This window comes from Microtus pennsylvanicus, chromosome 2 (assembly GCF_037038515.1).
Source record: "Microtus pennsylvanicus isolate mMicPen1 chromosome 2, mMicPen1.hap1, whole genome shotgun sequence".
Taxonomy (NCBI): Eukaryota; Metazoa; Chordata; class Mammalia; order Rodentia; family Cricetidae; genus Microtus; species Microtus pennsylvanicus.
In genome coordinates this window covers 81,821,528-81,893,616 of record NC_134580.1, presented here as the reverse complement: position 1 = coordinate 81,893,616, position 72,089 = coordinate 81,821,528, and the positions used below count along the sequence as shown (strand labels likewise).

The 72,089-nt window shown below is 37.3% G+C and overlaps 2 protein-coding genes and 1 pseudogene across 2 annotated transcripts; 2 read left to right on the top strand and 1 right to left on the bottom strand.

Annotated features, from left to right (window-relative positions):
- The first annotated feature begins 24,963 nt into the window (after nt 1-24,963).
- LOC142844911 (olfactory receptor 4F3/4F16/4F29-like) lies at nt 24,964-25,902 on the top strand. The gene has a single exon (XM_075963691.1). It carries the CDS (start codon nt 24,964-24,966, stop codon nt 25,900-25,902), a length of 939 nt encoding a protein of 312 aa, XP_075819806.1.
- Nucleotides 25,903-47,773: 21,871 nt separating this feature from the next.
- LOC142844910 (olfactory receptor 4F3/4F16/4F29-like) lies at nt 47,774-48,711 on the top strand (annotated as a pseudogene).
- A 6,526-nt stretch (nt 48,712-55,237) lies between these two features.
- On the bottom strand, nt 55,238-56,179 carry LOC142844262 (olfactory receptor 4F21-like). The gene has a single exon (XM_075962598.1). It carries the CDS (start codon nt 56,177-56,179, stop codon nt 55,238-55,240), a length of 942 nt encoding a protein of 313 aa, XP_075818713.1.
- Nucleotides 56,180-72,089: the final 15,910 nt, after the last annotated feature.

The following is a 72,089-nucleotide window of genomic DNA, read 5'->3' as shown; positions in this document are numbered from 1 at the left end:
CAGTCAACAAGACAAAATGACAGCCTACAGAATGGAAAAAGATCTTAACTAATCCCGCATCAGACAGAGGTCTGATCTCCAAAATAGACAAAGAACTCAAGAAATTGGACACCAAAAGATCATATAATTCAATCAAAAAAAAAAATGGAGTACAGACCTAAACAGAGAACTCTCAACATAGGAAGCTAAAATGGCTGAAAGACACTTAAGGAAATGTTCAACATCCTTAGTCATCAGATAAATGCAAACCAAAACAACTCTGAGATCTCATCTTTCACCTGTAAGAATGGCCAAGATCAAAAACACTGATGACCACTTATGCTAGAGAGGTTGTGGGGAAAAGGGAACACTTCTGCATTACTGGTGGGAATGCAAGCTGGTACAACCTGTTTGGATGTCAGTGTGGCAATTTCTCAGAAAATTGGGAAACAACCTTCCTCAAGATCCAGTAATACCACTTTTGGGTATATATCCAAGGGATGCTCAATTGTGCCACAAGAACATATGCTCAGTTATGTTCATAGCGACTTTGTTTGTCATAGCCAGAACCTGGAAACAACCTAATGCCCCTCGATCAAAGAATGGATAAGGAAAGTGTGGTACATTTACACATGAAGTACTACACAGCAGAAAAAAATGACAGCTTGAATTTTACTGGAAAATGGATGTAGCTAGAAAAACATTATTTTGAGTGAGGTAACCCAGACACAGAAAGACAATTATCACATGTACTCACTCATGGGTTGTTTTTAAACATAAAATAAAGAAAGCCAGCCTACAAACCATAATCCCAGAGAACTTAGACCACAATGTGGACACTAACAGAGACTTACATAGATCTAATCTACATGGGAAGTAGAAAGTAGAAAAAGACAAGATCTCTTGAGTAAAATGGGAGCATGGGGACCTTGGGGGAGGATTGAAGCGGGGAGGGGAGAGGCAGGGAGGGCAGCAGAGTAAAATGTAGAGCTCAATAAATATCAATAAAATAAAATAAACAAATATGTATATGTCTATATAAATAATGTTTAAGTTTTCCACAATGAACAATGAATTTTCTTGCAGTAATCTTTGAAGTTGACAGGAAGAAGATGGGGCCCCACAACAACTCCACCTAGTTGATATGACGTCATGATGCTGATAGATAAGATGTGTTTTGGGTACCAGCTGCTCAAGATGGTTCCTGCTTGGTTAGCTGAAATGGTGCACTTTTTTACAACATTCTGACCAGACCTCCAAATAGGAACCTCAGAAAAACCCTACCAAATACTCAGAGACTATTTGCAATTATACCAGGCAGTAATCTTGGAACTTAACCATCATTTTACTTTCACAGGATCCCATAGAAAAAACATCACCCTTATGACAGTCGGAAGTAATTATAGAATATGACATTCCATCTCCCAACAAAGTTTGTCCTCAGGGTTAGGGACGTCATTTAGGGGTTGATTATAATTGGTATAGGGTTGGGGAAAATTTTTCATTTTTTTTAAAGATTTATTTATTTATTAAGCATACAATGTTCTGCCTATATGTCTGCCAACAGGCCAGAAGAGGGCGCCAGATCTCATTACAGATGGTTGTGAGCCACCATATGGTGTCTGGAATTGAACTCAGGACCTGGGAAAGAAGGAGCAGTGCTCAGTTTAAGTTAATAAGTACTAACCAGCACATAGACTTTTTTATACAAATTATTCTGATTTCTCTTCCCCAACTCCTCCCAGTTCTTTCCCACCTCCCATTTGAATCCATACTCTGTCTCTCATAAAAGAATTAGGATTTTTAAGTTACAAGGAAAAATATGTACGTGAAAAGCAATAAATATTTTGTTTTCTTTACTATCAAGATGTTCACATTCAGATATTTATTATACTGCAGCAATTTATGTTTTTAATAATTGCCCATTAATAGATGTGATAAAATATTTTTGAATCAAACATTGGGGGGTTTTATGTGCATTGAAATTTTCTTTTGTACTGTACATTACTGTTTAATTTGAATATTTTATCAGGACTGTCTCCCTGTGCCTTTTTTCCCTGTGCTTTTATAAATTATAAAGCTGTCGCTGCAAGTAATAAAGACCTTAATAAAGAATACTTTAAAAAAGATAAAAAGAAAACAAACAAGCATATAAGGAATAATAATAAATGAAATGAACACACTGAACCTGATAGAAGAGAAGTGGGAAATACTCTACAACACGTGGGCACAGGAGACCACTTCCTGCGTATAACTCCAACAGCACAGACATTAAGGGCAACATTGAATAAATGGGACCTCCTGAGACTGAGAAGCTTCTGTAAAGCAAAGGACACTGTCACTAAGACAGAAAGGCAACCCACTGACTGGGAGAAGATCTTCACCAACCCCGCAACTGACAAAGGTCGATCTCCAAAATACATAAAGAACTCAAGAAACTAGACCGTAAAAGGCTAATCAACCCAATTATAAAATGGGGCACTGAGCTGAACAGAGAACTTTCAACAGAAGAAGTTCGAATGGCCAAAAGACACTTAAGGTCATGCTCAACTTCCTTAGCGATCAGGGAAATGCAAATCAAGACAACTTTAAGATACCATCTTACACCTGTCAGAATGGCTAAAATAAAAAACACCAATGATAGCCTTTGCTGGAGAGGTTGTGGAGAAAGGGATACACTCATCCATGGCTAGTGGGAATGCAAACTTGTGCAACCACTTTGGAAGGCAGTATGGCGGTTTCTCAGAAAATTTGGGATCAACCTACCCCTGGACACAGCAATACCACTCTTGGGAATATACCCAAGAGAGGCCTTATCATACAACAAAAGTATATGTTCTACTATGTTCATAGCAGCATTGTTTGTAATAGCCAGAACCTAGAAACAACCTAGATGCCCTTCAATGAAAGAATGGATGAAGAAAGTATGGACTATATACAAATTAGAGTACTACTCATCAGTAAAAAACAAGGACTTCTTGAATTTTGCATGCAAATGGATGGAAATATAAAGCACTATCCTGAGTGAGGTAAGACAGACCCAAAAAGAGGAACATGGGATGTACTCACTCATATTTGGTTTCTAGCCATAAATAAACGACATTGAGCCTATAATTCGTGATCATAGAGAAGCTAAATAAGAAGGAGAACCCAAAGAAAAACATATAGGCATCCTCCTGAATATTAACCTTCATCAGGTGATGAAAGGAGACAGAGACAGAGTCTCACATTGGAGCACCGGACAGAAATCTCAAGGTCCAAATCAGGAGCAGAAGGAGAGAGAGCACGAGCAAGGAACTCAGGACCGCGAGGGGTGCACCCACACACTGAGAGAATGCGGATGTTCTATCGGGAACTCACCAAGGCCAGCTGGCCTGGGTCTGAAAAAGCCTGGGATAAAAACCAGACTCGCTGAACATAGCGGACAATGAGGACTACTGAGAAGTCAAGAACAATGGCAATGGGTTTTTGATCCTACTGCACGTACTGGCTTTGGGGAAGCCTAGGCAGTTTGGATGCTCACCTTACTAGACCTGGATGGAGGTGGGTGGTCCTTGGACTTCCCACAGGGCAGGGAACCCTGATTGCTCTTTGGGCTGACGAGGGAGGGGGAGTTGATTGGGGGAGGGGGAGGGAAATGGGAGGCGGTGGCGGGGAAGAGACAGAAATCTTTAATAAATAAATAAATTAAAAAAAATAAAACGCTCAAAAAAATGATATTGGAAGTTGACAAGATTGTCGGGCAAAAGTTGGGAGCAGGGGGGGTGGGGTGGATTTGGGGCAAGGGGAGATGGGGAGACAGAAGAGAGAAGGGAAGGATTGGAGAGAGCTTGGGAGAATGGGATAATTGAGATGGAAGATGGGCAGATATGGGAGCAGGGAAGAAGTTATCCTAACTAAGGGAGCCACTTTAGGGTTGGCTAGAGTCTTGGCTCTAGAGGGGTTCCCAGGTCTCCAAGGGGATTTCCCCAACTGCATGGGCAGCAGAGGAGAGGGTGCCTGAACTGGCCTTATCCTATAGCCACACTGATGAATATCTTGCATATCACCATAGAACCTTCATCTGGCAATGGATGGAGATAGAGACAGAGACACACACTGGAGCACTGGACTGTGTTCCCAAGATCCAAATGAGGAGCAGAAGGAGGGAAAACATGAGCAAGAAAGTCAGGACCTCGAGGGGTGCATCCACCCACTGAGACAATGAGACTGATCTAATGGGAGCTCATCAAGGCAAGCTGGACTGGGACTGATGGAGCATGTGATCAAACTGGACTCTCTGAATGTGACTGACAATGAGGGTTGACTGAGAAGCCAAGGACAATGGCACATGGACTGGCCTTGTGGGAGCCGAGTCTGTTTGGATGCTCACTTTTCCAGACCTGGATGGAGGGGGGAGGACCTTGGACTTTTCACAGGGCAGGAAACCCTGACTACTCTTAGGACTGGAGAGGGAGGGGGAGAGAGAGTTGGGGGAGTGGGAGGGAAATGGGAGGAGGGAAGGAGGTGGAAATTTTTAATTAATAAATAAATAAATTTTTAAAAACGTAATAATAGAACTAAACAGAAAAAACAGATTCAAAGAAAAAGCACAAGAAACAGATACAGAGCTGGATGGTGGTGGTGCATACCTTTAATCCTACCACTCGAGAGGCAGAGACAGGCAGATCTCTGTGAGTTCGAGGTCAGTCTGGTCTATGGAGCAAGTTCCAGGACAGGCTCAAAGCTACATAGAAACCTTGCGAAAGAAAGAAAGAAAGAAAGAAAGAAAGAAAGAAAGAAAGAAAGGAAGGAAGGAAGGAAGGAAGGAAGGAAGGAAGGAAGGAAGGAAGGAAGGAAGAAAGAAAGAAAGAACGGAAGGAAAACATATAGATATAGAATCACACATTTTGACACATACAAGAATCCAAAAAGCGAGGCAATGGTGGCACATGCCTTTAATCCCAGCATTCCAGAGTCAGAGGCATGCAGATCTCTGTGAGTTCAAGGCTAGCCTGATCTACAGAGCTAGTTCCAGAACAGGCTCCAAAGCTACAGAGAAACCCTGTCTCAGGGGAAAAAAAAAGAATCCAAAGAAACACAAAACTGGAAACCATAATATATAATAATATATATACACAAAGGGCCTGCAAGACAATCAGTCAATAATCAATAAATCCCCAAATCCCAACACAACATTACAACATAATGGTACAAAGGAGCTCCAAAGATGCTGTTGAGTTCATTTTATATTGGTCATCTACTGCTGGACGTGGAGTCTGCCCTTAAGTGTGCTTTGTTTCCCCAGTAAGACTTCCTTGGAGAAAATTAATTTTCATTTGGAAGTGATTATCGATTGGAGTGAGTGTCCGGGTTAGGGATGGGACATGTGTCTATGTCTCCTCTCAGCCCTAGGACCCCATCTTGTGCATACCCATGCAGACCGTGTGCATGTCCTCACAGTCTCTGTGTTTAGAAGGCCTTGATGCCTTGATTTCAATACATCCCCTTTGGCTCTCACACTCTTTCTTCCTCCTCTTCCCCAGAGTTCCCTGGGCCCTGGGAAGAGGGGTTTAATGGAGACATCCCATTTAGGGTGGAGTGTTCCAAGGTCTCTTGCTCTCTGCATATAATCCAGCTGTTGGCTTCTGTGTTTGTTCCCATCTACAGCAGGAGAAAGCTTCTCTGAAGATGGCTGAGCAACATATTGACCTCTGACTATAGCAAATGTTATTAGGAGTCATCTGCTACAGTCCTTTAGCAAAACAGGACTTTTCCCCTCGGTCCCTAGCCTATCTAGAGTCAGGTTCTCATCTACCCAAGCAGTGTCAGGTATGGGTTCCATCTTATAGAGTGGGCCATAAATCCTTCCGGATGTTGGTTGGTTTACTCCCACAAGCTTTGTGTCACTATTGCAAATGTTCATCTTTGTAAATCCAAGGGTTTGTAACTAGGTTGTCTATCTTTCTTCTTTGGTAGGGTGCAGAGAATCTTCCAATACCATAAACACTAGTCTATGAATGTGAAGACTTTATGTAGTCACCAGCTTGACTTTTCACTGTTCCATAAGTTCTGTAGGTGTTATTTTCAGCAAGGCCCTTACTGTTAGTTTGTGCAAAGCAATCAGTAGCGTTAGAGCCTAGGTCGTTTGGGGATTACCATGGGATGCTTTTGTCCAACAACTAAATTAGATGTAACCTATTCCCAGTACTGGAAACTTCATTTGGTGATGAAAAATGTCTAGCTGAGGCTCTGCCACCCTGATATTTGATGATTTTATTTAGATCAGCTTCATATATTTATATATTTTAGGAAGCATCTACTGTATTGTTTTTGTCTGGCCCCTCAAATGGCCTTTAGTTTTAGATGTCCCTCCCCATATTCACTTCCTTGTCCCCCCTCTTTTCTCCCAATCCCTGTCTGATCCTCCCATCTTATATCCAAATATAACTATGTATTCTATTCCCCCTTCCTAGGAGATCCATCCCTTCTCTGCCCAATGAAGCATTTATCTAAGTTATTCTTTTATCAATAAAAACTCAGAAGTCAGATATTGTGGTAAACTTAATAGATCCACAGAGTGATGGAGAAATGATCAGCTGACCCCGCCTCTCCACATTCCCAGATCTAAAAGGCCCAACACTTTCTAAGCCCTTCCCTATTCCTTCTTGTGTCTCTCTGTCCTATTTGAGTCCTCCAAAAACTCTATGGCTTATTCTGGCCAGATGAATATGGACTCCACCCTCTGATTCAAGCTTTAACTTCATTGGCAGTCTCAGAGTGACAGTGCAAACAAATGTCTTGCAACCACCCACATCCTTACTCTGTACATCACCTCTGTGGCTATACAAAGTGTAGCTTGCTTATTGATGACCTATCAGCTGACATTCACATATAAGTGAATACATCCCACATTTGTCTTTCTGGTTCTGGGTTACTTCACTCAGGATGATTTACCTACAGATTTTATGGGTTTTTTTTTTATGGCTGTGTAAACGTGCCACATTTTCTTTATCCATTAACCTGCTTACAGACATCTAGGTTGTTTCCAATTTCTGGCAATTGTGACTAGAGCAGCAATGAACATGGATGAGTTAGTATCTCTGTGGTAGGATGGAGCATCCTTTGGGTGTATGCCCAAGAGTGGTATAGCTGGAACCTGAAGTAGATTGATTCCCCTGAGGCACAACCACACTGTTTCCATGGTGGCTGTATGAGTTAACATTCCCATCAGCAATGAATAAATGATCCCCTTACTCCACGTCCTCTCTAGCATGACCTGTCATTTGTTTTATTGATTTTAGCCATCTAGACAGGTGTGAGATGAAATCTCAAAGTAGTTTTGAATTGGATTTCCCTGAAGACTGAGGTGGTTTAGTCTCCCTCTCTCTGTCTCTGTCTCTCTTTGGCTTTTTGAGACAGGACTTCACTGTGTAACACTCTTAGTTGTCCTTGAACTTGCTTGGTAGACCAGGCTGGCCTTGAACTCACAGAGATCCACCTACCTCAGCCTCTGAAGTGTTGAGATCAAAGGTATGAGTCACCACTTCCCAGTGGTGAACATTTCTTTAAGTGTTCCTCAGTCATATTTGAATTTCCTCTTTTGAGAATTCTGTTTAGATCTGTTTCCCATTTTTTAAATTGGGTTATTTATTTTCTTGATGTCCAGTTTTTTTAGTTCTTTATATATTTGTGATATTAGCCCTCTTTTGATATAAAGTTAGTAAAAAAAAAAAACTTTTCCCATTATGTAGCCTGCCTCTTTATCTAAATGGTGTCCTTTGCTATTCACAAGCTTTTCAGTTTCATAAAGCTCCATTTATTAATTATTGATTTTAGTGCCTGAGCTATTGGTGTTCTGTTCAGAAAATATTTTCCTGTGCCAATGAAGTCAAGACTATTTCCCTTTCTTTCTTCAGACTCAGTGTATTTGGCCTTGTGTTGAGGCCTTCGATCCATTTGAAATTCTATGTAGGGTAGTAGTATAGATTCTTCTACCGGCAGCCGTCCAGTTTGACCAGCACCTTTTGTTAAGGATTCTGTCTTCTTTCCAGTGTGTGCTCCTGGCTTCTTTATCAAAACTCAGGTGTGGACCTCTTCCTGGGCCTTCAGTGCTATTCCATTGAGCAATGGGTCTGTTTTGGGCCAAGACCATGCTGGTTGTGTTACTGTATCTCTGTAGCACAATTTGAGATCAGGGGTGGTGATACCTCCAGAAGGTTGGTTGGGCTTTTTGGTTTTGTTTTATTCAGGATGTTTTAACTATCTTGGGTTTATTTGTGCTTCCATATGAAGTTGAAAATTGTCCTTTCACGTTTTGTGAAGAATTCTGTTGAAATTTTGATGGGCACTGCATTGAATTTGTAGATTGGTTTTGGTAGGATGCCCATTTTTACTATATTAGTGGAAATGCTTTAAGCCTCTCTATTTGGGTCTATGTTGAATATGGGCTTGTTGTAAATTAGTGGCTCATATTTTTAATCCCAGCACTCAGGGCGTAGAAGCAAGCAGATCTCTGTGAGGATAAGGTCAGCCTGGTCTACAGATTAAGTTCTGACATCGAGGGCTGTTGTACAGTGAAACCCTGTCTCAAAAAAATGAATTACTATGTTGAATTGTGTCTATTGTATCCCTAATCTCTCCAGGACTTTATCATGAAAGGATGTTGGATTTTGTCAAAGCCTTTTCCACATCTCATGAGATACCATGTGGCTCTTCTCATTGAGGGCATCTATCTGGTGGATTACATCTATCCATTTACATATGTTAAACCATCCCTGCATCTCTGGGATTGAAACCTACTTGATCATGTTGGATGATCTTTTTGATCTTGAGTTCAGTTTGGAAGTATTTTGTTGAGGACTTTTGCAACTATGTTTATAAGGAAAATTGGTGTGTACTTTTTTCTTTGTTGGGTTTTTATGGGTTGTATATCAGGTTAACTGTGGCCTCAAAAAAGAACTAGGCAGCTGGGCGGTGGTGGTGCACGCCTTTAATCCCAGCAATAGGGAGGCATAGGCAGATGGATCTCTGTGAGTGTGAGGCTTACAAGAGCTAGTTCCAGGACAGGCACCAAAGCTACAGAGAAACCTTGTCTTAAAAAGAAAAATGAAAGAAAGGAAGGAAGGAAGAAAGAATTAGGCAATGTTCCTTTTGTTTCTATTTTGTGGAATAATGTGAGGAGTATTGGTGTTAATTCTTCTTTGATAGTCTGATAGAAGTCTGTGCTAAAACCATCTGCTTTTTTTTTTTTTGGTCGGGAGACTTAATTGCTGTTTCTATGTAACTAAGTGTTATAGATCTGCTTAAATTGCTTATCTAATCTTGATTTAACTTTGTGTTACATGGGTCAGAGGATCACTCCAAAACATAATTCAGGTTTAGCAACAGCAGCAGGGGAACCAGCTTTGGTGAACTAACTGATTGGTGGCTTCTCACATATAAAAAAACACCTTTTGCAAGTCAATTTCCGCATACCAAAACCTCCTTTCTGGAGTTACTTAAAGGAATCCTTTGCCTAATTAGGTCTCAGGTTCTCTCAAGACTAAGTTATGCAAAGGCTCTGGAATTCCTTCAAAAGAGCAACTCAGACAACAATCCCTGACTTGTGCTAGCACTCTGGAATTTAAGCCACCTGCAATGGCTCTGTGGAATCTCATGCTACATTCAATAGATGGTGTATATCAAGAAAATTATCCATTTCTTTTAGAGTTTCCACTTTGGCGGAGTACTAGTTTTTAAAGTCTGCCCTTTATGATTCTCCGAATTTCCTCAGTGTCTGTTGTTATGCCCCCCTTTTCACCTCTAGTTTTGTTAATTTGGATTTCTCTCCCTGCCTTTTAGTTAATTGGACTTCAAGTTTGTCAATCTTATTGATTTTTCTCAAAGAACCAAATATTTGTTCCATTGATTCTTTGTACTGTTTGTTTGTTTGTCTCTACTAATAACTAATAAGCTTCTCCCCTGCGTTTGATTATTTCTTGCCATTTATTCCTTTGGGGCATTATTTCTTCTTTTTGTCCTAGAGCCTTCCTGTGTGGGTTAAGTTACTAGGATGAGATCTCTCCAGTGTTTTATGTGGGCCCTTAGCACTATGAACTTGCCTCTTAGAATTGTCTTCATTGTATCCCATAATTTTTAGGATGTTGTGTTTTATTTTCATTCAGTTTTAGAAAGTTTTACATTTCTTTCATAACTTCTGTCCTGACCCATTTTTCATTCAGTAGCAATTTGCTCCATTTTCACGAGTTTGTACGCATTTTGTTGTTCCTGTTGTTGACATCCCAGCTTCAATTCGTGATTGTCAGAAAGGATTCAGTGAGTTATTTCAATGGAGGCCCTTCTTTCATTTTTAATATTTAAGCTTATATTTTTGTGATACCTTTCAAGCTACATGACTTTTAAAGTGTCAAAATTCAGTATTGATCTTTTTGGGGGTATAAATTTCTAATATGAAAGTTGGCCAGTGAATGATGAGAGGGATATTGTGACTAACTTTGATCTATAAAGTCATTATATTGAAATCTTTTATTTTATTTTATGGGGAAACAGCACCTAATCCTAATTGATGAAGTCATCAACACACCAGGAGTAGTGGCCAGGTTTGTGGAGTTCCTGAAGAGAAAACTGTACACTGCAGGTGCAGATATTTTCATTTCTTTTTTTAAAATTTAATTTTATTGTATATAGTGTTCTGTTTACATGTTTGCCTGAACACTAGAATAGGGCACCAGATCTCATTACAGGTGGTTGTGAGGCACCATGTGGTTGCTGGGAGTTGAACTCATAATGTCTGGAAGAGCAGCCAATGCTTTTAACCTCCGAACCATCTCTCCAGCCCTCCCCACCACTCCCCACTTTATTTATTTATTTATTTATTTATTCATTCATTCATTCATTCATTTATTTATTTTTTCAAGACAGGGTTTCTCTGTAGCTTTGAAGCCTGTCCTGGAACCAGCTCTTGTAGACCAGGCTGGTCTAGAACTCACAAAGATTCACCTGTCTCTGCCTCCCGAGTGCTGGGATTAAAGGTGTGTGTCACCACCGTCCAGCTGTTACTTTCATTTCTTGCCTTAGATATTTGTTCTTGAAAACTTATTATGAGTTACTAATCTATATGAAGGCTTGTTTGTTTATAATGGTATCGGTGATAACTACCTTGTAAACTGCTTGTGTAGGTTTGTTAACATGTAGGGGTCCTGATCAATATTTGCTAGAATTTGTGTCTTATTTGAATTTTTAGCAGTAGGAGTTGTCATAACCAGGAACCTATGCAAGTTATGTGAAGTTTCTTGTGTGTGTATGTGTGTGTGGGGGGGGGTATTAGACTACTTGTTCTCAAGATGGTGTATATAACATGGACTGGCCTAGAAACTCAATATTCAGATCTGGTCTTACTAAACCACAAGAAAACTTTGTCATAACTTTGATTTTCTACAAATGGACTATACAAAGAGTTTACCACCTTATGATTGAATATTTTTTTATTAATTTTTAGTGTTAATTTCTAACTTCTTTATTTATCTTTATTTTTATGTGCATTGGTGTTTTGCCAGAACTGTGGGGTCCCCTGGAACGGGAGTTACAGACAGTTGTGAGCTGCCATGTGGGTGCTGGGAATTTTGAACCCTGGTCCTCTGGAAGAACAGTCAGTGCTTTAACTACTGAGCTATCTCTCCAGCCCCCTAGGATTGAATAATTTTTACAGTAAGAGGAGCCAGCTGTCAAACTCACAGCCTTTGAGTATCTGGAATTCTAAAAATACTACCTTTTCCCCCTGGGTAAAGTTCAACTTTTTCTACTAATTTGATTGTTCATTAGCAGATTCCTTTAATATCTGAATTATTAACAAATACCTAGAATCCATAAATTCTCACTAACATCTTTTATGTAATGTGAAGGGCTCAGGTCTTTTAGAGGTAACTTGTAGCTATAAAATTTGGTTAAATTGCAAGTAGATCACAAGATGGGAGAAATGCTTGCCAATCATAAGGCAATTCCTGCCTCCTTTGTTACTCTTGACCGAGGCATTTCATAAATGGCAATTCCTGTCCCAGGCTCCTTATTGCAGATGATTTGTGAGTCTTAATGCTTTGTCTTAGTATTTTTTCTCCTCCTGCTACAACTTTCTCTTTAATCTTACATCTTTATTGTGGTGATGTATGTCTTCCAGAGGAGAAGGAGGAAATCCAGCAAAAGTAGAGTACTTCTCTGTCCCATCAGTTTTCTTCTCCAGTTTGACCTTTGCCTGTGTTGATTTGAATTAAGATTCTGTCTTGCTTGCTGCCTCCTGGATTATTGTAATTCTGGTCTCCATCTAAGTCCAGAATCAACAGACAGTTGAAAAGTTATATTTACTCTGAGAGCAAGGAAAGAGAGAGTTTTCTCAGGAGAAAGGGAAATCCAGATGACCAACACTGCAGAGCACAGAGCCTGAGCCCCTAAGCGACTGTTTGTGTGGTTGAGGGGTAGCAGTTCTACTCTCTGGGAGGCAGTTTTAAATTAGGGACTTAGAGAGGTCTACTCTCTTATGCACTAAAGAAATAAAGCAGAGGGGCTGGAGAGATGGCTCAGTGGTTAAGAGCACTGACTGCTCTTCCAGAGGACCAGGGTTCAATTCCCAGCACCCACATGGCAGCTTCCAACTGTCTGAAGATCCAGTTGCAGGGGATTTGACACCTTCACACCAATGCACATAAAATAAAATTAAATAAACCCTAAAAACATTAAAAAAGGAATAAAGCAGAAGCTTCCAGAATTAAAATGAAAACTCTTGAGAAATGAATTTTGTCTCTATACTCTTAGTAGTCTTGTCTATAAGCAGTATAATATGTTCATATACAGTGCCCTTTTCCGACTGACACATAAAATTCATATTATTTTGTGATTCATTATCCGTTAGAACTTAGGTGAAGCCTTCAAAATCTCCGATTTGCTTTTATCTACATTTCTAGATTCCAGACTGGTAATTGAGATGAAAGACTGAAAAATGATTTCTCTGAAGTGACCCTTCATGAATTTTTACCTCAGTTATATAAGAGTGAGGGTCGTTGTCTCCAGCTTTCCTTCTGCATGTGAAGTACAGTGTGGCATTCTCTCTTCAGTCTGAGTGTTGGGTGACATTGATCACCTCCAAAGCAGTTAAGAACAATTATGCTCAGGGAGGAGCCAGGGACATAAATTCTCTGCCATGTCTTCAGATAATTAGATGTGTCTGGAGGGAATTCCTTGCTTTGTGAATGGGGGCAGCGCTAAATGTAAGACAGCGAGTAGCACATCTTTAGAAAAAGGTTTCTGCCATTTCTCTTTCACAAAGAGACTGATAGTCTATGGCACAAATAAAATCAGGTGGCTTAATTCAATAATAAATCCCAGGGCCAAGGTTTTTTTTTTTTTTTTTTTTTTTATTTTATTTTATCCCAAGAACTGAGTTTTAGTGAATGTCACTACCATTTTGTCTTCTCAGATCAGTGGATTACTCAAATAAGAGAGCCCTAAATACCTTGTTTGGGACATCACTACCCAGATACTGTCTTGCCTTTCAAACTGGAGGTGAATAAGGGTAGAATTGAGGATTTGGGGATTAAGCAGTACCTTAGCTTTAGAGTGCTGTCAGGCTTAGTGACACCCTCTAGCCTTTGGCAGGAGACTGCTCTACCTTGAGTAGTCTGTGGGCTCACTTGTTTGAGGTCAGCTCCAGCATCTTTATACTATCTTCTGCAGTGCTAATATGCTGTACTGCCAAACCTTTAATAAGTTTTATCTAGAAATGATAAATTACTTCTTACTTTTAAATATTAGATGGCACTCCTCCAGAAGTTGTAAATTTGAATGAAGTTGGCTTAGCTTTTCTTGCCCTTTCTTGGTTTTCTTGTCCCCTCTGGAAGGAAGCTTAGTGTGATAAGCTGCAGTACACCTCCATCCTCTTACCCTCGCTGTCTTCACTTATGTTTCTCCATTTCCTGGAGGGTTGCTCAGATACCTCAAGTGCTCTTCTCTTCAGAGTTTGGTAATCTGGGTTTGCTTTTCTGATGTGAGCCTTTCTTTTCATTTGCTCTCCAGGTGAGCCTGGCATTTGCTAGGAATCAGAGTAGAACCAGCAAAGTGGCCAGCAATAGAGTGCTGATCCAAAGGAAGAAAGGGAGCCAGGCATACCTCAGCCCGGAGTGGGAAATTTGATAGGAGCTCAGAAGTGCTTCAGCTTTGGATTCTCATTTTCTTTATTAAAGGAAATGAGCACCAGAAGGTAGAGACTCAGAAAGAGGACAGAGAGAAAACCTCAAATCTGAAGAATACAGATGGCAGTTGTAGCGATCAGTCCGTATTTAGCAAGTTCCCGTGTAAAACATCAGTGGAGTAATAATGTATAAGCAGTTATAGCTACACAGTAGGTTCTTTCCTGTGATGCAGTTCTTGGACTGCTAAGATTATGCTAGTATAAGACAACACAGAGAAGGCTAAGGCTGTGATTATTTTGTCCATGATTTGTTACTTTTGGTGATAACATTTCTTAGGTACACCTTTTACTTTCCAGGTTACTCTCCTATTGGGTTGTACGATTATGTAAGTTATTATTGTTTCTTTTGGATGTTTCTATCATATCTTCATGTATTTGTATTCAGCACTAGTTTGAGCTCTCCTCTTTACTGTCTCTCTCTGGTTACATTCTAATCTAGCATCTAAGACCAAAATATTAAAAACAAAGCTATAAATCTTAGTGAAATACAGGACAGACTGTAAGGAAAGGGTATCTAGGCAGCTTACATCCAAGTTTTAAAAATGTGTACCTGCACATTAAACACATCTGAATACGGACTTACATTTCTGAAGTGGGTTTTTTTCTACCCCTCCCTCTTCTCCCTTCCTCTCCCATCCCCACAACTATAACTCATCACAGGGTGAAAACACTTTTTAATTCCCCTTCTGGAATCTTGTCTCTATTTAAAGACGGTCATCATCATAATTATGTACTGAATATAAGCATAGCTTGGGCACATTCGCTTTTTCAGAAGCACATCTAATGTTTCTCGTCCATACTTCGCTGTTGCTCACTTGTTCACTTTCCTGATCATCATCACAACTGTTTTTCTGTCTGGTTCATCTGAGTAGGCGTCTGCTTTTTGCATTTCTCAGAGACCTTTGTTAAACTCAGTTAGCAGTATGAACCCTGGCAGCATCACTATGCTAATTCATTTTTCCCACTAATAGCTCTTTAATATGTTCCGTTATCATGGTTTTGCTATGATACACATCAGAATCTGACTGCGACCCCTTTCCTCATGGAAATGCAGTATCCAGATAGGACTTGCTCTTTCCAGATCGCTTGTCCTCAGAGTTTTTGACTTCTGACTTGATATCTAGAGTAACTGGGCAATTAGTTTATAACTTTGAGCTCACCTTCTAGTCAAACAGTCTGCTGCCTTCTTACATCATTTGCTTTATATTTTACAGAGTTCATTTTAATAGTGAGTTACATAAACTACATCTTAGGCAACACCTCCTCTGTAGTTAAATAATGTGGAACTATTTGAGATTTCTTGCTCTAGGTGGTAGAACTAAAAGCAGTTGAAGTGTGTATGTTTTGGAGAGATTGAAAATAGTTAGAGCATTTCTTTCTTTAGTAACTTAACCAGAGATAAATGTATAAAGTGCTTCCCCTCCATGATATTTTTGTGTTAGATTTTTAACCCCTCCCCCACAGACTTTATTGATATAGTTACGCATACATAGGCTTTGCAGCATTAGCTAAAATTTCTGCTTTCAGAGGTGTCTTTGACAGCCCTTTTATTCTGGCGTCATTTTTCCAACTGTAGATACAATCATAGATTGGGTCACTGGTTACATTAATCTTAAAAATATGTAAACCAAAGAACCCTCAAGGGGCAGCAAAGATCGTATAAGTTTCTCTCATTTGACCTTCTTGTTTCTTTTGCTAGGAATGTACTGTTGGTCACCTGGATTTGTTCTGCTATTTTCAATAATTGATGACTTATTTTTCCTATGATTGATGCCTTTTTATTGATATGATTGATATAAAAGCTTAAAAAATAATTAGCTATAAGTATATTTTTGTTGAGATGTAATTGATCTCACATTCAATGTTCTATTACTAAACCGAAATGTGACATTTTTTCAACTGCATACGTTATTTATTAAAGGATAGAGACTGGTGGGAAGAATTAAAAAACTTAATTTAGGGGTCTTGACTGGATATAAGGAGACTCTTAGATGTGCATCTTCTTCTTGAAGTAGATTGATGCTGCCAGGAGCAGATATGTCTTATTGTCATGAAAAGTTTTAACTTCTTAAAACATTTAAATGCTATATCTTGTACATTTTTGAAAGGTTTGAAGAATACTTATTCATTTAAAATATATCTCCGTACATCTAGAATACCTAAGTAACATGACTACAAGCTTGACTATTATAGATAATTATCTATTAACCAGTATTTCTTAATTATACATTACATTTTTAAATGAGCTGCACAAATGCAATACCTTAGTCAAAAGCAGAAATATACATATAACAAAATTGACCTAAAATTTGCATCAATAGACTAAGATCCATACCAATACAAAGTATTTGTATCTATCTCATATGCCCCTTTAAATGTAAACAAAAATTTATAAATAATTGTTTAGGGAATTTGGGTGTAGTATTCTCCAAACTGCTTCCTGCTTTTTGCTGGGCAAAGTAATTTTTTGGGGGGGTTGTTCACGGTGACCTTTCTGGGGGTTTTGGTCCATCAAATCACATTGGTCTGGAAGGAATCCATAGGTTCTCATCCTCTGTGGAAACAAAAAGAGAACCTTTTTTCCAAAGCAACAAATCCTTAGACCCAAACTTTGAAGTGAAGATACCTGTAAAATATATATGTTGGCTTAGCCTAGCCGCCCGTATAATGAAATGTCTTTCTGTGTGTAGCTCAGTCACAGTCAAAAAAATTCAAAGAAAACACAATAATATACATAATTCAGACCGACTGTGTATGTTCCATCTTTATGTGGCTGAGAGTTTCTGGAAATTATTTTTAAATTAGTATGGTATTTACAATATGCCAATAATGATTCCAGATTGATCCCAGACTCTTTTTATTGTACTAAACATTGTATTGCTTTAAGTAAAGAACCTTCTAAATTTTAATAAGACAATGAAACTTACTTTTGTCTTCATAGTTTGAATCAGCTTATGTCCTGACAAATATTGCTTCAGGAAATTCTCTTCAGACCTGGATTGTGATTCAGGCAGGAGCGGTGCCTATCTTTATTAAGTTGCTTAGCTCAGAGTTCAAAGATGTCCAGGAACAGGTAAAATCTTTGCAGAAACTGCACTCACCCATCTGGATGGAACTTCTCAGCACAGGAAGAGAAACTCCTGGTGTGCCAAGGACCCCCCCCCCCCCCGCCCAGACAAAAGGGCAAACTTGGGGGGCAGGGTTATGTGGAACAAAGAAGTTCCTGCAGCAGGAGCTGGAGGTGCCCTGAACTCCCTTCTGGGGATCTTCTGGCTGTGCAGGCACACACTCACCCCTCTGGGTGAATAGCCTCAGTGCAGGAGCAGGAATTGTTCCTGGCCTCAGGACCTCATAGACAATAGGGAAGGCTTGGGGGAGGCAGGGTCATGTGGAACAAAGAAGCCCCTGCAGCAGGAGTTGGAGGGGCCTGTACTCTGTTCCTGGACCATCCACCCTGGACAGGGACATAGTCACCTGTCTGGATGGATCTCCTCAGCAAAAGAACAGGGAATCCTGGTAGTCCAAGGACCTCGCAGACAAAAGCTCCATATCTTTCTTTAGGTTTGGAAAGTTTTCTCCTATGATTTTGTTAAACATATTTTTTGTGCTTTTGAGTTGAACTTCTTCTCCTTCTTCTATACCTACTATTCTTAGGTTTAGTTTTTTCATAGTGTCTCATATTTCCTAGATATTTTGTGTTACACTTTTATTAGATTTAATGATACTTAGACTGATGAGTCCATTTCCTGCATTTTATCTTCAGTGCTCTGGATTCTCTCTTCCATCTCTTGTATTCTGCTATTTAAGCTTGCATTTGTGGTTCCTGATCATTTTCTCATGATTTCTGTTTCTATAATTCCTTTGACTTGTGTTTTATTTATTGTCTCTATTTCAGTTTTCAGGTCTTGAATAGTTTCTTTCATATGCTTGATTTATTTTTCACGGTATTTTTTAAGAGATTTGTTGATATATTCCAATATTTTGTTTGTCTTTCCCTCCATTTCTTTGAGGGAATTTTTTGTTTCCTCTTTGAGTGTCTTAAACATTCTCCTAAAGTTAGTTTTTTAGGTTCTTTTCTTCTGCTTTATCTATATTTGGTTGTTCCAGTCTTACTGTTTTAGGGTCACTAGTTTTTACTGATGTTGTGTTGCTCTTTGTTGTGTTGATAGTGTTCTTACTTTGTCTACCCATTTTTCCTCTGATTGGTGTAGTTGGGACTGTCTGTGACTCTGGTGATCAATCTTCCAGGTGCCAATGTATTCAAGGTTCAGGTCATTGCTCCTTATGGTGTAGTCAGAGCCACAGTTCCAGTCATCCAACTGGTCAATCCATGTTCCTGGAGGTTGCTTGGTGCTCCTGGGGTTTGCTCTGCTATACCAGAGTTCATTTGGGCCTGCTCCCACAGAAATTGCTTGCTTGAGATTCTTTCTGCTGAGGTTACTCCCTTGGGCCAATTCTGGTAGAAGCCCTGGATCAGGCCTATTCCCCCTGAAGATTCACTCCCCAGAACCACAGAGGTCTCTGGTTTTTGCCTGCTCCCTCAGTGTTTACTCCCTTGTACCTGATCCTGTGGAGTTCACTGCCTCAGGCTGCTCTGGCCTAGGTATCTGGCTTAGTCCTATTTCTATAAATGTCCCTGGTCTGAGTCTGCTCCTGCATAGGTCCCTGACTTGGACTTGATCCCACAAAGAACTCAGGCTCTAGTCTACTCCCTGGGAGTTCCCAGACTTGGGTTTTCCAAGAACTGCAGAGGTCTTGGTTCAGGACTCCTTCCTAGGAGGTCCCAGACTCACTTAGACTTCTTCTCAGATTGATGAACATCTTAAATATGACCATAAAATCTTCATCCAGCAACTGATAGAAACAGAGACCCACAGCAGAGCACTGGGTTGAGCTCCCAAAGTCCAGTTGAAGAGTAAGAGGAGTGAGAATATCAACAAATAGGTCATGACCATGATGGGGACACCCACTGAAATAGTTTACCTGAGCTGATGGGAGCCAATCAACTCTAGACAGAAAGGGAAGGGAACAACATTGGACCAAACTAGGCTCTCTGAATGTGGGTGACAGTTGTATAGCTGGGCAGACTTTGGGACCACTGACTGTGGCACCAGAATTTATCCCTACTGATTGTCCTGGATTTTTGGGAACCCATTCTCTTTGGATGGATTCCTTGCCCAGCCTAGATCTAGTAGGGAGGGTCTCGAAACCTTCCCCAAACAGTGTGCACTATCCTCTCTGATAGCTGGATGGTGTTAGCTTGGGGAAAGGTAGAGGGAACGGGAGGTAGGGAGGGAGTAAGAGCTGGGATTGGTATGTAAAATGATAAAAGATAGTTTGTTTTCTGTTTTAAAGCATAAAATAAAAAGAATTAAAAGAGAAAAACAATCAAAAACAAACAAACAAATAGAAAATATACTAAGGTGATTAAATGATTGTTTATAGTCAGGATTTGAGTTTATTTTCTACTTTTAGGGATTAGTTACAATGGCTGGTTATCAATATTTGCAACAAAATAGTACAATGATATAAAATTTCCATTTTTGTTTCCCTTTTCTTTTTAGTGTTGTTTCATGAGGTATGAAATCCTTTAGTTGCACTGGACAAATTATATGGTCCTCTAGGGAGAGAATCTAAGCTATGATCACATTCAAAATTATCTCATGCTTTCTGGATCTTATGCTTAATGATCTCTTGAGGTTTTGTTAAGTAGCTTCCTATATTTTATGTTAGGTTGTTATTTGGTACTTTAGGCTAGAGAAATTAGGAAAGCCAGTCTTTGAAGATGTTGTACATTTTATACAGGTAAAATGCACAGAGATGTTTAAATAATGAGAAGTGTGGCTTTAATTGTAGATACAATTCTTGTTTTAAAATGGCTCTGAGCATAGATAATACCTAAAGTGCTTGTGTTTGTTTAAAGAAAAAGTAGATAGCAAACTGAAAAAGGAATTGCATAACATGGGAAAATACTTATTAAAAAATTCTTCGATGTTTAGAACAATGCTAATTTTCTTTGATTTTTGAGCTAGAATAACATTGTACATGAGGAAATGTAAAAGACATTAGAAAACATCAAAAAGCTTTGTAGTACTTTTCATTTCTTCAAGATGTAATTTTCCAATACATACTCATTTCTCTGTGCAATTGTTGAGAATTTGAAAACAGAATAAAACTTACATAACATGAATTGGATTTATTTTTCACATTTACTCTGTAAAAAATTCGTTTTTATTTTATGAATATGAAGTTCTTGCTTTCATGTTTTTTTTATTGATAAAAGAAGAATAAAGAAAAAAAAACAAATTTCCACCTCCTCCCAGCCTCCCCTTTCCCTCCCCCTCCTCCCACTCTTCTACCCCTCCTCCCACTCTTCTCCCCCTCCTCCCACCCCTCTCCCCTTCCCCTCACTCCTCTCCCCCTCCCTCTCCAGTCCAAAGAGCAGTCAGGGTTCCCTGCCCTGTGGTAAGTCCTAGGTCCTCCCCCCTCCGTCCATATCTAGGAAGGTGAACATCCAAACTGGCTAGGCTCCCACCAAGCCAGCAGATTGCGTAGGATCAAAACTGCGTGCCATTGTTTTTGGCGTCTCATCAGCCCTCATTGTTCGTCATGATCAGAGAGTTCAGTTTTATCCCATGCTTTTTTTGGTAATAGTCCAGCTGGCTTGCTTTCATGTTTGTATGTGCATCTAGCAAGCAGTACTTGAGGAAGCCAAAAGGATGTGTTGGATTCTCTGGAACTGGAATTACAAACAGATATAAGCTGCCAAGTGGGTACTGATAAACTGAACCCATTTCCTCTGCAAGATCAGTGAGTACTCTCAACCACTGAGCCATCCCTCCAACTCCATCTCCCGTGGCCTATAACAAATGTGTATATTAATTTATTTTCTGAACTGTTAGACAGTTAAAGATTTTAGCAAATAGCAAGTCATAATTTTTCTTGGGTGACAATGAGAGTCAGAGTAATTAAAACGCAAAAGGTATTGAGTTGATTGAATTTTGAAATTAGAAAACTAAGGGTGTTGCTTTGTTTCATGTATTCCCATAAGTAGTTATTTGAAAAAAGACACATAGTTATTTATATTTTCCACAATAATCAATAAAATCAGCAGTTGTTCTTAAATTAGAAGGGTTTGGGGATCTTTGTGTGTAAAGCAGCGTTCATGACAATTTGAGAAGTAAAAATCCAGAGTTTGTCTTGCAGGAGTAATAAGCTTACAATATTTATTCAGGAGAAAATATTCACAGGTGATAGTTTTGATGGGTGCTTTGTTCTAAGATAGCAGATAACTATAGGGGCGCTGAACTTACAGCTCTGCAGTAGGAACTTTATTACCAAATACTTCCTGTAAGAATTAGGTAATTATTAAAAATTTAGGTGTCTGAAAATCTGTTTTGGAGAATTCTATATATGACATTTTTAGGACTATATAGGTATGAACAAGGGGAATAGTCACAATGTAAGTTAAAAAATGAAGTCTGCCTTTTGTATTATGGATATTTTAATAATTGCAAGGGAATGTATGTTAAATAATAAACAAGAATAAAATTAAAACACAACCAAAGGTAAGAAAAGATTTAAAATGACCTTTCCTGTGTGTGTTTCCTGTGTTGGTGGTGGCTCATAGGCAAATGAACATCGTATCCTTCACTCTCTGCAGATGTCTACATGACACTTTTTGGATGCTATTCTGTCAAGTGAATATAAGCCCGTCATGTCTTGACTATTATCTTTTTCTAAATTCCATGTTGCTGTGGTATAGTTACATATCATTCTACTCTAAACTCAAAAGCCTTTTTGGGTTTTACCTTGGTGATGGAGATTGGCCATCCAAAAGATGAATTCATGGTGGATACAGGGTTTATTGACAATGCTTCCCATAGCTTTTGAACTTGAAAGATGTTTGAAGCTTTGTAATTGGTTTTAGCTATGTGGCTTTTGAAGAATGGTTGGAAAACAGTACAAATTGAATAAATTGTCTATACTTAAACTTTCCTTTTTTCCATAACCACACATACATTTCAAATTTCATTGTTGGTTTTAGATTTTCCCTTTGATCTCATTGTCTTTTTCTTTACTTTTAGTATGCTTTGCTTCTAGTTTCTCTGTCACTTTAGAACTCTGCAAATCTTTTTATCTTTAAACCTATAATCAGGTATATATTCATGTGTGCTTGAAATAAACTACATCTTTATCTATATTTCAACAAATTCCAATATACATTATGTTGCAATTCTGAATTTTAGCATGGGTTATGAAAAAAGTCATTGTAGTCCTTAAATCTTTCGAACTTATATCTAGTTGATATATAATACTTAATGAATTACACTTAATTAAGTATAAGGACCAAGGAGACACTCAGAGGTTTTTGAGAAAAATACATTTAAATTACATTGAAAGTACACTTTGATTACTAAGTAACCTGAATAATCTATTATTGAATAAGTGGTAGTTAACATATTTTGAAGGGCAATAAGTAATACATTTTGAAATGTCTTCCAGAAATGGAATTTCTTTCTCTCTATTTTATGATACTATCTCTTTTAATTCATTCATTTATCTCATGTATTCAAAGTATTCTGAAAAAAATGAAAGAATATTAGTATCAATATTAATTAGTTCATGTAAAACACCTATATGTTGAATACATCTTATGTTTATATACTAACATGAATTGTGAGTTTTATAATATATACAAAAGATGAATCAACGATCTCTGGAATAATTTGTCTGAACCATGGTATTATTTAGTTTTTTCTGAATTTTGTTTTTTTCTTAATTTTGTTTTGAGAGCCTTTTTTGTTTCTACTGTGCTGTTTGTTCTCTAAGGAGAAGCAGACCTACAACATACTGTCATAATTTTTTTTTCAAAGTTGAACAAATGCTTTCTACTATAGCAGGTCTACCATGTGAGGTTTAAAATTTCTACGCATGAGCTGAACTCTCCAGGGAGTAATTCTCATCTATGCATCTTATTTTATAGCAAACACTTAGGTAGAGTATGAAATTTGACATTGAACTGTCATTTTCTATACTGAAGGGCATCACTGTAATCCAAATAATCCACATAGTACAGAATACTACATGACTGCCACCAGCATCACTGTATGGTCTCTGTTTCAAAACTCTATGGGCAGAATAGGTAAATTTTCCATAACGGGTTTTATATAGGCACATTTAACAGAATTGTATACTGTATATTTTGGTACAAAACATTTGTTTGCATATGTGGTATATGAAGTTATTATATATTTGTTATTATTATATATTTATATATTAGGCTAAAATGCATCAAATTACATTTCATGTCATATAATACAAATATTACATATTAATATATAGTACATATTTTAAGTTATATATATAAAACATATATCTTACACTAACTAAAATGTTTACCTTACATACTTGTCTTTGTGAGAACATTGATAATTGGCTATCAGCAAATTTCAAGAGTGCCACACACAATTATCATTGTCTGTAATCACCATGCTACTTCGGATCTCTAGGAAGTAACTATTATGCCGATGGAACTTTTGTATTTTTAACATCATCATTATCTTGCTCCCACTTCTGACACTTTTTTTTGCCTGGTCCACCATCATATTCTTTGCTTCTATGAGTATGACTTTATTCAGATTTTATATGTACATAAGATATTTCAGCATTTATCTTCTTGTGGCTATAGTTTCACTCATGAAAATGGCAGCCAGTTTCATTAACGTTAATATGAAACCCAAATTTTCCTTATTTTTAAGGGCTATAGAATAGTCCACTATATCTGTACTATGTATATATGTGAGTGTGTGTGTCTGCATTTATGTTTATTTTCCACTCATCTGTAAAGGAGCACATGGGATGTTTATTTTGGTTACTATAAATAATGTTTCAATGATCATGGGCCATTTCCTCTGGATGATTAATTCCAAAATTCATAAAGGTTAATAATTCTCTCTTTCAGTTTTCTGTTGATCTCTGTCCCTATCTTTTCTGTCTTTCTCTCTCCCAGTCCATTTATACTGTTTTCTCTTGTATTTTATCTATCTGTCTCCATCTCTCCAGTTTTCTGCTTTTCCTTTCTCCTTCCTCCCTCCCTCCCTCCCTCCCTTCATTCCTTCTTTCATTTCTTCTAGATTTCTTCCTTCTTTCATTTTTTCTTCCTTCCATTCTCTCTCTCTCTCTCTCTCTCTCTCTCTTTTTCTTCCTTCTTCCCTTTCTTTCTTTAATGGGGATAAAATTCAGAACCCTACACACTGGAAGGCACGAGTATTATACTGATAAATATCAAGACACTATTTTAAAATTGTTATGGAAATGGCTATATACTCCTTTTTCTATTTTTGGAGCTGAGGACCAAATCCAGGGCCTTGTACTTGCTAGGCAAGCACTCTATCCCTGAGTTAAATTTCCAACTCCACTGTACGCTCTCTTAAATAAATGCATACACTAATTTATTATCTCAATAGCTCTTGCACAGGTTCATTTTTAACACCAAATCAAAACTTGTTTTTTTGAACCTTTGATAAAAATGCTTTTAACAAGTATGAAAGGGAATTTAAGAGTGTTTGTAACTTTCTGTCACCTGATAAGTAGCCATGTAAGCATTTTCACATACATCTGTTCATCTTTGGATTGGATTTAATTGCTAAATGAAAAATAGGTTTTCAAAACCTTGATTTCTACCCTATTAAATATTAATACAATTATCATAATTTTCAGTGTCTTCTACTGATGTCCTTCAGGTAGTGCTGCAAAGAGCATCAATGGAAGGAAGAAATCACTCTATGGTGTCAGAATTTCTGTTTGTGGGACTCACCAACTCCTGGAAGTTGCAAGTACTTCTGTTTGTGTTTGCTTCAGTGTTTTATATGGCAAGCATGATGGGAAACTCCCTCATCATTTTCACAGTGGCTTCTGATCCTCACTTACATTCTCCCATGTACTTTCTGTTGGCCAATCTCTCCTTCATTGATTTAGGGGTTTCGTGTGTCACTTGTCCCAAGATGATTTATGACCTGTTCAGAAAGCACAAAGTCATCTCCTTTAGAGGCTGCATCACTCAAATCTTCTTCATCCATGTGATTGGTGGTGTAGAGGTGGTGCTGCTTATAGGCATGGCTTATGATAGATATGTAGCCATATGTAAGCCTCTCCATTATTTGACCATTATGAATGCCAAAATGTGCATTTTCATTTTAGTGTCTGCCTGGGTGGTTGGCCTGATGCATTCCCTGGTTCAATTTGTTTATGTAGTGAATTTGCCTTTCTGTGGACCAAATATTTTGGACAGTTTTTACTGTGACCTTCCTCGGTTTATCAGACTTGCTTGCATAGATACCAACCAATTAGAATTAATGGTATCAGCCAACAGTGGATTCATCTCTGTAGGCTCCTTCTTCATACTGGCCATATCTTATATTGTCATAATAGTCACTGTTCAGAAACATTCCTCAAGTGGTTTCTCTAAGGCCATGTCTACACTCTCTGCTCACATCTCTGTTGTCGTCCTAACCTTTGGTCCCTTGATATTCATTTATTCATGGCCTTCTCCCTCCACACACCTGGATAAGTATCTGGCCATATTTGATGCAGTTGGTACTCCTTTTCTGAATCCTGTGATCTACACCCTGAGGAACCAAGAAATGAAGACATCAATGAAGAGAATATGCAGACAGTTACTGAAATACGGGAAGATCTCCTAAATGATTGCAGTGTGGACATTCATCATTGAACAATTTTTTTGTTGACAAAATTCAGTGAAAAATTACTTTCTTTGCTCATATATACTGATATTTGGGTAAATTTTGTCTGCTGCTAGGAGAGATTTGCAGTGTTTTCTAGCAACAGAGAAGCAATTATATATTTCTAAAACAAAGATTATAATAAGACAGAGTTCAATTCCCAAAAAGGAAACTTTATGTGAAGCAAACTTTTAGTTGTACAGAAGATACGAGATTGCTTTAAGGCTTACAAAGGAAATGTAAACACACACACAAGCAGACACACACACATACAGATACACACACACACACACACACACCCCCTCTGTCTCTTCCCTTCTGAACATAAATTTTCTCACATGCAGGGCTTTCAGGTAGTGCTCCATGTGTAATTTGCAAATTGACATTGATATGAGTCAATTTTTCATCTTCTGTACCTTGGATGCACTCTAGCCTCTCATTTGTCTGTCTGTTTAGAATCTGCAAGCATACACACTCAATTCCCAGAAATATCAGCTGTCCAGTTAACATTATGATGTCCACATATATTCAAGTTCCCTTCATATTTCCTTTCTCTTTCACATGCTCTTTTTTTCTTAGAATATATCCAAGTCAGACTTCAGCAAAAATGTTTATGTGATATTTCTAGATGCAAATGAAGCTATAATGTTTTTAAATCAGTTGTTACATTGTAGGTACCTATGCATCTATAGACACTCTATAGCATACTAACTCATTAAGAGACTCTGGAACCGAAGCAGTGTTGTAGTTCTGCTTCCTTTTCAATATAGCCTTTTAATTCTTTCATGTTTTAAGCTTGTTGCCAGTATGTCACTATGATTATTGTCACCAGGCTATCCATCAACTACACCATTGAAATTGGAGGCACAGTATTAACTATTCTTGGTCTCTGTCTCATGCCCATTTTCCCTTGTGGGATTCTAGCACCTTTAACTTTGCCTCTAAATTGAGATTATAATTTTCATGGGCAGCTTTGAGTATTGACTATTAGATAAATCTAGCTCCTGTAAGTAATTCTTTATTGTAAATCATCCATACCTTTTCTTGTTCACTGATTAAAGTGTGAGTGGGCTAGATCCTACATATATGGTAGTTTAATCAGTTTTGGGTTTATAGAATGCTTTGTCTAAGCCATCTTGTACTTATACAAGGAATTGCTTGACCAGGGGACATATTTTATACCAAATGAAACATAACACAAAATTCACTAGTCTACAATGTGTCCCGTGACAAGCAACTGAGTTTTCAGGTTTAGTGACATAATTTGCTAAAGGGGAGTTACAGTGTTAATTGTAGCACCACTCCCCAGGATTCTCCAACAGAACATAAGGCCCAGGATAAACTGCAGAAATATCTGTGGTACTCTCGTATTTACATCTCCTATTGTCTCACTCTGTTCTGGAACTATAGATTTAATTTATTCTCCTAGAAATCCCTAGAGTTCTGTAGCTGGAGGAATTCCCCTGCTGAGCCTGAGGTTCTTTACGATCTTCTTGTGTTTGTATAAATTTTCTCAAACTTTTAAAGAATTTCTTCTCTTGATATAATCAAATCTCATTTTATTCATTAGATTAGGGTTAAAAAAGAATAAAAATTCAAAAATATTTAATAATATTTTAAATAAATAAATTAAATGGAATAGAATCATAATGCATTGTTTATATTTTAGAAACTATGTTTATGCTTTTGAAACTAAATATGTCACTGGGGGATCATTGTTGTTATCAAGTCATGCTGTGATGATTTATGGAAGAAAAATTACCTTGAGTAATTTCTCATAAACCCTGTAAACTAATGAAAAGACTAGAGTCCATACACATTTATAAAGGCAGATACATACAATATAAATGAAGCTCCCAAGAAAGACCTAGAAGATATATTCTACATGATGCCATCTGAAGAAATACAAGAAGAGACCTTGAACTAAGGGCCACCATGAAAGGGTATTTTCCCTTATTTGGGATGTGGTTTTAAAATGAGAATAATAGAACACCAATGAAGCCAAGTCTTCTAAACACAGCAAGACTGATACACACATGAACTCATAAAGCTGTGGCAGCATGCGCAGGACCCACAAATGTCTGTGAAAGATGGGGCCTCAGCCATGAGAGGGCAAACCGACACAAGCACTCATTTCTAACCCAGAAGCTATCTCCAACTGATAACCACTCACAAACGAAAAATTAGTTGTCTCTAACTGAGTCTCACTGTATCTCAAGTACAGCAGGAAGTGGCAAACACGAAATGAATTGTTTGGCATTTTGGAGGTTCTTTATCTCTCAAAGATATGCTGGGTCTTTTTTTTTTTTTGGCTTGCTTGTTTATTTTATTTTATTTTTTAAAAACATAAGTCTTTTGCATAGATAGTATTGATTTTTATGGGATTCTTATGGTTTTATAGGAATTCTGTGTGAGTGAGTGAGTGTGTCTCTGTGTCTATTTGTGCTTTTTCTTTGGCTCTTTTCTTCTGCTTGTTTTTTGTTTCTCTTATTTTTATTATATTATTATTATCATTGTGTTATGCCTGTTTGTTTTCTAAAGAGGAAGGGAAAAGATGTGTATTTGGGTGTGTGGGGAAGTGGGGAGGTTCTGAGAGTAGTTGGCAGAAGAAAAATCTCAATCTAAATATATTGTATGAAAAAAACTATTTTCACAAAATTAAAAAAGAATAAAATCATAATGCATTGTTTATATTTTAGAATAAGCTTTTGAAACTAAAAAATGTTACTGAATGATCATCATTGTTATCAAGTCATGCTGTGATGGTTTATGTAAGATTATGAGTTTTCAGTGTATCATTGACCAGTATTAAAACCAGAATTTTATTTACTATAATATATTAGACACATCCTAGTGGTGTGTTGAAACTTTTGAAAGCAAGTGTGTAGGACTTAGAGAGCAGTGTCTTTAGAGGAGTCTGTGGGAGGAGAGGACAATTGTATCATGAGCTATTGTTTTCTTATTTTTATAATCCTAGTTTAAGCTATTTTGATTATTTGTTTTTACATGACCTTAGGATTAATTTTTCAGTATTTATGCAGTTTTGTTTCGTTAAACAGGTATTCATTGGATGTTTAAATCTTGAAAGAAACTTGTAGATGTATAGTTATATAAGGCATTGCTCTTTCCTGGGAAAATTTTCTATTCTTTAGAGCAATGGAGTGAGAAACAGAGTTCCAATGTCAGTAGTTTAGTGTGGTGAAGTATATACAAAAAGTCAAGAGACCACAGAGTGGAAGACAGTAGAAAACACCTGTGTATCACATTACCTGAGGGACTTTCAAAAATACAGACAAAACCTTTAACATTTTTCAAGAAAATAAAATGTTCAGTATGTGAGAGTTTTAATTTCCAGAGACAAAAGAAATGAGTTAGCTTAAACAATCCTGAAAACTAAATGACAAATTCTCAAGTAGATCACAGAATTTATCAACCACAGGAAACTACAAAGGAAAACAGAATAAGAGAGTAAGAAGGGATATGACATTGAAGATGGGAGACTTTCGTGCAGTTTCCTCCTCCTAGCATTTTCAAGTGGTCAAAATTCTACTTCTAATTCATATCCATCTCAGATTCTTTTATAAACAGTTAATTTCATTTTTAGATATGATATGGATAATTTCAAAACAAAATAATATCTAAAGCTACCTGGATTTGTATTTATTTTTTGATTTTCTTCTACCATTTATAGGTAATGTTTGTACTCATTTTATTTCTGAACAACAACTAAAATCATCAGAGCAATGGACTGAGCTCATAAGGTCCAGTTGAAGAGCAGAAGGAGGGAGAAGATGAGCAAGGAAGTCTGGACCGCGAGGGGTTGGTCCACCCACTGAGAAAGTGTGCCTCTTCTAATGGGAGCTCACCAAATCCAGCTGGACCAGGACTGAATGAACATGCGATCAAACCGAACTCTCTGAATGTGGCTGACAATGGAGACTGACTGAGAAGTCAATGATAAAGGCACTGGGACTTGTTTCTACTGCATGTACTGGCTTTTTGGGTTCCTAGTCTATTTGGACGCAAAGCTTCCTAGTCCTGGATGTGGGGGGGGGCTTGGACTTCCCTCAGGGCAGGGTACCCTGCCCTCTCTTAAGGAGGAAGGGGGAGGGAGGAGGGTGAGTGAGGGAGCAGGAGAGGAATGGGAGGAGGGGAGGAAGTGTAAATTTTTGAATGGAAAAAATAAAAATAAAATAAGTTTGAAAAATAGTAATTTTTAATGTGTGGTATAAAGTAAGAAAGAAAATCAGAAATATAAAAAGGATTGTTAAAGGTATTTTGGGCATATTTTTGCACAGCTTACTTGACAGAGGCAGGAGGATTGTCATGAGGCCAACCTGGGATACACAAAAGGACATTGTATCAAAAGAACAACTAAACATTTAGTTTATTGAGTTCAGTAAATTTGAAGCTACAAAGTCATTTTCTTTTATGTATGTATGTATGTATGTATGTATGTATGTATGTATGTATGTTTGTATTTGAAAAAGAGGAAATCATTTAAATCTTCTAAATAATAATTCAAAATAGAGATGTCCCAACCAATTTGAGAAGTTTCAAATATGAAATGTTTCAGTTGAGTGTGTGAGTAAGCTCGCAATATTTCTAGATTGAAAATGAAATACACATGGAGGATGGTTTACATGAGCACTGCTCAATAGAGATATTGAACTTGATGACTCTGTATTAGGAACCTCAATACCAAACACCTTGTCCATCAATAAAGGCTGAATGTCTTGGAATATGTTTTCTTTGATTCATTAGTTTTATATAGGCCAAGGAAAAGCATTAATTACTACACTAGGCAAAGATATATGGTGGTTTCATTAGTTATGAATGTAAAGAATGCATTTATGAAACAGCTCTTTCATGTAGGGCTAATATGTAAGTGAAGACAATTCCAAGCACTATCTCTTATAGGAGTTTTCTCTGTGGGTAAGTATGGATTCCAAGTAAGTGAATCCTTGTGTATGCTCTAGAAACTTTATTAATGTTTGTATTTCATATATGTATTTATTTATTGAAAAGATTCCTTTCTCATATGATAGATCACAACTACCTACCTCTTCTTTCCTCCCCTCTCTGTTTCTCTTCATAAAAGGGCATGTCTCCCAGAGATGACAGCCAAAACAGGATAAATCAAGATAGAATAAAACAAGGCAAAAACCCTCATATCAAACCTTGATAAGGCAACCAAATAGAAGGAAAATAGTTTAAAGAGCAGACAAAAGAGGTCAGAGACACACCCACTCACAGTTAGGAGTTCACAAAACACCAAGTAATGCAGAGAGTACTCAGTTTCTCAGGTATAGAAAGATCTATGTCTTTGCATCATGAACTTGGGAGTGCATTTTGACCCAACTCTGTGAAAATATTTCTTTCTAACTTTGTTTATAGGCATCAATGGAATCAAGTGAAAGACCCTGATATATCCACATACCTATCGACACCTGGTTTTGACAAAGAAGTCATAATTATACAAAGGAAAAAAGAAAACATCTTCAACAAATGGTGCTGTCATAACAGGATGTTGGCATGTAGAATAATACAGTTAGATTCTTGTCCATCACCACACACAAAACTCAAGTCCATGTGGATCAAAGACCTCAACATAAATCTAGTCACACTGAATCTGCTAAAGATAAAGTGGGAACTAGCCTGGAATGCATTGGCACAGGAGACTACTTCCTGAATATAACACCAGTAGCACAGATACTGCAATCAACAATTAGTAAATTGGGACCTCCTGAAACTGAAAAGCTTCTGTAAGGCTAAGAACACTCTCAATAAGACAAAAGAGCAGCTTACAGAATGGGAAAAGATCTTTACCACCCCCACATGTAACAGAGGGCTGATCTCCATAATATATAAAGAGCTAAAAATATCAGTCATCAAATACCAAATAATCCAATTAAAAAATTGGGTACAGATTTAAACAGATCTCAACAGAAGAATCTTAAATGGCCAAACAACACATAAAGAATTGTTCAACATCCTTAGTCATCAAAATACTCTGAGGTACCATTTAACACCAGTCAGAAAGACTAAAATAAAAAAAAACACTGATGATTGTTTATGTTGGAGAGGATATGGAGTAAGGGAAATATTTCTCCACTGCAGGTGTGAGTGCAAGCCGGTATAACCATTCTGGAAATCATTATGGTGGTTTCTCAGAAAAATATGAATCAATCTACCTCAAGACCCAGTTACATCAATCTTCAGTATATACCCAAAAGATGCTCAATCATACTACAAGGACATTTGCTCAACTATGTTCATAGTAACATTATTCATAATATCCTGTAACGGTGTAAACAAATGCAGACAGATTGTAAAAATATATATATATATCTATAGCTTTAATGTAGAAATAGACTTACAGAACCACCGTTCCCGCAGAGACCAGGAAAGCAGAAGTGATGGCTGGGAGCACACTCACCAAATTTAGAGGCAGACATTAGCGCGAGGCGAACACGCCCCCCAAGGGGCGGGACCTATCCCTACATCTCCCTGTTTTGTCTAAATAAGACAGAACCAAACCAAATACAACTATATACAATAACAACAAATAATAAATATAACAAACAATATTGAGAACAAAATCTTTGCTAAACATTCTATCTCAAGGAGTCCAAATAATGTAGAGAGTAACTACAATTATATAATCTTCAACTCCGTCAAAGATCTGAAAAGGGAATAAACACTACTCAACAAACGAGATATATCCAAAATGTGCAACAATTGACAGAGACAACTGACTACCTGGGCAATCACCCAAAGTCTCATTTGCAATGTTGAGTCAACCAATTTTGGCTAAGGCCTAACATAACTGACATACCATTATTAAAGGCAAGGAACTTTTCAAAACTATCTTACCCTGTCTTGGCAGGATATGACAGTCCTGTTTTATCCATTGATGCACGCTCTGTATCTGTGTCAGTGGTTGAGGTATGGGCATTTCTTTGCCCAAAGGCCAGTTCTGCCAAATAGAAAGGCTCCAGATGGAGTGTCTTTGGTGTTCAACATTCTCTCGGGAATAGAGTGGTGTTGCCAGGAGCAATTGTGTCTCACTATCATGAAACTCTGAGTTAGATTAAAGGCCATTTTCTACAGCTCTTTGAAGAGGTCGAAGATTATCTATCTATACTGAGTATAATCTCTATATATCTAAAGAACCTGATTAGTCTAATTATAAATGACAAACTTAGATGACTATTTATCTATATAATTCTCAATATCTATCTAACTTAAAGACTAAGACAATAAACAACTGTGTAACACAAATGAGGATAATGACATCCAAATATAAACACTGTAAAATATACATTGCAATATGGTAAATATATATCAATACACAAACATTATATAAGTTTCTTAATCAGAGGTAGAAATGTACACTGCAATATGGTAAATATATACAATATATATTTATCAATACAATATATGTTAATACATAAAAAATGTTTTAAACAGAGATAGAAACGTGCATGTATACAATAGTCAATATAATTTAACTTTGTATCAATATACAAGTATCGATACCAATATATTTGTCTAAAAGCAGTAACTCACAATTATAAATCTATTATCCCATCATTCCCTTTTGTTTTCAAAATGATCCCTGAGCTTATAAAATTTCTCCCCCAACCTCCCAACACCTAAATGATGCCCCTAAACCCAGGGGTAAATTTTACTGGGAGAGGGGACGTCGTCCTCTAGAATTACTTCCAGCTGTCGTGGGGGTGACATTCTTTCTGGAGGATCCTGTGAAAGTAAAATGATGGTTAAATTTCAAGATCAATGTCTTTTAAAATTGCAAATAGTCTCTGAGTATTTTGTGGAGGTCTGGCCAGAATGTTGTACAAGATGTGCATCATTTCAGCTAACCAAGTTGGGATCGTCTTGTGCAGCTGGTATCCAAAACAGGTCTTGTAGTAGCGCTATCAGTATCATGACGTCATATCAACCAGGTAGAGTTGTTGTTGTGGGGCCCCATCTTCTTCCTGGAGACTTCAAATGTCACTTCAGGAAAAACTCATTGTTCATTATGAAAAACTTAAACATTAATCATATAGACATACATATATATATATATATTCAATGAAAGGCATAGGTATATTCAATGAAAAGTATGATAGATATGGAGAAAAGCAAAGATGTTTTCTAAACTCATATTTCTTTCTGTCCCATATTATGGCTCTTGACATGAGACAGAAACTCCAGAAACTCTGGGTTTTTCTCTTACTAACAGGCTTGGAATTGGAGAGGGACTGAGCCAGAGTCCAACTTCAAAACCAGCTCTATATATTTATAAAGAAATGTTTAATAAGACATATATATATATATATATATATATATATATATATATAAATTAATACTTACAAAATGTGTCCATCCATCAGTAATTAAATATTCAGGGTCCCTCAATTTCTTTGAGGATGAGTATCTTCCTGTGGAGATAAGAAAAGAACCCTGCCTCCAACCTATCTGTATTTCTTACCATCAGTATGCTCGCCATCCTTATGAAAGAATTGTTATTTATCTTTTCCAAGTGGCTTCTCTTCTTCAAACCGAACCTTTATTAATTTTGATGGTATCCACAATTTTTCCTCACCTGTGGAGATAAGAGCAAAACCCCTTCCCCAACGTAGCACATCTCCTGGCTTCCATTGTGAGGTCAGTACATCCTTGAAATAAACTGGTTGATTTAGTTCAGTAGACTTTTCCATTATCCAATGTCTTTCTGCAGCCCTTGTTCCCTTTTCATTAGCGTTGAGAAAATTCAAGGTTAACAAAGCATTATGTAACCTATTTCTGGGGGTGTTTTCCACCCCTTTCTGTTTGTTCAACATATCCTTTATAGTTCGATTTGATCTTTCTATGACTGCTTGACCTGTAGGATTGTATGGTATACCTGTAACATGCTTGATATTGTAATAATCAAAAAACCATTTCACTTTCCTAGAGACATAAGCAGGACCATTACCCATCTTTATTTGTGCAGGTATACCCATGAGAGCCATGACTTCTAATAAATGAGTGATTACTGAATCAGCTTTTTCTGAACTTAAAGCAGTTGCCCACTGAAAGCCTGAATAAGTGTCAATGGTGTTATGAACATATTTTAATTTGCCAAATTCTGCAAAGTGGAACACATCCATCTGCCAGATTTCATTCCTTTGGGTGCCCTTTGGATTAGCCCCTGCAGGCAGTGGCATTTGGTTATAGAAAGAGCAAGTAGGGCATTTCTTTACAATCTCCTTAGCTTGTTGCCATGTAACTGAAAATTCTTTCTTCAAACCTTTGCTATTAACATGATGTTTTTTATGAAATTCAGAGGCTTGTAGCACACTGCCAATCAATTATTGATCAATTTCTGCATTACCTTGTGCTAGAGGACCTGGAAGACTCATATGGGATCGGATGTGTGCTATGTACATAGGGCAAAGCCTGTTCCTGATCAAATCTTGAACCTGGATAAACAATGAGGTTAGTTCTGTATCATCAGGTATAAATTCAGCAGTTTCAATATGTAAAATAATTCGTTCTGCGTATTGTGAATCAGTGACTATATTAATAGGTTCTTTAAAATCCCTTAGCACCATAAGAATGGCATATAATTCCGCCTTCTGGACAGAATTATACGGACTTTGTTCCACCTTACCCAAGTCTTCTGATTTGTAACCTGCCTTCCCTGATTTATTGGCATCAGTATAGAATGTACAGGCTCCTGTTATTGGAGCATCATGGACGATTCGAGGAAGAATCCAAGAGGTTCTCTTTATAAAGTTAAGCTTCTTGCTTTTTGGATAGTTGTTATTAATGTCTCCCAAAATATTAGCACAAGCTCTTTGCCATGGTTCATTATCTTCCCATAATTTCTTTAGTTCATCAGCAGTGAAAGGCACTATAATTTCTGCTGGGTCTATGCCTGCTAGTTGACGAAGTCTTAGCTTGCCTTTTATAATTAACTCAGAGACTTTTTCCACATAAGTTTTCAGTTTCTTACTTGGTTTATGTGGTAAAAAGATCCATTCCAAAATAATATAAACTCTCTGCATTAAAATTCCTGTAGGAGAAATTTTTGATGGTAATATGACAAGAATACAATCGAGCTCTGGATTCACCCTGTCCACATGTGCCTGTTGTAATTTTTCCTCAATCATTGTCAGTTCCTTTTCTGCTTCAGCTGTTAATTCTCTGGGACTGTTTAAATCTTTATCACCATCCAAGGTTTTGTTCAAATGAATTATTAGATCAGGTGTTATCCCAATAGCTGGTCGTAGACTGGAAATGTCTCCTAACAGTCTTTGAAAGTCATTAAGAGTCCGTAGGCAATCTCTCCGAATTTGTGCCTTTTGTGTCTCAATTTTTTGCAAACCTATTCTATAACCTAAATAATTAACAGAATCTCCCTTCTGAATCTTTTCAGGAGCGATTTGCAATCCCCATTTAGGTAAAAGTATCTTTATTTTTTCAAACAGTCTGTTCAAGGTATCCATGTTTGAATCGGATAACAAAATGTCATCCATGTAATGGTATACTATAGATTTGGGAAATTTCTTGCGTATTATTTGCAATGGTTGGTTCACAAAATATTGGCAAAGGGGGGCTGGAGAGATGGCTCAGTGGTTAAGATCACTGCCTGCTCTTCCAAAGGTCCTGAGTTCAATTCCCAGCAACCACATGGTGGCTCACAACCATCTGTAATGAGATCTGTGCCCTCTTCTGGCTTTGCAGGCAGAGTACTGAGAATACTGTATACTTAATAAATAAATAAATCTTAAAAAATATTTAAAAAAATATTGGCAAAGGGAGGGGCTATTTAACATACCCTGGGGGAGAACGGTCCAGTGGTACTTCCTCAAAGGTTGAGAATTGTTATAAGTAGGCACTGTGAACGCAAATTTTTTTCTATCATCTTTTTGCAAAGGTATAGTGAAAAAAACAATCCTTTAAATCAATAACTATGAGAGGCCATCCTTTTGGTAATAAAGAGGGCAAAGGAATTTCAGATTGCAGAGGGCCCATAGGTTGAATAACCTTGTTGATGGCCCTGAGATCTGTCACCATTCTCCATTTACCTGATTTTTTCTTAACCACAAATACAGGAGAATTCCAAGGGCTGGTAGATTCTTCTATATGTCCAGCATCTAATTGTTCTTGTACCAGCTGTTCTAAAGCCTGTAACTTTTCCTCAGCTAAAGGTCATTGCTTTGTCCATATTGGTTTCTCAGTCAACCATTTTAGAGGCAAGGCTGTTGGTATCTCTAAAGGGACATCAATTGCTTGTTCTTGTACAGCCCGAATGGCCGGTTTTCTCCGTTTGTAATATCTTTTAATATTATTTTCAGAAATATAGGCTCTAGAAGTAGCAGGAATGTTAATTTCGGTATTCCATTGTTGTAATAGGTCACGGCCCCATAAATTCATTGCAATATTGGCTACATATGGCTTTAATTTTCCTATTTGTCCCTCTGGCCCTATACATTCAACCCATCTTGGGCTCTGCCTTACTCGAGATAGGGTTCCAATTCCCAGGAGCTGAACATTTACATTCTGAAGAGGCCAATACGGATGCCAAGATTCTGGGGTAATGATACTTACATCAGCACCTGTGTCCAGCAGGCCAGTAATAAAAATGCCATTTACACACTCTCAGTTTAGGTCTTTGATCATTTATAGAAGTTTGCCAAAACACACGTAACTTATCTTTCTGATCATTATTGCATGTAACAGTAGGCATGGGGCTTCCTAATTGTCCTGATGAGGCACGTTCTCTGCAGAAACTGGAAATGATTGAACCATGTTTGCCATGGGGGCCTGTGAGGCCCCCCCTCACGTTTCCCGGCTGTATCAGGTTGCCTTGTCTATCTCTTGTAGACCTGCATTCATTTGTCCAATGTCTGCCTTTTCCACATCTTCTACATAAACCTGCAGGCTGAGTCCTCCTATTTCTGTTATTTCTAGAAGATGCATTATTATTATTATTTCTGTAAGAAGCATTATTATTATTATTATTATTATTTCTGAAAATCTGTTGTCTACAATTCCTTTTCATACGATTCATTTTGCCACAATTAAAACATTTGTTATTCTGGTGTCTCCTTTTACCATTAGAAATTGCTTCTTCTACCCATGCTTCACTGCCATAATCAAATGCATCAACATTGAGTGTATGTAAGACCCATTCTTCCAAAGGCGCTGATCTGAGCTTTAAAGGCCCCAAAATCCTTTTGCATTCCACATTTGCATTTTCATAAGCCAAAGACTCAATCATTTTACATCTTGCTTCTGGTCAGATATCCCTATTTGTACAGCCTTGGTTAATCTTTGTAAAAAGTCACTAAAGGGTTCTCTCTGACCCTGTTTAACTCTGACAAATGATTCCATTCTCTGTCCTGGGTCTTGTACCCTGTCCCAAGCCCTTAAGGCTGCTGTAGTACAAATGGAGAGTGTGTTTTCATCCAAATTAGCTTGTTCCTGAGGGTCGGAAAAGAGGCCTTCACCTAGAATTTTATCTAGGGAAATGTCAATTCCCTTCGCTTTTTCCTGCTGTTCTAAAAGTCTAGCCTCTTGCCTGAATAAGCATTTCCATTTCAATTGCGGTCCACTCTCAAGTACAGCAGAGCTCAGTTGGAGCCAGTCCGAGGGGGTTGCTCTGCTTGTCGTGGCCCAAGATCTTAGCATCTCTTTAACAAAAGAGGCTTGCATCCCAAAAGTCATGACAGCCTGTTTTATTTCCTTAAGATCATTCATACAGACAGGCTCCCATGTATTCTCCTTGATGATCCTAGGGTTTCTGGAACCAATCACCTTCTCTGTTGTTATTACTGGAAAGGCAGGTAGAGCTGTAGGTAGAGCTTTGTGGAAATTGTCCCGGAGAGATTTACCCATAGATGTAGTTAAAATTTGCCTTTCTACCCTTTGCTCTTCTTCATCAGAATTTAGAAATTCCTCAAACTTTTCAATTCTATTCACCATTGCCTTCTGCAATGTCTGAATCTCCTGTCCAGAATTATGTTCCAAAGCCTTCATTGAAAATTCTAAAGTATGAAGTTTGTTCATTAGAGATAACATCTCATCTTTGGACATAATTTTTATGGCATAAACCGTGCCTTCTTGTATTGACAATCTTTCCGCCAATCTGTCATAAGCTTTAGACAAAATCCGATTGTCACATTCAGCAGTTTTGATTTTCTCAGTTAATGTTTCATTTCCTACAGAAAGGGACTGAATCTTATTGTCCAAATCAGCTGTTCCCTCTTCCATAGTAATGAATTTCTCCTTAACATCAGCCACTAATATTTCAGTTCCTACAGAAAGGGACTGAAGCTTACGATCCAGATCAGCTGTTCCCTCGTCCATAGTAATGAATTTCTCCTTAACATCAGCCTGGAGAACTTCAAACTGATTCTTGAGAAAATTGTTATCAGCCTGGAGAACTTCAAACTGATTCTTGAGAAGATTGTTGTCATTCTCAATTGTTTTTAAGCGTTCAATCTCTGCCTTAAGAGTCCTGGATTCGTCTCGTAAAGACTTTATCATATTTCTATTATCAAACCATTTGGTGCCAATGACAACTACGAATCCCAGAAGGATCCATAGATGTGGGGTGATAGACACCTCTTGTAAAATCTCCCACATGTTACAATTAAAAAAAAACTGTTAAATTCTTGAATACTAATGTGTTCAGACATTTTATTTATAAAAGAACAATTTTTTACCTGCAATGATCGGTTCCTGCCAGTGGTTGTCTCTGTGTTTTTGGAGCCTCTCCTAGAACTAGCTCTTGTAGATCAGGCTGGCCTCGAACTCACAGAGATCCGCCTGTCTCTGCCTCCCGAGTGCTGAGATTAAAGGCATGCACCACTACCGCCTGGCTGGTCTCGAACTCACAGAGATCCACCTGCTTCTGCCTCCCAAGTGCTGGGATTAAAGGCGTGCACTACCACTGCCTGGCCGGCCTCAAACTCACAGAGATCCGCCTGCCTCTGCTTCCCAAGTGCTGATATCAAAGGCTTGTGCCACCACTGCCTGGCCAAGTCACTTTGTATCAGACCAAATCTGCCACTGTGGCAGCTTTTGTTGCAAAACCGCAGGTACTTGAGCTTCTGCTAATTCAGGCAGTGGGGTTCCGCTGCAAACTTAGCCAAGGCAGGCAGAATGGGCCTGTGTGGCCGAGTGTGTCTCGGACTCGGCACTGGGGCAGGAGTCATGAACTAAAAAACAGCACCCAGGAGGGTGCTGTGTTAGCTAGCGGGCTACCCGCTTGAGTCGGGGGCAAAATAGCCCAGGTTGGACGCCAAAATGTAACGGCGTAAACAAATGCAGACAGATTGTAAAAATATATATATCTATAGCTTTAATGTAGAAATAGACTTACAGAACCACCGTTCCTGCGGAGACCAGGAAAGCAGAAGCAATGGCTGGGAGCAAGCTTGCCAAATTTATAGGCAGACATTAGCCCGAGGCGAACACGCCCCTCAAGGGGCGGGACCTATCCCTACAATATCCAGATCATAGAAACAACCTAGATGTCCGTGAACTGAAGAATGAATAAGAAAATTGTTGTACTTTTATTCAATGGAGTACTTCAATAAGCTGTAAAGAACCAATGACATCTTGAAATTTTCAGGCAAATGAATGGACCTACAAAAAATAATTCTTAGTTAGGTAACCCAGACCTAGAAAGACAAACATGGTATGTACTCACTCATAAGTGGATATTAGGAGTAAAGAAGAGGATAACCAACCTACAATGTTCAGCCGCTGAGAGAATAGAGAACAAAAAGGCTCAAAGAGGGATGCATGGATTTCCCTGGGATGGGGAAATAGAAGAAATCTTCTGCACTAACTGGGGGCAGGGATGGGGGAGGTGGAGGATGAGAATTTGAGGGGGCAGGATGGCCTGGCTGGGTACAAGAGGCAGTTTGGGGTGGGACAGAGGTCTAATAAGAAACCTGGCCCCAGGGAATCTCCCAGGAATCCACAAGGATGATCCCAGCTAAGTGAAATGATCCTAGCAATAGTGGAAAAGGTGCCTGAACTGTCCATCTATTGTAATCAGATTGATGACTACCCTAATTGTCATCAGAGAGTCTTCATTCAGTAGCTGATGAAAGCAGTTACAAAGATCCACAGCCAAGCAATGGTACAAGCTCTGGGAGTCCTCCCGAAGAAAGAGATGACAGATTGTACGAGTCAGAGGAGTGAAGGTCATGATGAGGGAATCCACAGAAACAGCTGACATGGACAGGTGGAAGCAATAGATTCTGGATTAACAGTTAGTGAGCTTTCATGGGACCAACCTAGGCCCTCTGCATGTGTGTGACAATTATGTAGCTTGGTCTGTTTGGAAGACTCCTCGCAGGACATGATTCTTTAGGCCCAGCTTTTATCTTCCCTTCAACTTTATCCAGACCACAGCATGCACTCACAGACAAATACTAACATCCTTAGTTTAGTCAAACAGACACACATAAAATTAACCCATAGGTAACCACTGTGTGACTTGCCTAACATGTCCCTTTTCAATATATTGTCATTTCAATGTAGCATAGCTCTTTTGCTTTTGGATTTAAGGTTTATTTAACTTTCTGAGTTTCATCCTGAATATTATCTCCTTAATTCTACCTCAATGAATCCTTTATTCTTCATGAATTATTGGATTGTGAACTCTTCTAGCTAACATTTAAAAGATTATTAAACGTTTTAGGAATTTTGTCATATTCCTTTACACTGTAAAGAGAAAGAGTCAGATTCTTTTTGCCCTCATACTTTCTCATGCTTTGAATTTCATGTTTAAAAGTGATGAATAAAAAATATAGACAAAAATGTGTAAAGAAAAAGTATGATGCTATCTGTATTGAAGATAAATATCAAGAAAGACACATAGTTTAGCAAGAGTTTAGAAGTCTTTTTATTAGAGTTGTGAAGAGGAACAATTGTTAACAAATTGTTACCCAAATCCAGTAGACCATACTGCCTAGAAGTCCCAGTTGTTTCTCTGGTTTCCTTACTTTTTATAACTCAGTAGCTGTCTGAATACTCTCAGCATGAGTGAAGGAGTTCTCTCTCTCTCTCTCTCTCTCTCTCTCTCTCTCTCTCTCTCTCTCTCTCTTCTCTCTGTCTCTCTCTCTCACACACAGATATTCATGGGGATGAGAAATATAACAGTGTCTCATGATATTTGAGACAACTGGTTAATGGGAGCTTCAATTTTGAAGAAAGGTAAGATGTAAGGCTAGAGAGGTGGGCAGGAAAGAGAAAAATGAAAGGTGTAATGGAGATTTAGATAGAGGGTGAAAGGAAAAAAAGAGGAATATAAAAACTATACTCTAAGTGCAATAATTAGTTCTTCATAACATGTATAATAGGGAAATGGAAACAGAAGGACAGAATTTTGAAGGGGATTGCAATCTTCTTAAAAGATCACATTTCAGGGAACTAGGAGCTGGCTCAGTGGGTATAGGCTTTATCACTTCAGTACCTGAGCTCAATTCAGCATGGTGGAAGGAGAGTGCTAACTGACTCCAGCAGATTGTCCTTGGACTTCCGCATGCATGCTCGTACAGTTACACACACGCGTACACACACTAAAAATTCATTCATTTATTTATATATTTATTAAAGATTTCTGTCTCCTCCCTGCCACCGCCTCCCACTTCCCTCCCCCCTCCCTCAATCAACTCCCCCTCTCTCATCAGCCCAAAGAGCAGTCAGGGTTCCCAGCCCTGTGGGGAGTTCAAAAACCTCCCACCTTCTTCCAGGCCTAGTAAGGTGAACAACCAAACAGCCTGGGCTCCCACAAAGCCGGTATGTGCAGTAGGATCAAAACCCAGTGCCATTGTTCTTGACTACTCAGTAGTCCTCATTGTCCGCTATGTTCAGCGAGTCCGGTTTTATCCCATGCTTTTTCAGACCCAGTCCAGCTGGCCTTGGTGAGTTCCCGATAGAACATCCCCATTCTCTCAGTGTGTGGGTGCACCCCTCGCGGTCCTGAGTTCCTTGCTCGTGCTCTCTCTCCTTCTGCTCCTGATTTGGACCTTGGGGTTTCAGTCAGGTGCTCCAATGTGGGTCTCTGTCTCTATCTCCTTTCATCGCCTGATGAAGGTTAATATCCAGGAGGATGACTATATGTTTTTCTTTGGGTTCACCTTCTTATTTAGCTTCTCTAGGATCACGGATTATAGGCTCAATGTCCTTTATTTATGACTAGAAACCAATATGAGTGAGGACATCCCATGTTCCTCTTTTTGGGTCTGTCTTACCTCACTCAGGATAGTATTTTTCCGTCCATGTGTCTGTTATTTTATGCGTACTTCCTGCTTTTTCTACTAGTAATTACAGGGTGTCAGGTCTTACATTGATGTCCTTTTTTCACCTGGAGCTGAATTATGTTCAGGGAGAGAAATAAGTTTTTAGTTTGATTTTCTACATGGTGAGATTGAAATTTTCCAACAACATTTGTTGAAGATGCTTTCTTTTTTCCAATGCATATTTTTGGTGTCTTTGTGAAATGTCAGGTTCTGCAGCTATGCAGAGTTATGTTTGGGTCCTCTATTCTATGTCATTGATCTATGTGTCTCTTTTGTGCTAGTACCATGATTATTTTTATTACTGGGGCCCTATTTGTGATTTGAAATCAGTATGGTGACATCCTCTGTAGTATTTTTGTTCAGGATTTCTTTGGCTATCCTTGGTCTTTTTAATCTCCATATAAATTTTGAAATTGGTTTTTCATGTCTGTGAAGATGATTCTAGTATTTACTGAGGATATTTCATAAAGCCTCTAGATTTATGTTGGTAGGATATCAATTTTCTCATTGATTCTTCTGATCAATGAGCACAAGAGCTCTTTCTATCTTCTTATATAGTCCTCAGTTTCTTTCTTCAATGTTCTAAAGTTTTTATTGTAAAAGGTCTTCATTTTCTTGATTAGATTTTTTTCTCCAGGTTTCTTCTTTTCTTTTTTTTCCCTTTTTGCTACCATATCATTTCTTAGATTTCTGTTTTGTATGTTTGTCATTGGCTTCTGATTTTTGCATGTTTATTTTGTATACTGAATCTTTGTTGAAACTGTAAGCTTTAAGAGAGTTTTGGTGGTCTTTAAGGTCTCTTACGTAGTGAATCATGTTATTGGCAACAAGGGCTACCTTGATACATTGACTCCTTTTGCTGTTTGTCCTCCCTTCCTTTCTTTCTTCCTTCCTTCCTTCCTTCCTTCCTTCCTTCCTTCCTTCCTTCCTTCCTTCCTTCCTTCCTTCCTTCTTTCCTTCCTATCTTCCTTTTTTGACCTTACTTCCTTTATCTTTTCCTTCCTCCTTCCTTTCTTTTGTATTAGTGAACTAGTTAAGACTTTAGGAACTACATTGTATAGAGTGAAGACAATGGTTACTCTTGGCTTGTTCCTGCTCTTAGCCCCCTGTTGTATTGATTGGTAGTTAATTATTTCATTCATTTTTATGTTTCATATCTTCTGTGGACTTCTACACATCTAAATTTATATACAAATTCACAATTATATAATACATAAAAGTGAAAGCTTCATACTTTTTTCTTAAGATATACTAAAATGATTAAATGTGTATAGTCAGGATTTGAACTAATTTTCTACTTTTAGAGATTAATTATAATGGCTGTTCATCAATATTTACAACAAAATAGTACAATGATATAAACATTTCCATTTTATTTTCTTTTTTCTCTTTAGTGTTGTTTTATGAGGTATGAAATCCTTCAGTTGCACTGGCCAAATCAAACAGTCACCTGGGGGAGAGTCTAAACTATGAACACATTCAAAGCTATCTAGTGTTTTTAGATTCTTTGGCTCAATGATCTCTTGAGGTTAGAATAATTGGCTTCATATATTTTATGTTAGGTTATTATTTGGTACTTTAGGCTAGAGAAATCAGGGAAGCCAGTCTGTGAAGATGCTGTGCATTTTATACAGGTAAAATGCACAAACATATTTAAACAATGAGAAGTGTGTCTTTATTTGTTGATACAATTTTAGTTTTGAAATTGCTATGAGCATGGATCATATTTGTGTTTGTTGAAAGCAAAGTAGATAGCAAACTGGAAAAGAAATTGAATAGCATGGGAAAATAACTATGAAAAACTCTCTGATGTGTAGAAAAATGTTCATTGTATTTGACTTTGAGCTAAAATAACATTGTACATGAAGAAATGTAAAAGACACTAGACAACATCATAAAGCTTTGTAGTACTTTTAATTTACTCAAGGTGCAATTTTCTAATACTTACTCATCTCTCCATGTGTTGTTGAGAATTTGAAAACAGAATAAAACTTCCAGATCATGAATTAGATTTATTTTTCACATTTTCTCCTCTTTTAAATGTTTATTTTTTGTGCTTATGTTTATTTATTTTTTTGCTTCCATGTATGTACGTGCACTTCTTGTAAGCAGTACTCGAGGAAGCCAGAAGGATGAGTTGGGTTCTCTGGAACTGGAATTACAGACAGATATGAGCTGTCATGTGGGTACTGATAAACTAAACCCATTTCCTCTCCAAGATCAGTGAGTACTCTCAACCACTGAGCCATCCCTTCAGCTCCATCTCCCATGGTTCATAACAAGTTTTTATATTAATTTTATTTCTGAACTGTAAGTAAGACAGTTAAAGAGTTTTAACAAGTGAAAATTTTAATTTTTCTTGGGTGAAAGTGAGAATGAGAGTCAGAGTAATTAAAATGCAAAAAGCACTGAGTTGATTGAATTTCAAAATTAGAAAGCTAAGGGTGTCCTTTGTTTCATTTAAATAACTCAGTAGTTATTTGAAAATGATAGACAGTTACTTATATTTTCATTGGAAGAAAGGGAGGAGAGATTGTACCTTTCTAGGGGGGATTGTGATGGGGAGCCCACAGAGACAGTTGACCTGGGCTTCAGGGAGCTCATGGACATTGGACCAACAGTAGGGAGACTGCATGAGACCTGCAAAGGCCCTCTGCATGTGTGTGACAATCGTGTAGCTTGGTCTCTTAGTAAGGCTTCTAAGAGTGATAGCAGGACCTCTCCCTGGCACTTAGTTGGCTGTTGGTAATATGTCCTCATGCTGTACTAGCAGGTCTTGCCTCATCATAAGAGAAGGAGACTGATCCTGCCTCAGCTTGTCATGCCTTGTTTTGTGCAAGCCCATAGGAGGCATGTCCCTTTACTGAATGGAGATGGAGGAGTAGATGAGGACTGGATGTAGATGGGAAAAGGGAGGGGATGGGAGGAGAGCAGGGAGGGGGAACTGGTTGGTACATAAAATAAATGAGAAAAGAAATAATACTTAAATTAGAAAACCTCTATGGGCATAATAGGTCATTTTTCTCTTTCTGGTTTATATAGGTGCAACTAACAAATAAATATCCTATATCTTTGATATATATACAGAATTTGTTTACATATAAGATTAATTTTAATATTTATATATAAATTAAAAAAGTATATGTATATTACATTCTATATATTAAAATAATGAACATATTTACCTGATTACTTACCTGTTGTGAGAACATCGGTGATTGCCTCTCAGCAATTCTCAAGAGTGCCACACACAATTATCATTGCCTATAATCGCCATGCTACATTGGATCTCCAGGAAGTAACTATTATGTCAATGGAGCTTTGTATTTTTACCATCACCATCATCATCATCATCGTGCTTCATACCCACTTCTGATGCCATTTTTGCCTGGTTCACCATCATATTCTTTGCTTCTATGAGTACGACTTCCTTCAGATTTTATATGCACATAAGATATTTTAGGATTTATCTTCTTGTGTCTATAGTTGCACTCAACAAAATGACATCCAGGTTCATAAATGTTATTATAAGACATAGAATTCCCTGATTTTTAAAGACTGTAGAATAGTTCAAATATCTATACTATGTATATATGTGTGTGTGTTTATGTGTGTATGCGTATGTCTGTATTTATGTTTATTGTCCACTCATCTGTAAAGGAGCACTTGGGATGTTTCTATATTTGTTATTATAAATAATGTTTCAATGATCATGGGCCAAACAGTATCATTTCCTCTGGGTGATTCATTCTAAAATTCATAATTGTTAATAACTCCCTCTCTCAACTGTCTGTCTGTCTCCCTCTCTCTCCCAGTCCTTTTCTCCTATTTTATATTGTATTTTCTCTGTCTCCATCTCCATCTAACCATTTTTCTGTTTGTTCCTCTCCTCTTTCTCGTTCGTTCGTTCCTTCCTTCCTTCCTTCCTTCCTTCCTTCCTTCCTTCCTTCTTTCCTTTCTTTAATGGGAATGAAATCTCGGGCCCCACAACTGGAAGGCATGTGCTTTATACCGTTTAAATATGAAGGCCCTATTTTACAATTTTTATAGAAAAGGATATATGCTTTATTTTCTTTCTTCGGAACTGAAGACTGCATCCAGAGCCTTGTACTTGCTAGGCAAGCACTCTACCACTGAGCTAAATCCCCAACTCCACTTTACACTTTCTTAAATGAATACATACACTAATTTATGTATGTATTCATACATAACTCAGTACAAGGTTCCTTTTTTAACACCTAACCGAAACTTGTTATTTTAGAACCTTTGATGAAAGTTCTTTTAACAAGTGTGGAAGACTATTTAAGCGTGTTTGTAATTTTCTGTCACCTGATAAGTAGCCATGTAAGCATTTGCTCATATATACATTCATCTTTGGAATAAATTTAGATGCTAAATGAAAAATAGGTTTTCATAACCTCGAGTTCTACCCTTTTAAAGAATTAATACAATTATCATAATTTTCGGTTTCTTCTACTGCTGTCCTTCAGGTAGTGCTGCAAAGAGCATCAATGGAAGGAAGAAATCACTCTATGGTGTCAGAATTTCTGTTCGTGGGACTCACCAACTCCTGGAAGTTGCAAGTACTTCTGTTTGTGTTTGCTTCAGTGTTTTATATGGCAAGCATGATGGGAAACTCCCTCATCATTTTCACAGTGGCTTCTGATCCTCACTTACATTCTCCCATGTACTTTCTGTTGGCCAATCTCTCCTTCATTGATTTAGGTGCATCATGTGTCACTTGTCCCAAGATGATTTATGACCTGTTCAGAAAGCACAAAGTCATCTCCTTTAGAGGCTGCATCACTCAAATCTTCTTCATCCATGTGATTGGTGGTGTAGAGGTGGTACTGCTTATAGGCATGGCTTATGATAGATATGTAGCCATATGTAAGCCTCTCCATTATTTGACCATTATGAATGCCAAAATGTGCATTTTCATTTTAGTGTCTGCCTGGGTGGTTGGCCTGATGCATTCCCTGGTTTATTTGTTTATATTTTGAATTTGCCTTTCTGTGGACCAAATATTTTGGACAGTTTTTGCTGTGACTTTCCTCGGTTCGTCAGACTTGCTTGCATAGATACCAACCAATTAGAATTAATGGTATCAGCCAACAGTGGATTCATCTCTGTAGGCTCCTTCTTCATACTGGCCATGTCTTATATTGTCATAATAGTCACTGTTCAGAAACATTCCTCAAGTGGTTTCTCTAAGGCTCTGACTACACTTTCTGCTCACATCTCTGTTGTGGTCCTATTCTTTGGTCCCTTGATATTCATTTATTCATGGCCTTCTCCCTCCACACACCTGGATAAATATCTGGCCATATTTGATGCAGTTGGTACTCCTTTTCTGAACCCTGTGATCTACACTCTGAGGAATCAAGAAATGAAGACATCAATGAAGAAAATATGCAGACAGTTACTGAAATACGGGAAGATTTCCTAAATTATGACAGTGTGAACTTTTCTCATTGTTGACCAAATTCAGTGAAAAATTACTTTCTAGGATCAGATTTGTTTACCTATACTGATATTTGGGTTATTTTTTTTTTAGGAGAGATTTGCAATGTGTTCTATCAACAGAGAAGCAATTATATATTTATGAAACAAAGAATATAATAATACAGAGCCCAATTCCCAAAGAAGAATTTTTATGCGAAAGAAACTTTTAGTGTGCTGAACATAGAAGGTGCTTTAAGACTGACAAATGAAATGTCAACCTTTCTCTCTCTCTCTCTCTCTCTCTCTCTCTCTCTCTCTCTCTCTCTCTCTCTCTCTGAGCACCAATTTTCTCACATGCAGGACTTTCTGGCATCACTCCATGTGGAATTTACAAATTGACATTGATCTGAGTTAATTTTTCATCCTTATACACAGTCTAACCACTTGTTTGTCTGCTTAGAATCTGCAAGCATACATGATTGTCAGTAATATAAGCTCTCCAATTAACATTATGATATTTAATTTTTAAGTTTTCTTTGTATTTCCTTTGTAGTTCCCATGTTTGTTTTTCAGTATACGTCTAAGTCAGAGTTTAGAAAAAGTTTGTGTGATATTTTAAAGATGCAAATGGAACTATAACTTTTTTATCAGCTGGTACCATGTAGGCACCTAGGCCACTCATAGACACTCTACAGTCTGCTAAGTCATCATAAATCTTTTTAACACAAGTAGTCTTGTGGCTCTGCTTCCCTTTCTATATCCTATTTTAATTACTCCATATTTTAAGGTAGTTGCAAGTATATCATTATGGTTATAGTAACCAGGCTAGCCATAAACTACTGTCTTAAAATTGGAGACATTTAGACACACAGTATTAATTATCCTTAGTCTCCACCTCATGTTTATTTTTCCTTGTGGGATTGTAGCACCTCTAACTTTGATTCCATATTGAGACTGCAACCTTCCTGGGCAGCTTTGTGGGTTGACCATTCAATAAATCCTACTCCTGTAAGTAATCCTTTATTGTATATCATTCATTTCTTTTCTACTTCACTGTTTAAATTGTGATTGAGATAGAACCTACATATCTGCTAGGTTAATCATTTGAAGGCTCATAGAATGATTTATCCAACCTGCCTTGTACTTAAACAGGTATTGTTTTACCGAGGACATATTTCATATCAAATGAAACATAACACAGAATTCACTAGTCTACATATGTGCCTCATGACAAGCCACTGAGTTTTCAAATTTCGTGACATAATTTACTAAATGGCAGTTACAATGGTGATTGCAACACCACACCCCAGGTTGATGTGTCCCCAACAAAACATAAATAAAGCTCATGGTAAAATGAAGAAATAGCTTACCTACTCTCCTATTTACTCTTCCTTTTATCTCACCCTGTTCTGGAACTATAGATTTGAATTATGACCCTAGAAATCCCTAGAGCTCTGTAACTGTAGGATTGCCCTTGCTGTTTCCAAATTTCTTGACAATCTTCTTGTGTTTTCATAAATCTTTCCAAACTATTACAGAATTCTTTCACTTGATTGTCTTACCTTATTCATAAGAACAGGGTATGTCTTCTTGTCTGGACCTTGAGTAATTTCTGAGAACATCTGCAGAACAATGAAAATAAATAAGTCAAAAGACAAATACTAATAATATAAATGCAGAGCCAAAGAAAGACATAGAAGACTGTATTCTACATGATGGTGTCTGAAGAAATATAGGCAGAGACCCTAACTAAGGGCCACAATAAAAAGTTGCTGACCTTTATTTCTGATGTAGTTTCATGTTGAGAATAGAATCCCACGGAAAACAAAGCCTTCTAAACACAGCGGGACCGGCACACATATGAATTCCTGTGTCAGCACGTGCAGGGCCTGCACAGGTCTGTGCAAGATCAAGGTCCCAGCATTGAGAGAGGAAGTGGTCACAAGCCCTCATTACTCACCCAGGAGCTATAACCACTCACAAAGGAAAAAATTAGTCTTCTCTAATTGACTCTCACTGGATATAGAAACCACTCCTAAGGCCAGATCTCATGTCCAACAGTAGGTGGCCAATGCAAAATCAATCTTTGGCATTTGGAGGTACTTTGTCTCATAATACTTCACCAGGCCTTTATGCATGCCTGTATTTTTAGAAATATCTTACAGCTTCTTTGCATATAGAATATGTTTTCTGCTTTTTTGTTTTTATGGGATTTCTGTGTCAATGAATGTGTGTCTCTGTGTCTATATGTATTTCTTGAGCTGTTTTTGGCTCTTTTTCTTCTGCTTGTTTTTATATTTTATTTTTACTGTATTATTATTATCATTATCATATGTCTGTTTCTGTTCTAATGAGGGATAGAAAAGTGGATTTGTGTAGGTGGAGAAGTGGGGATGTTCTGAGAGGAGTTGGGGAGGGGAAATTGTAGTCTGATTATACTGTATGATAAAGTATTTTCATGAAATAAAAAGAGAATAGATTCATAATAGATGTGTATATTTTAGAATATACTTAAAAACTTAAAATATTACTGAATGATCATTGTTTCTATCAGGTCATGCTGTGATGATTCATGGAGGATTATGAATTTTCAGAGTATCACATGAAAGTATTAAAATGAGAATTTTATTTATTTTAATATATTAGACACATCCTAGTGGTGCATACAAGCTTTGAAAACAGGTGTGTAAGATACAGAGAGCAATGGCTTTAGAGGAGCCTTTAGAATTCCGAAGTTCTTGTCCTGATTTGTTGCTATGTAATCAATCTCTTGTGATGCATTTGCAACCTTAATGGCAGTGCTATGAATTAACATACTATTTTTAAACTAAAATTCATATGTTTGAACAATTGTATCATGATTTATTGCTCTCTTATTTTTATTACCCTAGTTTAGAATATTTTAATTATTTCTTTATACATGAGTTTAGGGTTAAGTTTCAGCAGTTCTACAGTTTTGTTTTGTTAAACAGGTATGCTTAAATCTTGACAGAAACTTGTGGATGTAGAGTCATATAAGGCAGTGTTTCTTCCCTGTATAATTTTTTATTCTGTAGAGCCATAGAAGTAGAAACAGAGTTCCAATGCCACTCGTTTAGTGTGGTAGAGAAATGTATACAAGAAGTCAAAAGACCACAGACTAGAACACACTAGAGTATACCTGTGTAACATGTTATTTAAGGCACTTCCAAAAAATACAGACAAAACATTTTTCAAGAAAATAAGGAGATTCAGTTGTGTGAGAGTTTTTATTTCCAGAGACAAAAGATATGAATTAGTTTCTACAATCCTGAAAACAAAACGACAAAGTCAAATAGATCTCAGAATTTATCAACCACAGGAAACTAAGAAGGAAAACAGAATAAGAGAATAGGAAGGCATATGGAATTGAAGACATGAGGTTATTGTACAGTTTCCTCCTCCTAACATTTTCATGTTGTCAAAATTCTACCCCTCTTTCAATATGCATCCCAGTTTCTTTTATGAACAGCTCTCTCAGCACCAGGAACAAAAGTCACAGCTGCTGTGTAATATTTCTTTACATTGTGTGAATATATGTTATTGTGATTGATTTAATAAACAAGCTAGCTGGACAATAGCTGAACAGGATACAACTAGGTAGGGAAGGCAATCTAAGAATGATGGGAAGAAGGAGGGAGAGTCAGGAGAGATGCCAGCCAGCTCTCCAGGAAGCAAGACATACTAGAGGACAGATAAAGCTATGAGCCAAGTGACAATACATAAATTAACATAAATGGATTAAAGTTGACTAGTAACAGGACTGAGCTATTGGCCGAGCATTTATGATTAATATAGTTAGCCCTGAAGGGGTGTTTGGGAACAGATGGCCAGGGACTGGAAAATTCCATCTACATATGGTACCCAAACATTTGGCAAATATTTCCACATAAAACCTGAGAAAACTTTAAAAAGAGGATTCTAAACACACAAAAGATTAGAGTCAAGCATAGCTTATTGCTGGCTGCATTTTATTGGGTAGGCTCTGTTTGTTGGTGGTGAGCAGAGTTGTCTCCTTTTAACACACAGCTGCCTTACTCAGCACTATTGAATAAAAACAGAAGTCTCTTTTAAGAGGCCCTACTAGCAAACACTTACATAGGGTTTATGAGCAGCCTGTGGCATGGGACTTGGTGGTGGCATAGACTTATAAACTTGCCAGAGTTAAGGTGGTACACATGGGTCATGTTGGTACCTCTGCCTTGAAGCTAAATTATCACAGACCAATGAGGTGGGTGGAGCCAGCTGCTCAAACTGCCGTTTAGCAATTTAAAGACTCATGTGGTCAGAAACAGATAGAAATATGCAGTGAAGACAGATTCAGACAAAGCAAGACAAAATGAAAAACCCTTTTAAATGGGCTACACTGTGTTTAAAAGTATACATAGACTTGAGATAGAAAAGAAAAAGTGTAAAGTCCCTAAAAAAGAAATAAAATAAAATCTATACATAATAAGCCATGTAAAGATGATAATTAAGCAGAGTCTTGATTATGGATATTATTGTGCTGTCTTTAAAATTTTCAGCCACTAAAAGACCTTGGGTTATGAAAGCTGCTAGATTAAAACAACCTATATATTTTAAAAATAGCTTGACTTCAAAATTTAAGAGATATGTTACTTTGGGAAAGAGGTTCTGCTTTTATTTCCTTAGGATATGAGAGGCTCTGGGTTCATTCTGAGTTAGGAAAAATCAGGTTTGATTGAGGAAGATCCCCTGAAAAATCTCTATGGTAACATATAACCCAGATAGATGATCCAACTTTTCAGAACACCTGTTAAGAGTTTCCCCAGAGTCTGATACCCAAAAGAGATTCAAGACTACTGGCTGTGATGATTTATCCTCACAAAATACTCCAGTCAGGACTTGACTATAATCGTAAATTTTCTCAAAGTTTCTCCAAAGATTACCCATACCCATAGTCAGATGGGAAGTAGGAAGCAGGTGGCAAAACAGGACGTAGTAGTCTAAAAAACTATGTCCACATTTCCAAAACATTGTTTATAAATGTTTGTTTTCATTTAAGAGGGATTTGGGTAAAATTTGTTGTTGGTCATAGTAAAAATAGGCTAAAGAAAAAAATAAAATTCACAGATCTCTTTCTAAAAGAAGGATTAGGTATAGAAATTATAGGACAGAAGGATATATTATTGGATCTACTTTAATCTAAAAAACAACTATTAATTTTACATATTTTACTTTGGTATGGATTTTGGTTCATTGATACAAATTTAAAGTTAATTTTGTTATATGGTATGCATATTTTTATTCTTGTTTAAGGTATTATGCTTATGTAGCTCATTTAAATATGTAATGTATAATTAAGAAATATATATATATAGAGAGAGACATATATATATATATATATATATATATATATATATATATATATATATATAGTCAGACTTATAGTCATGTTAGGTATGTTTTTAAGGTCATAAACTTATATTTAGATAGATGGTCTTAAAACTTCAAAAACCTGCAGTTTATTGCATTTAAAGTGTTTAATAACCTAAGGCTTTTCTTTTTAAATTAATTATTATTATTTTTTTATTTTGCATACCAATCCCAGGTTCTGCTCCCTCCACTTTCCCCTCACCCCATTACCCCCATCCACTTTTCAGAGAGGGTAAGGCTTCCCATGGGGAGTCAACAAAGTCTAGCAAATCACTTTAAGTCAGGATCAAGGACCTCCCCACCCTGTGTTGGCTGAATAAGGTATCTCTGTAAAGAGAACTTGTTTTTTTGGAGCCTGAGATGGATACCATGTTTGTCTTTCTGGGTCTAGATTACCTCACTCAGGGTGACTTTTTCTAGTTCCAATGTATTTCTAGCTAGAGATCTTTATTTTGTGTATTCCTGCTGCTGTACAGACATTGAACAATCCACAAGGCCCAAATCTAGGCAGCTGGTAGATTAGAAGAGTTCTATTTTTGAGAACCAGAATCAAAAGGATGTTTGTTAATATTTGAGATGATAACAAAGTATGCTGACTGCGTGAGGTTCCAGAAGTCACCGTTACTTTCATGAGACACAGCATCTTACATAAACCACATTTACACTGAATTTATTGCTTTTCAGTATCGTTAGTATCTAACAATTATTTAGCAAAATAAATCAGATCTGCAGAGAATACAGTAGATATTTAAAACACTAAATTGAAGAGACTTTTGAAATTGTTTATTAGAACAAAAATTTTAAATTACTTTATTAAAATATAACTAAGCAATCTCTCTCTTCCCTTTTCTTTCTCATGCCACCCTCATGTCTGACAACCCTTCCCACCAAATTCAAGACTTAATTCTTTACCAGTGTTACATATACATATCAATTATATACATACATACACACATGTAATACATGTATATGATTATATACTTTAAACACATAATTACATCTTGCTGCGACCATTTAATGCTGTTTACGTGTATTTGTTTCAGGAAAGACTTAATACAGGATAAAAGAGGATTTATCCTCAATAATGTTTTATTTTAATATGAAGCTTTGAACTGTCAACGAAAGAATTTTTTGAAACTTAAAGACCTAACAAAGAGTCTTTTCATTGCAACTTTCATCTCCTTATTTCTAAGTATATAGATGACAGCATTCATGAAAGGAGTGATGATGACATCAAAAATTGCTAAAAATTTATCTATGGGCAAAGTAGGGAAAGGCCACACATAGATAACAATGCAAGGACCAAAGAAGAAAAGCACCACAGTGATGTGAGCTGAGAGAGTGGAGAGGGCCTTGGAGGAGGCACCTGAGGAATGTTTGCGAATCGTGACCAGGATGAAGATGTAAGACACAACCAGGATGAAGAAGGTGGCCATGGAGATGAAACCACTGTTGGCAGTGACCAGGAACTCCAGTCTGTATGTGTCTGTACATGCAAGTTTGATGAACCGAGGAAAATCACAATAAAAGCTATCCATGTTATTAGCTCCACAGAAGGGTAAATTGATAACAAAAGCCAACTGGGCCACAGAATGGATAAGGCCAATGGTCCAAGCCAGAGTCAAGAGAAAAATGCACATCCTTAGACTCATGATGGTGAGGTAGTGGAGGGGCTTACAGATGGCGATGTACCGGTCATAGGCCATGACTATGAGCAGCACCATCTCCGTTCCTCCCACAGTGTAAATGAAGAACATCTGAGTGATGCACCCATTCACGGAAATGACTTTGTGCTTTCTGAAGAGGTCATAAATCATCTTTGGGGTAGCAATGCTGGACACACCTGTATCTATAAAAGAGAGGTTGGCCAGCAGGAAGTACATTGGGGAGTGCAGGTGATGGTCTGAGATGATTGTGAGCACAATGAGGAGGTTACCTAGCATGCTTGCTACATAAAATACTGTGAAGAACAGGAAAAGGAGAATCTGAATTCCCCATGAATTGTTGAGACCCAGCAACAGAAATTCTGATACCATGGAGTGATTTCCTCCATCCATCAAGTTGTGCAGGTCTGACCATGAGGTGATTACTACCTGAAGGGTACAGAGGGAGAAAATATTGTATCTAAGCAAAAGGGGTGTCCTGGTTGTGGAACAATGACTTAAGTATAAAACATCAAAGATATCCCTGTTGTTTTACAGGGAGATTTTACAAATCTCTCACAGAGACTAGGTACAGAACATTTCCTATGCTTGCATATTTAGGGGCAATGGATCCTTTAATCTTATGTTTAGTTTGAAGTGTATAGCGAAGAGGGAAAAATCGAGGCAAAGGCACTTGAGAATCTAAGGAAAGTCAAACAAGCTATACAGTTGCTGTGCTCACGAGTTTCCACATGGGAAATTAGCGTCATAAAATGGTAGCATGCTAACAGAAATTCAGGCTTTTAGCCTTTGTGCATCACTTCCTTCGTTTGTTCTGAAATTTTGTGTGTTTAAATTGCTGACACATCTTGGTTTTGTAGGCTTGCAGTAGTGTCATCAATGAAAAAGGTACTTTTAAAAATATTAAATCTTTTCTTGCTGAAAATAGTGCTTTTTTAATTAATTAAATTTGTTCTCAGAAAGTCTCATACATGCACACAGAGTATATCGACCCAACTCATCCCCCATCCTTCACCATCTTCCATCTATGTACCAACCCTTCCTCACCCCCTGACAAATACCTTTTCTGGTCCATATCTATTCATTTCATTTTGTTATCAGTTAGTCTAATCAGGCCCTCTGTGTAATTATGTGTTGCGTGCTCTCTGTTGTGGGCTGGTGAGCTCAGCAGTGTGTCCACAACAGGAGACAATGATTCTTCATTTCCCAGAATATATCAGTAGCCAGTAAAGTTTAGTGGTCCATGAGCCTCTCACCCTTCCAAGTAAATTGCACGCAGGATCAGTTTGAAGCACTCTGCAGGTAACTAAATGATTACCAATATATATGAAGAACAATGGATGACTCTACTTTCAGCTATAGCATTGACTGATACTGAAAAATGGAAATGACAGTCTTGTTTGGAATGAAAGGTAATGAAACTCTTGCCTGAGTTAATCCAACAGAATATGTCTTCAGGTGGGAATCACACTCTTAAAGAACTAAGAGATAATGAGAAGCTCCAATCATATGAAAGCTGTAATTCTCAAAGAGAAAAGCTGAAAATTACTTTGGATTATGCTGAGAAGTGACAAAAATCAAGATTATATTGAATACAAAAGCTGAACATATGTTAAAAATTCATCGCTATGAAAAACTAAATGGATAAAAAAATAAGGAAAGAATATCGAATAGAAAGCATGAACATATTATGCACTGTTCTTTTGTAATTTTTTATGTGATAAGCATTCTATTTTTTATTTTTTTCTGGAGCTTTTTGTAATAAAGCTTCTCCAAGAACATGAGCAAAACTTACACATGCTCAGCTGATCCTATTTTCTGCTTCTTCTAGAACACATGAAGCAAACGTTCCAAAAACAAAACTGCAGCTTAAATTGAGGGCAAATAATTTATGACCAATAGTTGTAGACAGATCCTCTGTGCATAGTTAGATTGGACTGATATTTCTCTCCTGTGAATTATCTGTTCACATGTGTGTTTTACCTACATGGTAATTCTCTAAGTGAGAGAATTTATCTTGGTTGAGAGGAGGAAAATTTTACCTTCTGACAGAATGCCTTTTCCAAAACAAAGAGCCTTAAGATTTTTTTCCCCAGCAAAAACAATGCTTCTAATTAGTGTGGTCCACTGAGTCTGTATTGACACCCAGGGAATAAAAAGGACAAAAGAAATGAAGAACAATAGTACCTCTCACGTAAATGATCATAAATACAATACTTTTTTTTTGCCTCAGAATGAGTGTTAAAGTAATTGATGAGAAAGTCAGAACCTCAGAAATCCAAGAGGCAGAGATGCTAGATGAAAGCGTTAGCTACCTATCGTAGAATTAGCAATGAAGTTTTAGCAAAGGAGAAACCAGCACACACTGCGCTATCACCCACTTTGGAAATTTGTGTCTTTCAATTCCATAAAGTCCCAAGCCCCCAGACCTTAGACTGTGGAGATTTTTCAACAGAAGTATAGTTAAATAATTGAGTGATCATTACTAATTTGAAAAGGCAATGTTATGTCAAAGTTTTCAAACAACTTTCTATGACTATATTTAATAAGACTTTCCTTGTATTATATTATAATTTTCCTTCACAGAGTTCCCTCTATTAATATAATGTCCATCATTCTTCAAATATTAGCATATAAAGATAATTCTTATGGAAATGCACAATTGCCAAAATTCAAGATCATTGCCATGTTCTCCTACAACCCAATGTATGAAAAAAACCCAGTAGTACCCAATGTGGAATATATACTCAATATTACTTAATAAATACTTTCTTTCTATTACTATCAAATATATTTGTTTATCATCCCAAAGACAAAAGATGACAAATGTTCATGAGATGTGGAACAAAGGGAACTCATACAGTGTTGGTGGGTAAGAAGGTTAGCTTTCTGAGAAATTGCCACACTGACATCCCAAGGGGTTGCATCAGCTTGCACTCCCACCAGCAATGCAGGAGTGTTCCCTTTACCCCACAACCTCTCCAGAATAAGTTGTCATCATGTTTTTGATCCTGGACATTCTTACAGGTGTAAGATGGAATCTCAGAATTGTTTTGGTTTGCATTTCTCTGATGACTAAGGATGTTGAGCATTTCCTCAAGTGTCTTTCAGTTATTTTAGATTCTTCTATTGAGAGTTCTATGTTTAGATCTGTAGTCCATTTTAAAGAGTTCTTTGTATATTTTGGAGATCAGTCTTTTGTCTGATGTGGGGTTGGTGAAGATCTTTTCCCATTCAGTAGGTTGCCTTTTTGTCTTATTAGCTGTGTTTTTTTGCTTTACAGAAGCTTCTCAGTTTCAGGAGGTCCCATTTATTTATTGTTGCTCTCAGTGTCTGTGCTACTGGGGTTATATGTAGTAAGTGGTCTTCTGTGCCCATACATGGAAGACTACTTCCCACTCTCTCTTCTATTAGGTTCAGATTTATATTGAGGTCTGTAATCCATTTGGAATTGAGTTTTGTGCGTGGGGATAGAAATGGGTGTATTTGCATTCTTCTACGTGTTGACATCCAGTTATGCCAGCACAATATGTTGATGTTGCTCTCATTTTTTTCCATTGTGTAATTTTAGCTTATTTGCCAAAAATCACATGTTCATAGGTATGGATTAATATTCTTGTCTTTGATTCAATTCCATTTGTCAACCTGTTTGTTTTTATGCCAATACCAAGCTGTATGGAGTTTGATGCCAGGGATGGTGATGCCTCTGGAAGTTCCTTTATTGTACAGGATTGTTTTGGCTGTCATAAAGGGATGTTGAATTTTGTCAAATGCTTTTCAGCATCTAATGAGATTATCATATGGTTTTTTCTTTCAGTTTATTTATATGGCAGATTACATTGATAGATTTTTGTTGAACCATCCCTGCATCTCTGGGATGAAGCTGACTTGATTATGTTGGATGATGTCTTTTGATGTGTTCTTGGATTCAGTTTGTCAGTATTTTATTGAGTTTTTTATATCTATGATCATGAGTGAGATTGGTTTGTAATTCTCTTTCTTGGTTGAGCCTTTGTGTTGTTTTGGTATTAGGGTAACTGTAGCTTCATAAAAAGAGTATCAAGTTATGTAAAGTTCTTACAAAAATATAGACAAAAGCCATCAACATTTTTTGAGTAACTAATAGTGCCACGAATAGTCTTGAACAAACATAATTATTTCTTGCATGTTCTTTTCCCCTCATTTTGTATGTGCGTAGTGTATGCATGTGTGTGTGTGTGTGTGTGTGTGTGTGTGTGTGTAAATGCACAGGAAGGTGCACTATCCATGAATGTGCATAGGGAGCACAGGTCTGCGTTAAGTGTCCTCCATTATTCTCTACTGCCTTTTTTGAGACAGAGTTTCTCACTGAATGTAAGCTCACCTATTGGCTACACTGGATAGTTTGTGAGGCAAGGGATCCATCTGCCTTCCCCAGCCCCAGCATTTGAATGCTGTGACCCTTTAATACAGTTCCTCATGTTGTGCTATCCTCTAACCATGGAATTATTTTTGTTGTTACTTGATAACTATAATTTTGCTACTGTTAAGAATCATAATGAAATTATCCAGTAAGCAGGGTGCATTTTCATTGCTAAATATTGAAGTAAAATGTAGCCTGGATAATAGTCTTTATATAATAATAGTTAATTACATTGCTAGGTTTTGTGATAGAATGTTTAAAAAACCAATTTTAATGAAGGTTGAGATTGCTTCTTTCTCATCATATTAGAAAATTTCCAGCTGCATTTGCAAGAACACACCGAAGATAATCTTTCCCAAATCTATTTCTATATTTACCACCCTACCAACAATCTGTAAGCCCTGTCTCACAAAGATATGCTATTGGAAATAAAGCAAGGCACAACACAGTTTCAGACAGAACAGAATATGACTACAAATAAATGATCCAGAATTTTGCAGCTGGTATTGTAGAAAAAAGATGTTTTTGTTGGATTGCTTTTAAGAAAATGTATTTAAGTAAAAATATTAATGAAGATTATTTTTCAATTCTTAGTATCTATGCCCCAAACACAAGGGCAGCCAGGTGTAAATGAAACATACTAATTCTTAAATCACGCATCAACCCTTGCATGCTGATAGTGGGAGACTTCAATACCCAGCTCTCACCAAAGACATGTCATCCAGACAAAAATTAAACAGAGCTAACAGACTGGAGCTAACAGATGCTATGATTCAAATGGACCTAACATATATAGAGATCTTTTTACTGAAACAAAAAAGAATACAGTTTCTTCTCAACACTTCGTAGAACATTCTCCAAAATGAACACATGCTTGGTCACAAAGCAAGTCTCAACATATACATGAAAATTTAAATACTCCTGCATCCTATTAGACTACCATGAGTTAAAGCTGGACTTCAACAAGAACAGAAACAAAGAAAGCCTCCAAGCTCATGCAAATGGAATAATACTGTACTGAGTAACAACGATGTTAAAGAATAAATGACAGAAAAATGAAAGACTTCCTAGAGTTCCATGAAAATGAATGTACAACATATCCAAACTTATGGGGCACAATGAAAAATGGTGTTAAGAGAAAAGTTAATGGCCTTCATAAAACAGAGAGTCATGGGTGGTGGTGGCTCACACCTTTAATTATAGTTCTTGTAGGTAAAGGTAGGCAGAGCTCAGTGAGTTTGATGCCAACCTGATCTACAAAGGGAGTTCCATGACAATCAGGGCTATTATACAGAGAAAACCTGTCTCAAAAACAGAAAGGAAAGAGAAGAGTGAGATCTCATACTAGCAACCAATAGCACATTTGAGAGCTCTAAAACAAAAAGAAGCAAACACACCCAAGATGAGTAGAAAGCAGGAAATAGACAACTGAGTGCTGAAACCAATAAAATAGAAACAAAGAGAACAATAAAAAATATCAATGAAATAAAGAGTTGATTCTTTGAGAAAATCAACAAGGAAGAAAAATTTTATCCAAACTAACTAAAAGGCAGAGAGAGAATATCCAAATTAACAAAATCATCTATCAGGTTCAGTGTGTTCAGATTGATATTAAAGTCTTTGATCCATTTGGACTTGAGTTTTGTGCATGGTGATAGATATGGGTCTATTTTCATTCTTCTACAGGTTGACATCCAGTTGTGCCAGCACCATTTGTTGAAGATGCTTTCTTTCTTCCATTGTATACTTTTAGCTCTTTTATCGAAAATGAGGTGTTCATAGGTTTGTGAGTTAAAATCTGGGTCTTCTATTCGATTCCATTGGTCGACTTCTCTGTTTTTGTGCCAATACCACACTGTTTTCATTACTGTAGCTCTGTAATAGAGTTTGAAGTCAGGGATGGTAATGCCTCCAGAAGATCCTTTATTGTATAAAATTGTTTTGGCTATACTGGTTTTTTTTCATATAAAGTTGATTATTGTCCTCTCAAAATCTGTGAAGAATTTTGATGGGACCTTGATGGGGATTGCATTGAATCTATAAATTGCCTTTGGTAGAATTGCCATTTTTACTATGTTGATCCTCCCAATCCAAGAGCAAGGGAGATCCTTCCATTTTCTGGTATCCTCTTCAATTTCTTTCTTCAAAGACTTAAAGTTCTTGTCAAATAGATCTTTCACTTCCTTGGTTAGAGTTACCCCAAGATATTTTATGCTGTTTGTGGCTATCGTGAAAGGTGATCTTCTCTGATTTCCCTCTCTGCTTCCTTATCCTTTGTGTGTAGGAGGGCAACTGATTTTTGGAGTACAAAATCAGAAATGAAAAAGGAAACATAACAACAGACACTGAGAAAGTCCAAAGAATCTTTAAGTCATAGATCGAAACTGTGTACTCTATAAAATTGGAAAAATAAACAATCTAAATAGACCTATAACCCCCAAGGAAATAGAAGTAATCAATAAAAGTCCTACAACAACAAAAAGAAATTCCATGGCCAGACAGTTTTAGAACAGAATTCTATGAGACTCTCAAAGGAGAAATATTATTAATACTTCTCAAATTATCTTACCAAATAGAAACAGAAGGAAAATTGCTGAATTAACTTTGTGAGGTCACAGTCACCATGATACCCAAACCATGCAAATATTCAACAAAGAAAGCTAATTACAGAATAATTTCCCTTATGAACATGGATGTTTGTCATCAATACCACTGCAAAATATTTTTTTGACCTTTTCAGTCAGTGGGAGCATGGTTTCTGGTGACAGCACAGACCAACGTCATCCATAAGGTCTCAGGTGGCAGAACTCCCATCACCAAGGTGCTGAGCAATTGCACAGCCAATGAACATCAACTTGGTTTTAGGTGACAGCACAGACCATGGACATCTGCATGGCCATTTTCAGTAAAATGGGCCATGCACATAAACAGAATCTCTGTCCACAGTAGGACCATGGACAAATACATGGCTCTCTGTGGCAGCATGACTCACAGACATCAACATGGCTTCAGGCAACAGCTCAGACCCTAGACCTAAGCATGGCCTTCAGTGGTAACAAGGGCCATAGACATCAACACTCCCCTCCTCTAATGTATCAGGACCAAGGACATCCAAATGAACCTCAGGCTTCAATACAGCCTGGAACAGAGGACCACGGGTACCAATGTGGTTTCCAACTGAGGCACATGCCATAGAGGTTCTTGGAGGAGATCCAATCCAGAAAATGAACTGTTCTTTATCTTGGATGCCTGTTGTTATTCAGAACCAGGTTGATCCTGTGTCTGGGTAGCATGTTCAAGGGCTTAGTATGTGCAAGCTCCAGGTTGCTGCTCAGCACCCTGTTAGTCCCACTTGGCAATTATGTGCTTCTCGGTCCACTGCAACCTGCTCTCAAGCTTGTCATTGCTGTTGCATCTCCACTGTGCACTTGCTGTTCCATTCCTCCATGTTTTCCTCCTCATTACTTATTCGTTCATTGTAAGAACACTGGAAGCTGCAATGTGTCCCACAGTGCAAATACACACACACACACACACACACACACACACACACACACACACACACACACATATATATATATATATATATATATATATATATATATATATATATTTCCCAAACAGCTTTGCATGCAAATATTGATTGCTAAGAGTCTTTGGTCTGGTTCACAGTTTCTTATTTCTGAAGTATCAAAATTACTGGGCAATTGCTGCAACTTAAAGGTCAGAAACTTATATTAGGGTTCAACATGAAGATCCCAAAAGCAAAGCAGTCAGCCACTGGCTCTTACCTCGACTTCAGTCCAAAAATGATGATCGTTCTCCAGGAATCTTGGAGTGCGACTGAAATTGAGAGCTGCCACCTCCCATTTTATAATCCTCTCTAGGACTGGGATTAAAAGCATACATCACCTGGTGTCTATGGTAACCAGTTTTGTTACTGGGATTAAAGGTGTGTGTTACCAATGTTTGGTCTGTAAGGCTGACAGTGAGGCTATTTTACTCTCTGATCTTCAGGAAAGCTTTATACAAATGAAATATCACCACAGCAACTTCTTGGGTAGCCTGCTGTTGCCCAGAGTCTGGGTGATGTTGCTCCTAGGTAAGGCATTTGGATCAGTGTCTGTGCAAGTTTCTGGCTGCCACAGACCTACCTGTTCTCAGTAACTGCTACCTGAAGGCTCATTCCAGGGCTTTACCTTTGTGCTTGTAGCCTGCTGAACAGTACCACTATCCTGCAATCTCCATCTCCCAGCAGGATGGGCTGCCACTGTAATGATTCCATGTTTGTGGCCACCTAGCCAGCAAGCCTAGGGATGACCCTATTCAGTAAAGACATGTTTCTGCAGAAGCTCCATGCCACTGCACACCACCCTGTCCTTGGTGCCAACAGCTCCATGTCTCATCCAGCATGACCTTTGTGACTGCTGGTTGAGAAACAATAGCTGAAGCTATAGAGTCAGCGTTGTCCACCACAACTGTCATTTCTCATCTTTCTTTCCAATTTCATGGGTTCAGTTTTAAACATCTTCCCATAAGAGTTGCCTTTGTTTCTTCTCTTTTGATGTTGTTCTAGCATTATTAATGGCTCTGCAGGCTCTTTTCCCACTGCCTTGTCAACCTGGGAGCTTCCATGTCTCTCAGCCTCCTTGGAGTTCTGTAGCAGGTGCTGGTGGCTGCCACCATCTTTGTTTTCTCAAGAGTACAGGTTTTTAAGATTCTCCAGATATCCTCACTGTCTGTTGTTATTTCCTCCTTTCCATTTCTAATATTATTAGTTTGGTTCTTCTTTCTCTGCCTATTAGTTAATTTGCATAAGGTATTTTCTATCTTGTTGACATTCACAAAGAGTTAATGTAACATGAGGGCCAGCTTGTTGGGGTTTATGTCCTTCCCAGTTTCCACAGCCGGTAAGCCCCAAAGAAACCACACAGAGAGTCTACATGTTATAAACTTATTGGCCCATTAGCTCAGGCTTCGTATTAGCTCTTATAACTTATATTAACCCATTATCCTTACTATGTTAGCCACATGGCTCAGTACCTTTTTCAGTGAGGTAGGTCACATCCTACTTCTTCTGTGGTCTGGGCAGGACTGTGGAGGAACTTCCTTCTTACCAGAATACTCCTGTTCTCATTGCCCCACCTCTACTCCCTGTCTGGTTGTCCCGACTATACTTCCTGCATGGCTAATGGGCCAATCAGTGTTAATTTAAAATATAATTGACAGAATATAGAATTGTCCCACACAAAGCCAACTCTTTATTTCATTGATTCTTTGTATTTTGGGTTGTTTCTATTTTGTTGATTTCAGATTATTTATTGCCATCTATTCCTTTTGGGTATGATTACTTCTTTTTGTTCTAGAGCTTTAAAATATGTTGTTAAATTGCTAGTATGAGATCTCTCCAATTTCAAAAAAAATTATTGATTCTTTGTGCATTTCATATCATGCATTCTGATCCCACTTAACTCCTTGTCCCTTCGCATCCACCCCCATTCTTGCATCCCCAATATAAAATTTAAAAGAAAAACAAAAAAATCAAAACAAAGAAACAAAAGCAAAGAAAAAACCAAAACAGCAGCAACAACAAAAAGAATCTTCTTTTGGAAGCTGTAGTGTGGCCCACTGAGACACAGTTTGCTCTTTATTCTACCCATCTTTACTTGTAAATATTCATTGCAATGAGTCATTGGCCTGGCTCAGGACCTCTGGCTTCTGCTATGCCACCTATGATGGGTTCACACTGGAATCTTCTTGAATATCCTGTTGTTGTCCCATGCTATGAAGATCCTGCTATTTTGGATCTGGAGGATCATCCCCTTCACAGGCTCAAACAATTAATAGATGGGGTGTATGTTGAGGTGAGACAACTCATAACCCTGGTTCTGGGCCTGGGAGATAGCTGGATTGGTCAGGTCACCAGCTTTTCCTCATGGTCACTCCCTGGGAGAGCTCTCCAGCACTGCCTCAGCTAGTTCGCCCAATGTACATTGCAGCGAGGAGTGGGGTCAGTTATCCTGCTCTCAGGTCCTCAAATCTGGGCCACTCAAACTCATACCACCAGGGCCAGGTGACATACAGGGCCCTCCCTCCTGATTGCTGGAAGGGGAATATTGTAAAAATCCGAGAACTTAATGCTATGAACTTGCCTCTTAGATTAGCCTGAGTGTCATAATTTTGGTTATCTTGTCTATTCATCCAGTTTAGAAAGTTCTTGATTTCTTTCTTGTTTCCTGTCTTGATCCATTTTTCTAAAATATTATTCTGATGAGTAAGTACTGAGGTATCTATTTGTCCAGATTTGTTTATTTTTATATGCATAGCTGCTTGATGTGTATTGTTGTGCTGCCAACTTTATGTTAGCAGCGTTCTATGGTTGTCTTTCTAGAGTTTGAAATTTCTTGTTAGTGACTTCAAGGAGTTTAAATGTATAAGAATTATATAACTTCTTAATTTTAATTAAAAACATTTATTTTATGTGGATGGGTGATTTGCTCACATATATATCTGTGTACCATGAGTGTGTCTGGTATCCATGGAGCTTAGAAGAGGGTGTCAGATCTACTGGAACTAAAGTTATGGAATATTATGCACATCCATGTGGGATATCTTCAAGAACAAGTGCTCTTTACCATTGAGCTATCTCTTCAGCTCCATTCAAAAATTGATAGGTATTTTAGTGACTCCATTCTTGTTATTCACTGTATTGAACTCTGTAAGTAAATTTATGTCCATAATTATAGAGATTGTTCTTTTACTTAAAATGAATATTTAATGAGTAGACCTTGTCTCTCAAATTATATTATTACTTTAGTGTACTTTTTAGAGTTGCCCGATTATTTACTATTAATTTGTGAATTAATATTTACTTATAGTCAGAGTTTAATAAAAATAAAGAATCAATTATTTTACTCATTAGCATAGCAATGCTACAATAATTCCATCTCTGTTTCATTCTTTCTCCTTAGCATCATAATATGAATTTGAAAATCTTTCAGTTTTACTGGTCAAAACAAATGGTTCTCTAGAGAAAATGTCCCTGAGCCGAGAGCTCCCTCTAAACTATATGTTTGCAGTATTTCTTGGTCATCAGCCTCTTGAGATATGCATAATTAGTTTCATATTTTCCTATGACAGGATATTATTAGACACTTTATGTTAGGGGAGCATTGGATTTCTGAGTCTGTAAAGATGTTGTTCTTTCATGCAGGTAAAAATGGGTTTATATAGAAAACTTTAAATAGAATAGAGTGTTCTTTATTTATACACACAATAGTATTACTGGAATTGCTCTGAATGTGTTCATATCATAAAGTTCATAGGGAGCCAAACCAGAGCAGATATGATCCAAGAAAAAGAATTGAACATGATGTTAGAATCATTTTAAAATTAGTTAATGTCATATTGGGAAAAGATTACAGAGTTTTTGAGATAGAACACTTTATCTGGGGATCTAGAAAACAATGCAAACAACAAACAACTTTATAATATTTTGGATTAATCATAAGTTATAGCTAATTATTTTGTTCTCTGATGATTATATAAACAATTTTATCCTTTACCACATGTTAAATAAGCAAAATTTAATGATATATGAAAATAAAAGCCACAAAGATTATATGATTTTTATTAGCTTTCAAAAGTGATTGATACAAACTGGTTGCCTTATAAAATGCAATTAAATTTCCTCGGAACTTGTCAAATGTGCTCAAGGGAAACATCATATATACCTGGGCAGAAATAAGATTTGTCATGGAAATAAAAAGAATCAACACTGTAAAAGTAATGCAATTTCACTTTGAAATGAGATGTGGACAATTTCAAAACCATATATAAATCTGCCAAGTTAGAATTACATTTCTTGTTTTATTCATAATTACTATCTATTTAATTTTATTTTTGAATTCTTAGTTGGTTAAGGAGGAGTTGATTCGACAGATCATCATGTTTCTAGTTATGATAGAGGATGGGAAGTAGAATAGGAATAATAAAGAAGGTATTGGTAAAAGAATTGAGTTTCTTTAATCTTTTAGGTAACTTTCTTTCATGCATATACCTAAATATTTTAAGAGATATACAGTTATTTATATTTATCAAAATAAAGGTGTTTTTGAATTAAAAAGGTGTGACCCTGGTTTTGCTTATATTTAAAGACGGTTTGCGACCATTTGGAAGCTAAAAATACAAAATGTTTGAACTAGAAAGATAACTAACTTTCAGTGCTTATAGATAGATGAGGGAAATGAGGATGGTGATCATTCACATGAGCACTAACAAACCTTGTTGGTGTCTATTCAATTAATTCAATTCTTTATTTGGAAATAATTATCAAATTTGTCTTATGATAATTAAATGTCTGGATATCTGTGTAGGAAGATCCCTGAAATCGGTGTAAATCAAGGAAAGCAAACCTACAGCACAAGGAAAGGCAACACTGTACCCTGATATTGGAATCTAGAAATCTCTTAAAGACTTGTCCTCTTGACTGTGATTTAGACTTTGCCTTTGCCTAGTGGTTTTAAATATTTAACATCAAATTTGATTAGTTTCTATATTTTTGGATATTTGAATATGTTTCAGACTTGCATCATATTCTAACTTCAAACTCATTTTTTTTAAATCTTAATTCTTGTTAGATGATGGGAATTGGCAATATGAAAGACAGATCAATTCTCAACTGACAAATACTCAGAACTAATTCCAAGAACGTTAGCACTTGAGAAATACATAGTTTTTCATTTCTGAAGATGTGGACAAAAAGCAATGCAAGTCATGTTTCATAATTCTTGTTAGATGATGGGAATTGGCAATATGAAAGACAGATCAATTCTCAACTGACAAATACTCAGAACTAATTCCAAGAACGTTAGCACTTGAGAAATACATAGTTTTTTATTTCTGAAGATATGGACAAAAAGCAATGCAAGTCATGTTTCATAAATTATTGTATTTAGTGTAAATGCAATACTTTTCCTTTTCTTCTCATTGTTACATTTCAAGCTATGTAGCTCTTTTCAAATTTTAATTTCTTTACCTTTTTTCCTTTTCCACTTCTCTTCTTTTCCCCAGTGCTCCTTCCATTTTTCATCTCATATTTTCTGTCACTTTTGAACTCTGCCCAGTCTCTTTATCTCGATTCCTTATATTTTCATGTGGCACTTAATAATGCAAATGCATCTTCTTTTGTTCTTCAGCAAATGTCTATTTGTTCTTATTTTATATCTGTTGTAACACTGTGCTTTGAGATTCTCTGAAAACAGTGCATTCTCAGTCCTTCCCTTTATGGAGTTGGTGTCTATTATATGAGAACTTTATTAATGAATTAAATCAGTAGTAAGCACTATTATTATTATTACATGAAACAGTGTTCCACGAGTGTAAATAAATTAAATTTACAATTGAAAGTTTATATTTTTACCAGCAAAAAAATTTGAAGAGTATAACATATCATTGGATAAAAGTCTGAAATACATTTTGAAGTATGTTTATTTGATTTTTAGTTTTGATGTCCTATTTTTACTGCTAATATTTCTTTTTCATTCATTATTTTTTCAAATGTGCTGAGTACTAACAAAGGTAAATGAAAGAAATACTAATGTTATTTAATATTTAGTATAAAATATATACACAAAGAGTTCTTTTTTATTGATTTTTATTGAGCTAAATATTTTTCTCTGCTCCCCTCCCTTACTTTCCCCTCCCCTTCAACCCTCTCCTATGGTCCCCATGCTCCCAATTTATAGAAGAGATATTGTCCTTTTCTACTTCCAATGTAGATTAGATCCATGTATGTCTCTCTTAGGGGTCTCATTGTTGTCTAGGTTTTCTGGGATTGTGATTTGTAGGTTGGTTTTCTTTGCTTTATGTCTCAAAACCACTAATGAGTGAGTACTTGCGATACTTTTCTTTCTGGGTCTGGGTTACGTCGCTCAATATGATGTTTTCTAGTTCTATCCATTTACTGGCAAATTTCAAAATGTCACTATTTTTTCTGCTGTGTAATACTCCATTGTGCAAATGTACCACATTTTCCTTATCTATTCTTCGGTCAAGGGGCATCTAGGTTGTTTCCAGGTTCTGGCAATGACAAACAATGCTGCTTTGAATATAGTTTAGCACATGTCCTTGTGGCATGATTGAGCACCCTTTGGACACATATCCAAAAGTGGTATTGTTGGATGTTGAGGAAGGCTGTTTTCTAATTTTCTGAGAAGTCACCACACTGATACCCAAAGGGGCTGTACCAGCTTGCACTCCCACCCGCAATGCAAGTGTTCCCTTTTCCCCACAACCTCTCCAGCATAAGTTGTCATCAGTGTTTCTGATCTTGGCCATTCTTACAGGTGTAAGATGGAATCTCAGAGTTGTTTTGACTTGCATTTCTCTGATGACTAAAGATGTTGATTATCTCCTTAAGTGTCTTTCAGGCATTTTAAATTCCTCTATTGAGAGTTCTCTGTTTTGGTCTGTACTCCATATTTTTTATTGAGTTATTTGTTCTTTTGATGACAAATTTCTTGAGTTCTTTATGTACTTTGGAGATCAGACCTCTATCTGACTTGGGATTGGTGAAGATCTTTTCCCATTCTGTACGCTGCTGTTATGTCTTGTTGACCATTTTCTTTGCTTTATGGAAGCTTTTCAATTTCAGGAGGTCCCATTAATTAATTGTTTCTCTCTTTGTCCGTGCTACTGGGGTTATACACTCTTAGTAATGTAGCAGGATACAAGATTAACTCAAAGAATTCTTTATTATGTTTTAGTTGTTTCACCCTAAATCTTAAGAGAAAATTCAGCTACTTTAAATGTATTTGACAGGTAATCTGAGGCTCAAGGGTCAGTCAATGTTGGTAATTTGGACCCAAGGACCATATTTTGTTTATTTGTCACATTGCTTAACTGAATACAAGTAGATCCACAACATAGTGTAATAAACCCTTGTATTAAAGGTTGAATGAAATACTTTCTATGACATCATGTTACTTTTCAGACTTTTGAGTTTGCAGTTATGGACTACCTAATTTAGGGCAGTGATTATTGCCAACTCCTAGGACTTTATTAGAATGCAAATCCAGATATTTAAATTTGCCATAGTGTCAAATTCATGGATTAATTTCTAAACACCTGCCATTTCTGTGTCTAACATGATAAAAGCTGAAAACTGACAGTTCACTGACTTATGCTATTCTGTGGCTCATGTTCTACTTCATAAGGAACATTGCTGTACCACTTATGGAAAGAGGTGTGCTATTAAATTCAGAAGCATTACATAGAACAAAACAATCAGACACAAGAACCACTTCCTTCTCTTTGCGGTCACCTTTTCAAAATCTATTGGCATATTGTTTTTTCCTCTTTCAATTTTAGTAAGTTTTAATTAACAAATATTATATATATGTACATATATGTGACATTTCAATTAAGTATTTACAAAACAAAATAAATAAGTCAGGATAATTAGCATATGTATTACCTCATATGCTTGATTATTGGGAATAAAATAATTTGAAGTTTTATTCTTAGTTTTTTTCTCCCACAAGAAACAAGGTTTTAAGTGGAGCTGATCTACTGGGAGCTCACCAAGGCCAGCTGGACTGTTACCAAAAAAGCATGGGATAAAACTGGACTCTCTGAACATGGTGAACAATGAGGGCTGATGAGAAACCAAGGACAATGGCACAGAATTTTGATCCTACTTAATGTGCTGGCTTGGTGGGAGCCTAGCCAGTTTGGATGTTCACCTTCCTAGATATGGATGGAGGGGGGAGGACCTAGGACTTACCACAGGGCAGGGAACCCTGACTGCTCTTTGGACTGGAGAGGGAGGGGGAGAGGAGTGGGGGGAGAGGGAGAAGGGTGGGAGGAGGGGGTGAAGAGTGGGAGGAGGGGGAGGGAAAT

Excerpts from the sequence above, each read along its gene's own strand:
- LOC142844911 (XM_075963691.1), top strand. The coding sequence starts at position 24,964 with ATGGAAGGAAGAAATCACTCTATGGTGTCAGAATTTCTGTTTGTGGGA.
- LOC142844262 (XM_075962598.1), bottom strand. The coding sequence starts at position 56,179 with ATGGATGGAGGAAATCACTCCATGGTATCAGAATTTCTGTTGCTGGGT.